Source organism: Rhinolophus ferrumequinum, chromosome 9, assembly GCF_004115265.2.
Source record: "Rhinolophus ferrumequinum isolate MPI-CBG mRhiFer1 chromosome 9, mRhiFer1_v1.p, whole genome shotgun sequence".
NCBI classification, from domain to species: Eukaryota; Metazoa; Chordata; class Mammalia; order Chiroptera; family Rhinolophidae; genus Rhinolophus; species Rhinolophus ferrumequinum.
The window spans coordinates 18,081,642-18,152,611 of record NC_046292.1 but is presented as its reverse complement, the minus strand read 5'-3'; the positions used below and the strand labels follow the sequence as shown (position 1 = coordinate 18,152,611).

The 70,970-nt window shown below is 44.8% G+C and overlaps 3 protein-coding genes across 6 annotated transcripts; all 3 read right to left on the bottom strand.

The window, feature by feature from the left end:
* Positions 1-15,485: 15,485 nt before the first annotated feature.
* On the bottom strand, positions 15,486-19,427 carry HMGN2 (high mobility group nucleosomal binding domain 2). The gene is made up of 6 exons (XM_033113535.1): positions 19,227-19,427; positions 18,160-18,204; positions 17,929-17,958; positions 17,517-17,567; positions 16,838-16,933; positions 15,486-16,338 (listed from the first exon to the last, which is right to left on the bottom strand). The coding sequence occupies exons 1-6, from the start codon at positions 19,239-19,241 to the stop codon at positions 16,303-16,305; spliced, it is 273 nt and encodes a 90-aa protein (XP_032969426.1). The 5' UTR covers positions 19,242-19,427; the 3' UTR covers positions 15,486-16,302.
* Positions 19,428-20,617: 1,190 nt separating this feature from the next.
* DHDDS (dehydrodolichyl diphosphate synthase subunit) lies at positions 20,618-44,143 on the bottom strand. 4 transcript variants are annotated; one of them, XM_033113531.1, is made up of 9 exons: positions 44,042-44,143; positions 43,439-43,557; positions 41,664-41,780; positions 39,434-39,576; positions 36,360-36,476; positions 35,486-35,587; positions 27,886-28,000; positions 25,810-25,917; positions 20,618-22,812 (listed from the first exon to the last, which is right to left on the bottom strand). In XM_033113531.1, exons 2-9 carry the CDS (start codon positions 43,499-43,501, stop codon positions 22,573-22,575), a joined length of 1,005 nt encoding a protein of 334 aa, XP_032969422.1. In that variant the 5' UTR covers positions 43,502-43,557; positions 44,042-44,143; the 3' UTR covers positions 20,618-22,572. The 4 variants fall into 4 exon arrangements, with proteins under 4 accessions (XP_032969422.1, XP_032969424.1, XP_032969423.1 ...); XM_033113533.1 differs by having other exon boundaries at positions 20,618-22,809; XM_033113532.1 differs by having other exon boundaries at positions 43,439-43,505; positions 44,042-44,134.
* Positions 44,144-48,568: 4,425 nt separating this feature from the next.
* LIN28A (lin-28 homolog A) lies at positions 48,569-59,880 on the bottom strand. Its single transcript, XM_033115685.1, has 4 exons — positions 59,850-59,880; positions 59,201-59,385; positions 49,434-49,618; positions 48,569-48,785 (listed from the first exon to the last, which is right to left on the bottom strand). The coding sequence occupies exons 1-4, from the start codon at positions 59,878-59,880 to the stop codon at positions 48,569-48,571; spliced, it is 618 nt and encodes a 205-aa protein (XP_032971576.1).
* Between the last annotated feature and the right edge of the window lie 11,090 nt (positions 59,881-70,970).

Below are 70,970 nucleotides of genomic sequence, written 5' to 3'. Positions count from 1 at the left end.
AGTCATGGAGACCTCAGGAGAACTGCCATCTCAATGCTGTGTCTATGGGGAGCCATGCAGAGGTTCAAGTGGGCAGATGACTTCTAGTCAATTACTTGAATAACAAAATACTTTTTGAGCACCTACTCCATGTAGAGTGCTGGGGATTTTATAGTAACAAGACTCATGGCCTCTGCCATCAGGAAGCTTATAGTTTTCTTTTTTAAACAAAAGTTATACACATGGTTTAAAGAAATAACAAGTATTACAAGGTTTTTCTGTGAAAACAGAAGGTAGCCTACCACTGTCTTCCCCCATTTCACTTTCCCAGAGACATTTTCAACTCTTTTAGCTGATTATATTTTACATTTATTTCCATTATCTCTAAATAGTATGCTTACTTTGCCACTTCTTGATGTGTCTGTTTTAAACACTATCCCTTGATTTTCTATGGAAGATAAAAGTTTTAAATCTCTTTTCCCATCACCTGCCACACGATACACACAATCCTCACCTTCCCGAACTGCCAACATAATTTTGATTAGTTCAGTAGTCATTGTTTATATTATTACATGTAAGCTATGATTATTTTTCCTTTCTTATACAAGCTTTTGTTTTTCCCAGAGTTAATCATTGTCCTGTTTTGTCACTTACTTAATTTTTATGTATTCCACTCTCCACCAGTTCTAAATCTCTTCTCAAGATGTTCGTACAAATCAGGTGTCTCAGGTTGGTGTCTCTAGAAGAAGATGAGATAGAGATGTTTATTCAGGATCAATGCCTGTGAAAGGAAGTGTGTGGAAGCAGAATTGGGCAGAGGGAGAAGTCCAACTGCAATGAGGCCTGGCCAAGCCTCCGCCCACCGGGCAGGGGGCTCTGGAGCAAGTATTGCCAGCCAGTCCTGAGCCCAGCTAAAATGACCAGGCCTGTATCCCCTGCCTGACTTAGTCACCCAGTGTGGGCTGCCCCAGGGAAGGATGTGATCTTGGGTGAGGAAGCCCTGCATGTGTGTGAGGCCAACCCTGAAGCAGCTGACAGCTGGAGATGGTTTGCTCTCCAAACTCCCCGCAACAAGCCTTTCCTTGAAGGGGATCTCTGGGCGGCGCAGCTCCGTGACTACCACATCATTATCCTGTCAATTCCATCTTGAACAAACTTTTTTTGGAGTCTTCTTTCTGCTCCAGACTGGAGTGTTTGCTTTTTATATCTGGTGAATAAGTTATTCTGGGTGGGGAAAGATCCAGATTTGGTAGGGTTTGAAGTATGTACCATGTGGTGGCCCTTTAAAAAAATACAAACTTAGATATTATTTGGATTGATCAAAGAAATCACAAAATCAATAAATTCCTGGAGCTTCAAATCCCTTGGAGACTCAAGACCTTTTCTTCTGAGATCTCATCAGGCAATCTAGCAGAAATGACTTCTGATTGGCTTCTGCCCACCTAAAACTTTCTACAACCCCAAGCACTCACAGGGGCCATGGAAATGCAGGAACCTGAAGCTTAGGCTTTAGGAGCTTCTTGGTAAGCCCACCTCTGATCCTGGGGTCTTCACAATCATCCTAGGGATTCCCCTCACCTAGCTCCTTTGTTGGGTTTCCCTGGAATTGCTTTTTTCTTGATTTATTCCATCCTTTTGGTGAAGCACCTACTCTAGTGTCTTAGGAAAGAGGGTGGGGGAGGTGACATTTTTGAGACCTTGCATGTCTGCAAATGTCTTCATTCTACCTTCACCCTTAATTATTTGGCTGGGTACAGAATATCTGAAAAACCCTTAGAACAATGCCTGGCACAGGAAGTTCTATAAGAGTTTCGCTATCATTATAAAAAATTCTAGTTGGAGGTTACTTTCTTTTAATGTTCTTGAGAAGTCCAAAGTCATCCTGATTCCTGGTACTTTGTATGGAATCTCGATTCTGCTTTGGAAGCTGTTCTGACATTTCATGATGACTGCTCTTGGTGCAGGTCAGTTTTTATCCATGGTGCTGAGTACTTGGAGACACCTTTCAATATGGAAACATGTCCTTCAGTGCTGGGAATTCTCTTCAATTTTTAATTGATGACTTCTCTTTGTTTTTTATGTTTTCTTTTTCTGTAATTTTCTATTATTCAGATATTGAATGTCCAGGACCAGCCCTTTAATATTATTTTTAAAATTGTTCTCTCCTCTTTCCATCTCTTTTTCTCTGTTTTACTTTCTGCGAGATTTCCTCGATATTTTTATCAATGAAAGAGCATTTCACCCTAAAGCAGCAGAATATACATTCTTTTCAAGTGCACATGGAACATTTTCCAAGATAGAACACGTTAGATCACAGAACAAGTCTCAATAAATTTAAGAAGATTAAAATCACATTAAGCGTCTTCTCTTACCACCATGGTATGAAACTAGAAATCAATTACAAAAACAAGAACAACCAAAACAAAAAATCCAAAAAAAACCCCTGAAAAATACACAAACACATGAAGGCTAAATAACGCGCTACTAAACAATGACTGGATTAACAATGAGATCAAAGAGGAAATAAAAAGATACCTAGAGACAAAGGAAAATGAAAACACGACCCAAAATCTATGGGACACAGTGAAAGCAGTCCTGAGAGGGAAATTCATAGCAATACAGACCTACCTCAAGAAACCAGAAAAATCTCAAACAATCTAACTCTACATCTAAGTGAATTGGAAAAACAAAACAAAGCAAAACAGCAAACAAAGCCCAAAGTGAGTACAAGGAAGGAAATAATAAAGATCAGAGTGGAAATAAATGAAATAGAGGCTAAAAAAAAAAAACAACCACAAAACATCAGTGATGCTGGTAGGATTGCAAACTGGTGTAACCACTATGGAAAACAGTATGGAGTTGCCTCAAAAAATTAAAAATAGAACTACCTTATGACCCAGCAATTCTGCTCCTGGGTATTTTTCCAAAGAAATCCAAAACTCTAATTGGAAAACATATATGCACCTCTATGTTCACTACAGTGCTATTTACAATAGCCATGATATGGAAACTGAAATGCCCATCAATAGATGATTGCATAAAGAAATTGTGGTACATATATACAATGGAGTATTATTTGGTTATATATATATATATAAAAAAATGAAATCTTACCATTTGTGACAATATGGATGGACCCAGAGCGTATTATGCTAAGGGAAGTCTTAGCCATAAGTCAGACTTAGAAAGACAAATACCATATGCTCTCACTTATATATGGAGTCTAAAGAACAAAATAAACAAAACAGAAATAGCCTCATAGACACAGAGAACAAATTGACAGGTTACTAGATGGGCGGGTGGTGGGGGGCTGGGTAAGAACGGTGAAGGTATTAAGAAGCACAAACTGGTAGTTACAAAATAGTCATGGGGATGTGAAATACAGTTTGGGGAATATAGTCAATAACACTGTAAAACCAATGTATAGTGTCAGATGGATACTAGACTTATCAGGGGGATCACTTCATAAATTATATAACTACTTAACCGCTATACTGTACACCTGAAACTAACATAAAATAATATTGAATGTTGACTATAATTTAAAAAAATGGTCATGGGGAATATAGTACAGCATAGGGAATATAGTCAATAACATTGTAATAACTATGTAGAGTGTCAAATGGGTAATAGACTTACTGGGGTTATCACTTTGTGGTATATAAATGTCTAATCACTATGTTGTTTTGTACATCTGAAACTAATAAAAAGAAAAAAGAAATATAATGCAAGCCATATATATAATTTTAAGATTTTAGTCACCAAGTTAAAAAACTAAAAAGAAGCTGATGAAATCTTAATAATATATTTTAGCATAATATAATCCAAAATATCATTGCAACATGAAATAAAAGTTATTAATGAAATATGTTCCATCCTTCTTCTCCTTCCAAGTCTTTGAAATCCACTGTGTATTTCACACCTATAGCACATTTCAGCTATAATAGTCTTTTTTTTTTTTTTGAAAAGAACTTTTTTGCTTTTTAACCCCTTTCAGAAATCACCATAAATCTAATTGGACTCGGATCCCCATCCTAACTATCACTGTTGACACATAAAATAGTTTTTTTCATATCTCAAGTCCAAAATCATGCTAGCTGTTGTAGACAATTTTAGTGGAACAGATTGCAAAGAACCCTAAAAATGTTAATTCTGCTACATCTGACGTTGACAATATATTTTAAATTTTAAAAGTTTCAGGTATACAACAACGTATTTTTAAATTATATGTTTCAGGTGTAGAACATAATTTGACATCTGTATACAATACAAACGGATCACCCTCAAATGTCTAGTTACCATGCATCACCATACATACAATGGACCCACTTCACCTCTATCCCCCAACCCCCTTCCCCTCTGGTAACCACCGATCTGTTTCCTGTATCTGTGAGTTACAACAATAATATCACAAGCAATGTTACAGTAAAACATAGTCTTATAAAAACACAAAGTTGTCTTTAACAACTATTTTAATTTTTAAATGTAATTAAAATGAAATAAAATTTAAAATTTAGTTCCTCAGTAGTACCATCCACATTTCAAGGGCTCAGTAGTCACATGTGGTTAGTGGCTATCAGATTGGGACTGCACATTGTGCCCGGCATGAGTTCAGTTGTTATTACTGGTCTGGAAGATGTCTGCTTTAGTTGAGTGAAACAAGCAAGTCGCTGAGCATTGTGTACAACATGATTTCACTTGTGCAAAGACAAACCCCACCCCCAAACTATTTATATGTGTTAAACATGTAACCCGGATGTAAGCAGAAGCCTCCTTGCCTTTTGAGAGCTTCGGATCCCAATCCAAGAGAGCAGCAGAAAAAGATGAAATGTACAAGATGCCTGCTAAGGAGGGCGGGCTCAGAACAATGGAAGGCCTTTGTGTTAGCTCCATGAGGAGCTGGTGAGCTGAATTGCTTGGGTAAAGGAAGGAGGAGAATTTGAATTTCCTGAGTCAGGGAAGGACAGATGAGGGACAAGATGGTGGAATAAATGGGGCAAAGGGGCAGGGAGCATCACTGATTGACAGGGGATTGCTGAACCGACTTTAAGCCTATCACAGAGATGATGCTTAAAAGTGTTTGCTGCATGGGGCAAAAGGTGAACCCTTTGTGAAGTGTACTTGTCTGTGTGCAGGAGTTCCAGGGTAGAATCCAGAAAGGCCTGAGCTTCTCACTTGGGTCAGAGAAAAGAGATGGCGAGGGCAGTACCAAGCGCTGGAGACTGAGGAGACTGGGAGACCAGACACAGAAAGGTCCCTCTTTCCCCCACACCTTTCTTGGGACTCAAAGAAATCGGGAGGTAACTTTCAACTTTCCATGGCTCATTGAGGTGGAGGTTTCAGCCCATCTCAGCATCTCAGCTACATCTCAGAGTAAAGGGGCCTCAGAAGACATCTGTGTTTATCAATGCCCAGAAAAAGCCTGAAAGTCTCCACACCCTCGGTGGAGGCTGCCTGAAGGAGGACAGTGGTTTTGGAGAGGTGAAGTGGATTTTCACGTTTGTTCTTTATGTCTGTGTTGCTTGAATTGTTTCAAACAATATTTTTATAGTGAGCAGGTAATTCTTTTATGTTTAGAAGAAAAAGAAAACATCCCCCTCTACCTCCCTCCCAGGCCTCCCAAGGAACACATGGCTAGTGTGGAAAATTTAGAATATACAGGTAGGTAAGTAGGAATAAGAAACAAAAGTCATTGTTAACTCACTACTCAGCTCTTGTCAGTCACTGCTGAAACCCCGAGGAAATGCCAGGCCCCTGGGCTGGCCCTCTGTAGTGCAGGCCCTAATAGGGGCTCACGATTTTGCCCCAGCCCCAGATGAGCCAAAGATCAGAGTGGCCAAAAAGGTTGATTTACGGCCAGGGGCTGTGAGGGGTCTTGGCCTCCGTGCCTGGAGTGCCCTGGTGGAAAATGCAGGCCTTCTGCAGGCCTTGGGTATATCTGGGCTCAATCTGGGGGCCGTACTGGGAACATGGGAGCCCCAGCTGTGGCATTGAGGACACTGTCTTCTCATGGCATACAGTTTGGCCAACTTACTGGGGGCAAGTTAACCTTCAGTGTTTCTGTTTTGTAACGTGTTGTGAGGGTTGCATGAGATGTGTGTCATATATTTAGCACAAAGTGATCTTAATAAGGAAAGCATTCTAAGAACTACTCTTGCTCAGTTAAACTCTCCAGCCCTGGTGAGGGAGGTGAGAGGAGATCAAGATTTTTTTCTGCTAAATGTAGGGCGTGGGAGATGGGGTCCCAAGAGCCAGTATTCTGTCTGGTAGGAGCAGAAAGAGACAGAGTTACTGGAGACCCTGTCCTGGGGCAGTGGCACCAGAAAGCAAGCTGGACACTTCCATAGGTCAGTGGTAGAAAACGGTGGGTGGTGCGGCGGCAGTTGGCAGCTTTAAGAGCTGGGACATATCACTGGCACCAGACCAGTATGGAGGCAATTGTGGATTCTAGTCTCTATTCTGCCCTCGGTGTGGCTACTGGGGATTCAGAAGAGTGTGATTTCTAATGCAGCCTTCAGGCTCAGTCCACCCAAGTTCAAGATTTAGTCACTTACCAACTGTGTGATTTGGGGCAAGTTACTTAACTCTGCTGGTGCCTCAATTCTCCCATCTGTAAAATGGGAACCATGTTACTAGGTTGCTGTGAAAATTAAGTAATTCAAATAAAGCATTCAGAAGAGTACCCGGCTTCTAGTGAGGGCGCAGGAAGGATGCGAGTTGTTGCTATTTCTTGTCTGCATCATGAGAGTAGCAGGTGATCCTTGGGGTTCTTTCTGTTTTAAAAGTCATCAACTATCTAACCCAGACTTTTTAGAAGGCAATTTAACACCAGTTCCTCCTGTTCAGTTCTCCTGCAGCCCTGCATAGTAACAAAGTTCTTGAATAACTAAGAAAAACATTCTCTACCCACTGCAGTTTTGTGGGAAGTGAAGGGGATGTGTGGCTATGACCAGTCAATAATGCTTCAGCCTTCCAGTCCAGAGTCCAGTCCAGGCTCTGATGGTTTCCATTCACATTTTCAAGCCCAACTCGTTCATTCACACATGAAATGCTCTTAGCCAGTTTGCAGAATAGTTGTGGTCCATAGGGTAGGCTGTGGAGCCAGGTTGGCCTAGGCTGGACTCCTGGCTATGCCACTACAGCATATAACCTCAGAAGGCCTCAACCTCTCCAAGACCCAGTTTCTCCACTCATAAAATGTAAAGCTTCCTACTTGTCAAGGTAGTGTGAGGATAAAATGAAAATCTATTGCATCAGTACTGTCTTCAGTTGCACGTAGCAGATTATCTGACAAAAACAATAAAGGTATTTCATTGTATCACGTATTTGTAGTTTGGTAGCTTTGAAGTTGGCTCAGCAGCTCAGGCTCCCTTTCTGCTCTGCCATCCTTGGCCTTATGGTCACAGGTGATTGCTGCAGCTCCAAGCTTCACATCTTCATACACAACCACCCAAGTAGGAAGTAAGTGGGGCGAGAACAAGTCTTTCTCTAGAAACTCTTTCCCTCAAGAAATCTCAAACTTGAGCAGGTACAAGAATTACCTGAACAGTTTCTGAAATCATGAGCCCTGGGCCTTTTCCAGAGATTGACTCTGTGGGTCTGGGGCAGGGCTCAAGAACTGTATTGCTGGGCCGGCCCGGTGGCTCAAGTGGTTGGAGCTCCGTTCTCCTAACGCCGAAGGCTGCAGGTTCGATTCCCACATGGGCCAGTGGGCTCTCAACTATAAGGATGCTGGTTCGACTCCTTGACTCCCCTAAGGGATGGTGGGCTGCACCCCCTGCAACTAACGATGACAACTGTACCTGGAGCTGAACTGCGCCCTCCACAACTAAGATTGAAAGGACAACAACTTGACTTGGAAAAAAGTCCTGGAAGTACACACTGTTCCCCAATAAAGTCCTGTTCCCCTCCCCACCCACACACACACAAAAGAACTGTATTGCTAACAAGTTCACAGATATGCTGAGGCATTGGCCCCACAGAAAATTAGTGGTGGTTGGACTGGGGTTGTGCCTTACCCTGGTGTTAACTTTGGTCCTTGAGAAAGACGAGGCTGAGGAAAGGAGTAAAATGCTGTTCCTTTATTTGGGAGATGCAAGCCCAGGGTGATGAGGGTGAGGAAGAAGGGAAGATGCAAAGCAATGAGATGTGTGATGCATCATGTACAGGCTACTGTTTCCCAAAAAGCTAACACAGTGTTATTTAGCAAGTGTATCTAGTTGGCACAAGAGACTTTTCTGGAAGGGCTGAAAGGAGGAGCCTTGGGGAGAAGGAGGAGGCAATTATCAGCTCAGCTCCCTTCCTTTCCACCTCCTGTTTCCTATTTTTCAACATTTATCTCTGGGGAACTAACATCTCCACAGTCCTGAACCACATCAACCAGCCTTTTAGGAAGCCAGATCTCATGGCCCTAGGCGCAGCTTCTCATCTGAGTCTGAAGTGAAGGAGTGACTTGGTACAGGTGGGTCCAAAAGAGGGCTCTTGAAGAGGTAGCTGAGGAATCTAAAAGGAAACTCACAGCACTTGTGTCCACTGCAGGTAGTATTGTAAATGACGTAACGAGTTGGGTCTAAAACAGATTTAAAAAACTGAGCCAATAGGATTTATTAAGTGATTATGGAGTGTGAGGGAGAGATAAAAATTAAGGTTTTTGTGGATGATGGTGCCATTTACTTAGGTGGGGAAAGCTTGAGGGGAAGTTTGGAAAATTAATCAATTTTTGGCCATGTTAGATTGGTGAAGTCTATTAAGTGCGCTACATCTGGACCTGAGGGGAGACGTTGTGTCTGGAGATAAGAATTTGAGTCGCTGTCATATAGAAGGTATTTAAAGTCAGAATACTGGTTGTGTTTCAAGTCAGAATACCTAAGAAAAGAGGTTAGTTGAGAAGGGGGATGAGGCAGAAACTTTGACTCTGGCGAGATATATACCTTTGGTGGCCTGTTTAATAGGTGGTGGGGTCAAAGCCTCCTTGTTGGAGTGAGTTAGGAGAGAGTGGGGGGGAGAGGGAGTGGTGATGGAGAATACAGACTTAAGGAGTTTTGCTGTAACGGGCAGCAGAGAAATGGCGTGATGGCTCAAGAGGGCCAAGGAAGGACGCTTTTAAGGCATGGTGTGTTTGCAACAAGAGGATCGAATAAAGAAGTGGATAAGGCAAGAGAAAGGGGACATCTGCACAGGTTTAGTCTTAGAGGAGCTGAGAGGGATGGATCCGGATCACAGGTCGAAAGCTTGGACTTGGAGAAGAGAGGGGTTCCCCCAGAATGGTAGGAGGGGATGTGGAATGTGTGCACTACACTGCAGGTAGGTAGAGGAGGTGGTGGCAAGATGAGGTATATAACTATGAAGTTTGAGGGGAAGTCATCAAAGAGGGTGGTGGAGATGGAAAATGAAGTGAAGATGTGAAATAGGTTAACCGGGAGTAAAGGTGAATGAATATCTTAGGGAAAAGTAACAGTAGTTTGGCAGTGTCGAGGGACCATCTGAAACGCGGTCTTAACTATGAAGTGAATCAGCTTAGCACAGTGGTGTGTGTTCTTGGCAATGTTCAGCTGTCTGGGTACAGGTGCTGGCTAAGTGCCGGGTAAGAGTGATGGAGAGAGAGGGAGCTGAGTGTGGTTTTAGTGCTGGACAATGGAATTTAAGGTAAGAAGGGAAAAGAGGCTACGGCTATCATATAAAGGCAATAATACAACGTTAACCATTGAACAAAAACATACACCTTTCTAAATACCAAATAGCTAAAAAAAAAAAGAGAGAAAAAAATAGACTACATAAGGACTATATACAAAAGACTCGGAATACATGTAAACATAAAACAATACGATGAAATCAAGGCCAAACAGATTCATCATTTTCTGCTGTTGTAAAAGGATTGAGGAATCTCTACGATAAATTTCCAGAATATATTAAAAAGCAAGGTGGAGAAAAGTATGGTGTACTATCTTTATATAACAAAGAGGGAATATAACATATTTATCTATTTAAATTTTTAAAAATGAAGATTAAATTAAATAAAAAAGGTCACTAACTGGGACGAGAGGGAATAAGGCAAAGGACAGGAATAGAAACTAGACTTCTCTGAATAGATCTAGTTTTGTAGATTAAACTTGGAACTATATATTTTACATAATTAACCAAGAAATTCTTAAAGATGGAAAAATACAAGATTAACATAAACGTGTATCCAGTTAGTAAACCAGAGAGAAGCCATACTAGATTTAAATCAGAGTAAACTGATGGTACAGGCCTAGCAGGAAATACTTCCAAGGACAAAAAGAAATGCAAACAAAACCTTAACCTGCCTTTGTTATTCTGATACTGTTGTGTAATATGGTTGAAAACAATTGAATACTTGTGATATTCAATTTTGTAATTCAGTGTTGGGATTCTGTGTTGAGAAAAAATATACAGATGTGAGACAGAAGAATTAAGAAGTCTCCAAAGTCTTGAATTCGAATATAAAGTTATCAACATGTTTTATCTTAAAAAAGATGTTTTACCTTAGAAAGAAAAACGTGTCCCTGTGCACCAAAAAGGCCTAGAAACAACGACCGACACAGCAGGGCATTCTAGAGCCTAGAGTTTGGACTTGCAATGCCATTCACCACTAAAAGGAACCGGATTTTTGTTTTTTCCTAGAAATAATTGACGCCAGGGCTGTGTGGAGCAGGAAATGTACAAGGTAAGTCTGGCACATCCTATCATACTAGATAGCAAGGAAGTTACCAAATACAAGTAGTAACTATCAAAAGGGTTATATCAAAAGGACTCAGGAGCCAACATGAAGAGGTCTCCAGTGGACAAAAATAAGGACAATTTGAGCATCATCAAATTTAATAACTGCAACAAACTGAAACATGTAAAATGGTTAATTCAGTGATCATGATACTAAAAACACTAAAATACCACCCAGTGGTCACTTTTGGAGGATGCTAGTAAACCAACTCACTTTGAAAACTGGCAAAAGATTTGGGCATTAATCTTTTTTCCAATATAAATTGTAACTTTGGATAACCAAATAGCAGATGAGTTGAAGTTTCTCTTTAGAGCGTTATTTCAGGTATTACATAAAGAAGGCATGGTAGAATTAGACCACCACCATTTTCCAACCTTTGATGAATTAATGGATCTAGGCATTGAGCTTCAATGGCTGCGACATCTAAAGGGACAACCAGACATGACATGACGTATGTCCTGATGAAAGCATACACTGTACGATTTTGCCACTAAATCTGAATCCAAACACACCTCTAGATCTATACATATTTAACAGAAACCACAAAGGATAAAGAAACCTGTTAAATGACACCAGCGATGTAACAGCAAAATCCAGATGTGGAAACAGAGATAAAGACGCTGTAGGCGGATTCCAAAACACATGCCAACCATTTGCATTTTTCAGACCTGATTGCATTCTCCAATAAATTACTTAAAAAGAAAAAATTGCACTTAGACAATTAAACTTGATAACATGAGTATTTCATAATACTAAGGAATCAATGTTATTTTTTTGGTATACTAATGATATTGTAACCATGTTTTTAAAAAATACACATACAGAGGGTGCCAAAAAAACATACACATTTTAAGGAAAAAACTGTTCAAATTACGCTGATGGTAACCACTCTGAGCACTTCCTGTAATTGCAGAAGTGTGACTTGTTTTCATCTTTTGTTATTGGTATGTATTATTATAATTTTAAGTTTTCCTTTCTTAAAACGTGCATAATTTTTTTGGTACCGTATATATACTGCAGTATTTATGGATGGAATATGATGTCCAGCTATGGTAAGTGGCAGAAGACGGCGGTGTAAACACAGACGGCCACAAGTTGCTAATTGCTGAGGCTTTGTAATAGGTGCATGGAAGTTCGTTACATTCTACTTGCACACATATTTGATTTTCCATGACAAAAAAATTTAAAAAACTTCTTTCCCAAAGTCACGTCACCATGATTTAGGCACTCACTAGAAATTGTGATGATGATGATGAGGGAGGTATTTGGGGTAACTTTCCGGTTTGAGGGTGGGAATGGGTGGTGGTGCTCTTTACAAGATCTAGGAAAAACGAGGTGGATTTGTGAACAAGAGGAGTTCCATTTTGGTCATGCTGAATTTAGGTGCCTGTGGTACGTCAAGATGGGGTTGCACAGGTTTGTGGAAATACTGGGCCCAAGAGATGTGGGCAGGAGATGAAAATGCATCACTGGGTGACATCACAGGGAGAAACTGTAGCCAAAGGGATTTCAAAGGGGTTGGAATGATCATTGAGCCAAGAACTAGACAAACGGTGTCTTAGAAACTGGAGGGCACAGAAAGAGGTCTAGAACAGTTTCAAAAGGAGAGAATGCCTGGACTCCTACCTCACACCATATACCAAATTTAACTCAAAATGCTTCAAGATCTAAATTTAAGAGCTAATGTTATTTAAAACTCTTAAAGACACACATGCAAATCTTTATGACCCTGAGCTAGACAATGAATTTAGATAATACCAAAGCACAAGCAGCCAAAAATTAAATTGGACTTCATCAAAATTAAACAGTTCTGCATCAAAGGATACTATAAGTGAAGAAAACCCACAGGATGGGAGAAAATACTTGCAAATCATATCTCATAAGAATGTAGTATCCAGAATATAGAACTCCTAGATAAACCAATTTAAAAATGGGCTAAGGTTTTAATAGTTCTCAAAAACTATATATAAAAATGGCCAAAAAGCAATGAAAAGATGCTCAACATCCGGGTCATGAGAGAAGTGCAAATCACACCCCAATGAAGTATCACTGCTCACCCACTACAATGACTGTAATATAAGAAACAGAAAAACACGTCTCAATGAGGATATGGAGAAACTGGCACTCTCATACATTGCTGGTGTGAATGTAAAATGGTGTAGTTACTGTGCAAAGTTGGCAGTTCCTCAAAACTTAAACATTATGTATCATGACCCAGCAATTTCACTAAGAACTGAAAATATGTCCACACAAAAATTATACATAACTCATTCCTAATGGCCCAAAAGTAGAAACGACCGAAATGTCCATCAATAAAATACGGTATATCCATTATGGTAACGAAATACACGCCATGACATGGATGAACCCTGAAAACATTGTGCTGAAGTGAGTCATAAGGCTACATATTATGATTCCACTTACACGAAATGTCCAAGAAAAGGCCAAGCTATATAGAAAGATTAGTAGTTGCCTACGGCTGGAAGGAGGGACTTGAGAGGGACTAGGAAGTACGGGGTGTTTTTGGAGTGATGAAGATACCCTGGAATTAGTGGTGATTGCTGCACAACCTTGTAAATATACTAAAAAACCACAAAACCGTATGCTTTAAAATGGTGAATTTTATGATATGCAAATTATAGCTCAATTTTAAGAAACGTGGGGGCTTATGCTCAGGAGTGTCAACTGCAGTGGTTAAGCCAAGCGAGGTGAGGCCTGGAGAGACCCCAGGATCCAGTTACCGCAGTTAAGATCATCCACTTGAGAGCATGTTTCCTCTTCAGTCATCTCCAGGAATCCTGGCTGAATTCTAAAGATTCGGTGGTTCCATCCCTCCTGCCACGATTGGTTTAGGAATGGGCAGGTGAACCAGCTCTGCCCAATGAAAGTAGGCTGCTAAGGGGCTTCTAGGAAATAATTGAGAAAAAAATGAAATAGGTCTTCTGCCTCTGGACATGTGTATCACCTTGAAGCCTGAAGCAGCTGACTTGGTGAGATGGTTGGACAACGTGCTGAGAGCAACCCATCAAGTTGTAAACACCTGGATCCTTAGAACCACTGTACCTCCGGACTTCAGGTCATAAGTCCTCCTGCTGTTTAAGCCATTTGTTTTTAAGAGCTCAAAGTATCCATGTAGGTTAATGGTGATTCTTCCTGAGATGGGTTAGAAGAATGGGTTGGAGACAGGGCCGGGGGAACGGGATCCGTTTTTGTATCTTCCTATGACCAGACTTAGTTCCAGTCAGGACTGGCACTGAGCATGCTATTCTCATGTCTGAAACGTCCTTACCATCTTTTCCCGTCTGGTTGCTTGGTTTTTAAGCCCAGGTACAATCAATCAGTCAAATTAGCAAACATTTTCCAGGAAGGAAAAACAATTGAAGCTCACCCTACCCATCTTCATTTCTAGGTAACAAAAAAAGGGGTACTGAGTTTAACCTTAGCCAGTCACTTAACACCTGAGACTGTTTCTTAATTATAACACGAGGATAACACACAGGACTGACCCCCACATTAAAGGAGCATGCGACAAGAGCTCCCAGCATAGCCCACAGCTCAACACATTTTACTGACTCTGAACTCACATAAATATTGATAAAGTACCCCAACTGTGGCTTTCTCAAAATTCTGCAACTCTGCTCAAATCCCAAGCTGCTGTTCCCCTAGTCTAGTGGAGCCCACTCTGGAAGATGACACCTCCCCCAAGTAAAAATTAATAATCTACAACCTACAACTATTTCATCAATAATGAAGGCAAATGGCTGGAAATTGCCTAAGTGGACCAATTATACTTTATCCAAAAGGTATCCCCAAAAAGAAGTGTAAGTCAGAAATTACTTTTGACTAAAGTGGGGGATTTCAATCCTGACTTTGCTACTCTTTAGATGTCCACATAACCTTGACCAAGTTTCTTCATCTGAGTCTGTTTCCTCATCCATAAAAACGGTGTTAACACCTGCATTACACAATTGTCCCAAGACTGAAAGAAATCAGACATAATGCAGAAATTTTATCAAGGAAGAGCTTAACTGTTATGACAGCTCTACCTTTCTGACTTAAGAGGATAAACAAAGCAATGTAAGGTATTTTTTTGGTAGTCTCCTATTTACTTTATTTCCCTCAAATAGAGGTGACTTGTGAAATTCAAATTGCATCAATTTATTACAAGTTCTATTTCCTAACATAACTTCTTGCTATTTCCCTAGAGAAAAGGTGTTCGCTGCAGGGTCTTCAATCTAAAGCCATCAGAAGTCTCCATTAATGGCTTTGTTTTTGGAGCAAGAGCAATTCACCAGCAAGGACAAGAACTTAATTTACAGAAGACTTGCAGGTCTGCTTAAGAGCAGAGTGTCATCTGTCTCACCTTATGGCCAATTGTATATAGACACAGAAGCACTTTCTCTCCTGACACAAGGACTGTAATTCAATCAATTCATTTGCTAATTCTACAAAAATTTTAAATGTGAACCGGAGAGGCTCTTTTGCCGTCAGCTACCAGGCCAAAACCGCAGATCTACCAAAAAGAGCTGCATTAAAAAGTCCACTGCAGATAATGCTGCACAACCAAGTACAGAAACCACTTCTCTGCTCCCAGCCTCTCACCACTCATCTACTTACTCCTGGGCTCTTTCCCAACTTCACCTCGCACTGTGTTCTGTTAAGACTAACTGTACACAGAACCTCTACACCTCAAAACAGAATGCATCCTGTCCCTAGAGACGTGGAGAAACTAGGCTCCCCCACTTCTGGGAAAAGACGAGAGGCAGCATTCCAAGCCAAACTGTATCCAGCTTTATTAAAGATACTTTTCATAAACAACCATGGTATTTCAGGCAGGACATGGGCAGACAATCGTTAACAGTATACAACAACTTTCACACTCCCTTCTTCAATGGACTACCAAAATCAGAAAGCCACTATAAAAACCCAATGAAGTCTTCATTTGATGCTCTGAACAGGTAAAGTTTAGAGTGAGGGCTGACATTTCACATTAAGCATGTTGTTTAACAACTTTTCACAAGCCGACCCTGACTTTCAGGAAATGAAATGAAAATGGCAGAATTATCAATCTGTAGGTCCACAATCTAAAAATGGAACTGCTGCTCTTTTGAGGGATGCCATCTCAATGGTGACACTAGAAAGTCCAGATTGCCTGACATACTCATAACCAATTTTTCTGGGTCAGGTCCCAACAGGTTTCTGGGTTTAACGAAGTCTATGCTTAAAGTGGAGAGGAAGAGGGAGATAAGGACATAAAATGAATTTGAGTTTTTCCACACAAGGTGTTTGTGCCAAGGTGGCTAATGTGTGTCAACATCAAGGGATCCCTCCTCCTAAGAATCAAGAGGAAGTCTCTCAAAACTAGAAGGGAAAGGTGTTTTTCCCCATGTCAATCCAGCTTTGGAGACATTCTATTAGTAATATATGTCCTTCCCAAAAAACAACAATGAAGTGTTCTGTGTGCTAACAACATAGCTTAAAAAAAAAGTAAAACAAAATTCTGCATTTTTATAAAACTTGATAAAAAATAGTATTTCAAACTGTACAGTCACCAGAAGTACACAGTTATCAAAAATGCACACACTTCACTTGGCATCTCCAGCACCTTCAGCTTTCTGTGCCTGAAAGAAAAAGAGACAGATTAATACCAAGTGTCGATTTTGAAACTATCTTTATTCATCTTCCATCTATAATGTAACTTTGTTCCCAGGCCAAAGTTCAGGTTTTAGGTACTCTGACACTGAGATCCAGTACTTCATTCGGGAATGGCTTTGTAGGTGACTTTGATAAATCACTTTCCCCCGGGACTGTATTGTAAAATCGGGGAAGAGGATCATCAGCATTAGATCTGAGATTATTCCCAGCTTGACAATTCTACCGTGTAGCATAAACATGGCACCTAACAAGACGAAGATCAACACCACAGTACCCTTTATCGGATGGCAGAGACCTCAAGAATCCAGGGTTTAAGCTAATAGGAAAACCATGCACAAACTCTGGACTGAAAGGCACACTTAAGAGTGTGCCTTCCTGTGGATGCAGGAAAAAGACTTAAGATCTGTTGGGATGAGTAAGTGATGAAATGAGCACACTTCCCAAAAAGTGAGACAGCAGTTGTACCTGGTCTGTTTTGGCATCTCCATTTTCTGCAGGGTTATTCCCGTCCTTGCCAGCATCAGCTTTCCCCTTTTTCCCTTTGGGTACCTTCTCTCCCTTCTAAAAGAGGGGAGGAAAAAAAAAAGAGCTGTTTCTCCTTAACCTCCTATTACGAGGATACGGTCTACAAAGTTCTGCACAATGTAGAATTATTTATCAAAAGATAAAACACACACAAACTATAAACCCTACCCCACTGATAAAACAACTGATCAAAACTAGGCCAAATTATCTATAATTCTGTGGTTAGTATGCAAAATTTTTATCTGAGCATGAACTGGAGAATAAGACAGCTTAAAGCACGGGTGTTTGATACCCAAGTGCAGTTTTCTGTAAATGGATGATACATTCTTGATCAAGAAATTAATATACTAGTCTCAGGGATAAAGGCAAGCTTCAAAACAACTTAGAATACCTATTAAGGGAGTCATCATTATGCTGAAAATACTAATGGACAGTCCTCACTCTGTGAAAACGACCAATTAGAACGTCATTAGAAGGCCCAGTACTATTAACTTTGTCATATCTCAATTTTGCGCCAATAGATGAAGTTGCTATATAGCAGGTCTCCTGTCAGCAACACTGGACAGTGCTCAGCCTTTTGTGACTCCTAGAAACACTTAAGTCTCCCAGTCACACTCACCTTTGCAGGGGCCTTTTTAGGCTTGGGCTCTGGCTTTGGAGGAGCAGGTTTCTTTTATTTGGGGAGAGAGAAGAGAACATTGGTATACAGACCAAAGAAAACCCACAAACCAAACCACAGTACCACTGGCATATAAGTTTTCCCTACTTCGGAAAGATTTGGTGGCTGACTTCTCATAGAATTTTCTATCTTCAGAAACCCACTCAAGAAACACTAAGCACTCTGAAGTATCCCACTTTGGTTACAAGTCATCAGAATTTCAGAAACAGCAAATCTCAAATGGTTGCGAGTCCACAGTGGAGCGGCTCAATAAAACCAGTCACTGACCATCATTCAAGGAAAGCACAGGGGATTGTTTTTCATGCCTCTGTTTCAGGGATAAAAGTGAAAATTTAAAAGCAGACACACTTACAGCAGATAACCTTGCGGATCTTCTCTGTGGCTATTTAAAAAAGAGAGAGAAAGTTAAAAATAGGATAGTTGAACACTTAACAAAACCCAAAGTTTTGGTGCCAATCTGTTCTAGGTTATAGGAAGCGAAGAGAGCTTACTTAGGCAAATTCAGGACTAAGAGTATGGTTAATTACCACCAAAGGAGCCCAAGGCTTTGTAAAACTCCAAAAAGATAATAAACAAGACTTACTTCGTCCTTCACCTTGGCTTTATCTCCTTTAGCATCCCCTTCAGCCTATAAAAAAACAAACAAAAACTAAGAACTCTGAAGCTTCCGAGGCAATGTTTAATGATTCACTAAGCTTAACAGAGTCCTAAGGGAGAAAAACTGAAAGGAAATCTTGCACACAACTCTAGGACACAAATCGTCACTATTTAGCATCCCCAGCACCTATGCAAATACCAGAAATGCTTAAAAAGCTGTGGGAGTGCTCATTTGTGTAAGCTTCACGTCCGATCTAGCTCAACGCGCACAGGGAGGGCGGGATGTCTGAGCCCCAGCCCGCCGGGAGTGTTCGCTGAGCGGTCCCAGGAAGCGCGCGCCAATCTGGGGTGAAGAGCGCGGAGCAGCGCAGCTAGCAACCGCGCCGCGGAGACAGGCAGAAGCAGAAGCAACAGCTGCAGCCGGTGCAAACAAACCCCTCCGGAGGCGGGGCCCGAGCGCCGTTACCATGGCAGCCGTCGAGGGCGGGAGACTGGAGGCGCGCGCAGCCCGGGGAACCCGTGGGCGACAGCGGCGCGCACCGGCGCAAATCTTGTGCGCCGGGGCCGCGGGATGAGGCGGGTCTACAACGCGAAGCCCCGCCCTAAGGGAGACGGACCCCGCCCCCTCACGGCGGCGGTTTTTTGGCGGCAGCGCGTTCCCCCGCCCGCCAACCCCAAGCACCGCCTTCCCGCCCTTTCGGGTTTGAATTGCCCGCCCGCGGGGAGGGGAAGGATGGGGGGGCCTGCCGATGGGGGAGGGGGCGCGGGGCGGGCACGTCGAGCCCGAGGGGAGCAGGATAAACAGCCACCAACATGGCTCCTCCCGCCGCGGCCGCCGCTCCTCCAATATGGCCTCTGGCGCCCGCGGGCAGCCGAGCAGCGCAGTGTTTGCCCGAGGCCGCCTGACACTGTCTCGAGTTCTTGCGCCGGGCGGCAAAACCCGCTCCAGCCCGGCGCCGATTCTCGCGCCCCAGAGCCGGGGAAGCGGCGGCGGCAGCAGCGGTGGTGTCAGCGGTAGTGGCGGCCCAGCGCCTGGGGCCTCGCGCCACGTACCTTTCTCTTGGGCATGATGGCGACGGCGGCGGACCGTAGACGCTGGACGCGGGGATGCAGCGGCGCGCGAGCTTTAGTCGGTCCGGGGGTCGTTCTCACCTCTTCTTCACACTGCTCGGGCTCCGGGGGGTTTATAAAGTTTTTATAGCGCTGGGAGCCCCGGACCGGTTAGAACCGGATTTCACCTCCCGCCGCCGCTCATTGGCCCAGCTGGGGTCACGTGGGCGGGGTTTAAACTCACCTCCTCTGGAGTGAGGAGGGGGGTTTTGGGGGAAGGCGCGCGAGAAGGCGGCGCGCCTGTGGGGGGTGGGGGCGCCGCGGGGGAGGCGTGCTTCTTAGGCAATAAATGGGGGGGGCGTTGCAAGTCGGCGGGCTCTGGGTTTCGGCTACCACCGAGAGCCGGCTTTTTGCAAACTACCAACTTCCTTCCACCTTATGCAACCGAGCTGCCCACTTCTCCAAGCAGTGCGACACTTAGGGCCCATCGTGGCCGCTTTCCTTCCTGTTCCCGCTGGGGGCCCCAGAAGAAGGGTTTGCAAGGCCTGGCCGTACCGCCCTTCTCCGCCGGAGGCGGGAGAAAACGCGCTCTTGGAGGCATAGGCTGCAGTTCCCAGAGCCAAGGCTGACGCTGAAGTGGGAGAGCGGGGGAGCCAGCTTGGCGCAGCCGGACGTGCATCGTTCCAAGCTGCCACTCAGAGGAAGCTTTTCGTGCACCTCACCTGGAATGCGGTCCACTCGAGGTGGAGTGCGGGTTCGAGGGGGAGACTTAAACGCAGAGGTTACTTTCGGGTGCAGTGGGGCAGGTAGGAGCTGTCCTTTCAGCACCCGTTGTTGCTCCGCTGCCTCCCCAAATGTCAACGAAGCCCCCCGCCAAAGCCTGTAGGGTGGCTCCCTGAGGTCCCTGTATTCCCAGACTTCAGGACCATGCCAGAGAATGATGGAGAGCGGCTACCAAGAAGGCCTACCAGCACTCCCCTCCCCCTACGCTCCACACGCTTCGGAGACATCAAGCTCAGCTGCCCCCACGATGCGGCCACCAAGCCTGGGTGCTGTAAACGCAGCTGGCGAAATCCCTCCTTCCACACTGGCAGACTGGCTTCCTTTCACTTGCGCGAGGAAAAGGAGGGTGGAGGAAAGCGTCCGGGGATTTGGAAACAAGTGGAGGAACAGGTGGTGTGATGGTAAAAGGGCTCTTCCAATGGCTCCCCTACCCCACACGCCCCCAATAGCTAGGGATGCTGGAGGTTGCCAGGTACACCTGAGGGACGGTAGACAAACGTAGCAGCAAAACAAGTGTTCTTTCATCGCAGTTAGCAAGTTTTACATCTAAGTATTATTAAATTTCTATTTGACACCCAGGAGAACACAAGAACATGATAAATACCCTCAAGTGGGGGCTTGACTCACAGGTGGGAAGGTCATTTAAATAGGTCCACCTAGTTTATTGAGGCAAGGGTGGAAGCTGGTTTGTACAAGTTATACCGGTAGAAAGCAACCAGAAGTTCAAATCAACTATTTGCAGCCCGTTCCTGGGCAGCAGTGGCCTCTCAGCCTCTTCTTCCAACCCCTACAGTGTTCCTGAGGCAGCCCCTCCCCACCCCACCCCATTCTGTACCTTTCCCAGAATACAGGACCTCAGGCAAAAGAGATACCAGCCCCATTAATCACTTCTGAACCCCAATCATATTAGGGAAAACCCAGAACGGAGACAGGACTCAGCCATGCTCACAGGGCAGATTCTTTTGCTGCCTCCAGCCCCTCATTCCCGCCTTAATTGTAGGGCTCTGCATTATAGCCCCGTAATTCATGCCTCCCTAATTAAGGCTGTCAACAGCCCCATTGTAAAGCTGGAAAATGTACAGCACCTGCTCTCTGGGAACCCTGTGCCAGGTGTGTGGGGGGCTTGCCAAAGGGTGCATTGATTGGCTTCTCGATCGCAGTGTCTGGCATTTAAGTTTGATTCCGGAAGCAGCGATGATAGCCAAGGGGTCTCTTGTGCCAGGTATCCAGGCACAGGAAGGCGGTGAGGAGACTATAGGAAAGTCAGGGGATTAAAGAGTATACTCTAGCACGTCTTGCAAGACCCTGCCTCTCCCCTAGAGGGAAATGCTGGGGAGTTTGCAGAAAGTAAAATGGCAAGACTAAACAGAGTAGCCATTGGTGTTACGGGCTGGTGCTTGCTGCGATGGGGCACCTGAAGCACAGTTGCTCAGGCGGACAGCTCTTCAAAGGCACTAATCCTATCTGCAGTGAGGCCTGGCAGGGAGAGAAGGGAAAGGACAGAGCCCTGAACTTGACCCTCTTTTTCCTGCTGGGCAGCCTTGGCCCTCATAAATTGAGACTCTGCCATGCTGAAAATACATTCTCGGCCTATTTAGGACCTATTTAGGACCAGGTCAAAAAGCTGAGAGAAGCCGCAAAGATTGAGGAGGTGGGAAGCAGAGTCTGAGATGGTGAGGGCAGGAGGCAGTCAGTTGGGAAGTGCTTGTTTTTGTGCTCTTGGTACTGATGTGTTCCAGGGAAGGAGGCTTGTGCTGGACTAGATTCACCAGGGCCTACAGGCCTTTCTTTTACCCTGGAGCCATAGAGGGGGCTGGTCTCACTAGGGAGTGGAGCCTGGCCCTGGGCCCTGCAAGAGGAGGAAAGCTTGTGTGGGCTGAGTCGACAATAGGTAATTGGATTGTAATCACTGCCTGGCTTCCGTGCGCCATTGGGGGCGCTGAGCCTTTCACTGAGCAATCAGCACTGCGTGGTGGGAGGGGTAGAGATTCAATAGCAAATCCCAGGTGGAGAGCCAAGGAGGAGGAGCAGCAGATGGGCAAATTTTGTCTCTCCCTCCCCTTCCTTGTCCAAATGACGCTGGCTGCCTATTAGCTATTTACCAGCAGACCCAAGGTGGAGCCAAATCTTTTGTGAAAGTCAAGTGGAAGGCCAAGATGGATGGGTACAGGACGAGGGTTTTGGGGAGACCTATTCCCCGCTATTCTGTGTTGAAAGACGTGCTGGTGGAAAAAGAAAGTGCATCTAGGAGCACAGGTAGAGGTGGCAAAGGCGGAAGGAGCAGGCAGCAGAAGAGCCGGGAGCCCTCTGCTCTCCAAACCTATTGGTGACCAGAGCTGGGTTTAGTGTACTTGTGGGAGACTCTCACCCTTAACCCTCCCCAGGGGCTACTGTCCCAGGCAACCCAAAGGTATCTATGGCCCTCATAAACTGGCCTCTGGGGCTCCCCACCAAGCAAAGGAAACAATTTATCATCAGGAGGGAGGTGCCCTTCATCAAGAAAAAAAAAGGGGAGTGGGGCCCTGTAGGCAGAGGGCAGGGCAAAGTGGCAGGAGGCCAGCCTCACTCAGGCTGATGCAGTGCCCAGATGTGCCAGCCAGTCAGCCCGCTTGAGTTCCAAGGCCTGCAGGAAGCCTTGGACTCGCTCTTCCCGTCTGGCTGAGAGTTTGTGCAAGCGTGTCCGTCGGAGCTGGGCGTCCCCACTGGCCTGGAGCCCCTCCTGCAGCAGCTGCTCTGTCACTGCAGCCTGGTCCCTCTCCAGCTGCTGCCTCTTCCGCTCCTCTGTGTACATGTCTCGGGCCTTCTGCTAAAGACAAGTGGGGATTAGGGGAGATCATTTTTAGATGGGGACGGAACTGAGATGCAGGATGTAGGGGGTCTGCCAAGTTAAGTGGAACAGTGGGGAGTTTGTACCCAATTTGGAAAGGTTTAGGAGTAGGATGGTGATGGGTGGTGCTTGTGTGATATAGGCAGGGGACTGCCAGTTCTGGGTCCATCTTGGTTTGTTTTGGGTGGGAGCATCTGTATTTCTTGAAATTCTTCTCAGGTTTGTACTTGGAAGGGAATCAGCAAATGTGGGTCTGACTCCTGGTTCCCCCACCAACTAGCACTGTGGCTTTGGGTAAATCCTCTCCTAACCTCATTTTTTCATCTGTAAAGTGGGGGTTGTGCCTAACTTGAAGAATGGTTTAAGGATTCGAGATAACGTATGTAAAACCCCCTCTAGCATATAAGCAGGCTCTCAAACAGAAACAGTAATTTTAAACATTATTACTGTCTATTCTCTGCTGCAAGGAAGGTCCTATTCCAGCCTGGGGCACATCCGCAGGGTCATTTCCTTTGGCTTCCCAGCTCACTCTAAGGGTGCCATCCTCTCAACTCCCTAAGCTATTTTACAGAGTTGGGCTCTAGACTTGCCTCCCGTTTGGGGCCAGCCTGACAGTTTCAGCAAATGACCCTACTGTGAACCTTCTGAGAAGCAGGTTCAGCACTCTTACGCCACTTCCTGCATTCTGCCTAGTAGAACAGGTATTAGTAGCCATAGTCCCCTTTTTCTGTTGGAAAGTAAGCTCCCCGGAGCCCTCAGAGCTCTGACACCAGGTAGGGCATCATACTCCCTGGGAGCACTTCTCATATCCTGTGTGTGTCTCCAGACAAATCATAAACTCCTAGAGGGCAGAGACGGTGGCTTTTCCTCGGGCACTTAGGGTGCCCTGTACATGTGAAATACTCAGTTGACTGACTGTGTGATCCCAGGGCAGGGAGGATGCACCTGGCAACGGGAAAATCCCTTTGGAGCAGAACCAAGGCCTTGCTTTGCCTCACTGATGTGCTCTGCTCCTGCCCCTTTAAGCAGCCGCAAAGCCTCTGCGCCAGAGCTCCTCCGGTCACACCCATTCCATGTGTGAGAAGCTATTTTGCTGCCGACTTGGGGTTCTCTACCCTGATGACCGTTACCACATAGCGCCGTCTTATATTATGGTATTGGTGCGCATGTCGCTGTCCTACTCGGCCTGTAAACACGTGGATTGCTCTGTCTTTAAGGAATATCTTACATGTGCACAAGTACTCGACTCTCGCAATGGAGCTCAGAAGGTATTTCTATTGGAGACAGACATGGAAGTTCAGAACAGGAAGTGATCGGCTAAGGCCTCTCAGCAACAAAAGTTTACTGCATGAATCAAGATGACCCGTGAAAACTCTGGAATATCCCCCGTGCAGGCATTCAAGGGTACTCTTCTGCTACGATAATGAGCGCGCCCGTGGAGCTATGAAGACTAAAACAGGCTTGGGAAGTTGCTGCTAAGGCTCTCCATCTCGTTGGGAGGGTTCTTCCTGGCTTCGGTCAGGCGGAAGCCGGGTCCTAGGTACAGGACCTCACTGGGGGCTATGGAGATGCTCAGGGTAATCTCAGCAACCTATGTGTTTACAGGCTGATTAGGACACAGGTCTCTAAACAAAGTCCCTAACGAGGTAGAAGGTGGTCAGGGAGGCAAGAGAAAGGGCCATGCAGCTGAGAGGAGAGAGAAAGTGGCTGGTGAAGGTTGAGGACCAATGAAACCTCATGGACAAGCAATATCTGAGCTGGGCTTGAACCAACGCGGAAGATTTGGATAACGGTGGGGTGTATGGTGGGGGGAGACCAGGAAGTGGGAATAATGGGCAAAGACATATGATGTGGATTGAAGAGCTTGCTCAGGCCAGAGTGAGTCCTCCTGGAGCACTGAGATTCGAGAAGTTCCTGTCCACAGGACCCTCTCACCTCTCTAAGCCTAGTTCTTAATCTGCAAAGGGGGATGACAGTATCCACCTCACTGGGTGATTTGAGGAAAAATGAGAAAATGAATGCCTAGCCTAGCGCCAGATATTAACAGTTAGCTATTCTTCCATCACCACTGCTTAAGGCTAGGGCTAAATAGGCTAAGTTCTGGCAGGACAGAAAGGATGGGGGCGCCCAGCCAGAGGGAGGAAATACAGGGCTGGTTTAAAGTCGCTCCGTGAAGCTCAGGCTTCTTGCAAATGGCAGCCCCAGAGTGCCAGGCAGGTGGGCTGTAGTCAAGGCAGAGCCTGGCCCCTCTCCGCCAGGGATCTGCACCTCACTCTTAGGGTGACGGAGTCAGAGAAGACCCTAAAGACCTCTCACTTTAGACAAGGACACCAGAGGCGGAGGCAGGAAGGGACTGGCTAAGTCACACAGTGTGTTGAAGTTCCCTTGGTTTCTCCACTAAGGTGGCTTTTGGAGAAGAGTTAAATAAGAAAGCTTACATGAAAACACCTGAGTGCTGTTAGACCCTCAATATGTAAGCTGCCACCACCACACCCCCTACTATTATTAAGAGTCCTAATCAGATGGAGGTGACTCTGCCTCCGGTACCAAGATCTGGCAATCAAAGCTAAGACCTTCAGGGAATAATGCCCAGTCTCTGAGAAACCTTTCCTGGGTTTTCCTGGTAAAAAGATTCAAGACTTGTCACTTGAATCCCAGTTCTGTCTCTTATTGGTTGTGTTCCTAATTTTTATTTATTCATTTGCACAAGTGGGGCTAATAATACACTGGGTTCTTGGGAGCATTAAATGAGATAGTACATGTAAAATGTTCACAGTGACCGACACATTGTAAAGACACTAAGTGACAGCTACTGTCATCATTATTAACGTGCTTATTAGTAAGTAGCTGGTATATATCATAGGTGCTCAATCAATGCTCACCTTTTCTTTTATCCCATCCAGTCAGACCAGCCCTGAAGCGTGCTATGGTTTATCTAGGATCACACCTGATGAATGTTAGTTCTTTAAAACTAACCTGAAGCATGCTATGGTTCATCTGGAACTGCAGGATGGCCTCACAGAGGTTCCAAAACACGTACTCTGGCCACAGAATAGGCTGGAACACCAGGCAGGAGTGGGAGGCCTGGAAAAGGTGAGGAAGAACAGAGTTCAGTTTAGTAACATCCTTGGGCAGGCTTCCAAAGGAGCAGGCTGAGCAAGACCCAGACGCGCAGAGATGACACGGCACGAGCATTCTGAGCTGCAGCTGCTGCGGCCAGCCCTGTCGCACTCACTAATAGGGGAGGGGTCATCTGAGGCAGTCAGATCACCTGCCTGGAGCAAGGCAGAATGAAAACAAGACTAGATCAACATTTGCACCAGGATTTTTCTAAGAGCCAATTTTAGGACTATGAAATCACATCTGGATTATGTCCTTGGCTCTTGGCCCTTAGAGGTCATCTGGGAGACACGCTGTCTGATAAAAGTCAGCAATGAACAAATGGGAGCCGCTATTGTTATTTCTATGTAGCAGCGTATGGCACGGTGGCTAAGAACATAGGCCGTGGGGCCAGACTGCCTCGCTTGGAATTCTGGCTCCACCACTTACCATCTATTTGACCTGAGGAAAATTACTTAACCTCTCTGGGCCTCAGTTTCCTCAACTGTGAGACTGGGGTAATAAGAATATCGAGTTTTTAAAGTACTATGAAAATCAAGCAAGATGATATACAGAAATCAGTCAGAGCACAGAACTGTGTGAACTTTAATAATAACTACTGATGTGAGAATCCCTTTGGGAATATTCTTGACAGCTACTGCTGGATACCTTCAGCAGTGAGGAAGGAATTCAGTACCTCAAGGGGGATAACTAGTTGTCGGATAGTTTATCATGCTAAACCAGTGTCACCTTCCCTGGAACTTCTACCAAGGCCTCAGGTCTTTTCTCTGGAACAAGTTTGTTTCTTCTTCAAAGTGTAATTCTTTCAAATATTTGAAGGCTAGATTAGAGCTATTATCTGCTCCCCAGGTTGTAATGACTTGTTCACCGTCTTTGCCAACAAATTATAAATTTTAAGACAGTAGGTATTATTTCTGACTTGGTCACTGCCATATTCCCAGCAGAAAGCAGATACTCAATGTTTTTTGCCAAGGGAATAAACTGTCATCATGCTTCCCTTTTCCAAACCACTATCCTTCACTCATTCCTTATAGGACATCGTGTCCAGGTTGGCCTTTTCTGATAAGTCCGCTAGTTTACCAAGTGGTCTCTTAAAACTCAGTGCCAAGAAGTAAACTATCCAGACATGATCTGACCAGCAGAGTAGGCCACAGAACCATGAGCTGCACATTAGCCTTCTTTCAATATAGCCAAAGACTGAAAGTACCTTCAGAAGCTATATCTTGTTAGTTCACTTTTAAGACTATGGTCCATTAAAATTTCTTGAACTTTATCATGTGAATTGCTTCCAAGCTGAGTCTCTCCCTCCAACTTCTCCTTGAACAAGGACTCTCCCCTGTCATGTGCTACCCGGGGGTCAAGTTAACAGATGATAGAGAGTTTCAAGCAAAGACAAATTTATTTCACTATGAGCTTTTGGGGGACTACTTACACTGAGCTGAGAGGCAATGACACCTAAGAGTTTGCATATGGTTTATATCCCTTAGGGACTGTACTTGCATAGATGTGGCCCTTTATTCTGAAGGAGAGAGACTAGTAATTGCAAAGCAAGGTTCTAGCCCAGAGGTGCTGGCGTGCTTGGCAGGTTACCAGGGCAGGAGCTTATGCTCAGAGACATAAAGCAGAAGTCCAGTTCCTTGAACAAGGGGGCCCAGGTGAAGTTTTCATAACAGCTGGATAGCCTTGATTTTTCTTCTAGGAGCTTTAGAAAGCAAGAACCACACAGGTTCAAAAAGCCAGGGACAGATGAGAAAGAGCAAACATTACCAGGCACGGCCTGGAGACATCTCTCCAGATTTCAGGCTCCTTCCCCCACCAAGTTCTCTGATGCCAGCATGGGTAGGAATGGGGATGAGCCCCTCTAATCCATTCTGTGGGTGCAGTAGCAGTTTTCAGCTGACACAAACAGAACGGTGGTTGGAAACTACCTACCTGCCAGAGGAGGAAGTCGCTTAGCCTCACTTCTCCGGAAGTCCGTATCAGGATGTCAGGATTAGGAGAATGGCAGGTATAGAGGCACTTATCAAGCAGAGACTCAGAGACATCACTAAGGTGAGCGGGGAAGAGACAAAGATAAGCACACATCTCTTTTTGAATTAGTCTCACAGTGAACTTCCTTATATAAAGCTTTCTAGCTTATAAAACACCATCAAATATATTAATCAACACTACCTGGTACACAGAAGTCCCTCAAATGCTTGATAAATTAATGATTTTAATCTTTACAACTACATAAGGTATTTCTATACTCAGTTTATAAATAAGGAAACAGGCTCAGAGAAGATGATTATTTTGCCCATTTAGCTGCAGGCCTAAAACCAGATGCACCCACTGGAATGCTCCTTCACTTAAGAAGACCTCTTGTTTTTTAAAATGCATATATCCTATGACCCTGCAATTTGATGCAATATTATGCAACTGTTTTTAATAAGGATAAATCTAAATGCACTGATTGGAAAGATGTGTAAGATCTACTATTAAATGAAAGAAAGCAAGTTTCAGAAAACACACACACACTCACTCACACATGTAAATTATATGTATACATAAACAAAACACAAAGTCTAGAAAGGCACACACCATACTATTACCGTGTTTCCCCCAAAATAAGACCTAACCGAAAAATAAGCCCTAGCATGATTTTTCAGGATGACATCCCCTGAACATAAGCCCTAATGCATCTTTTGGAGCAAAAACTAATATAACACCCAGTCTTATTTTCGGGGAAACATGGTAACAGTAATTATCTCTGGAAGGCTGGATAAGAAGGAAGCAAAGACCATCTCTTCTTACTTTATGTACCTCTTATGTACCTCTGTTGTTGTATTTATTATAGAGAACATTTTTAAAACCTTAAATTTAAGTCATATGAACCCTGAAACACTACAAAAGAATCCACATTATTTAGGATTAAAAAAAGGGTGGGGGGGAACGGATGGCTCAGTTGGTTAGAGCGCAAGCTCTGAACAACAGGGTTGCCGGTTTGACCCCCACATGGGCCAATGAGCTGCACCCTCCACAAGTAGACTGAAGTCAACCAGTTGCTGCTGAGTTTCAGGAGGGACGGCCAGATGGCTCAGTTGGTTACAGCGTGAGCTCTCAACAACAAGGTTGCCAGTTCAATTGCCGCATGAGATGGTGGGCTGCACCCTCCACACCTAGACTGAAAACGACTTGACTTGGAGCTGATGGGCCCTGGAAAAACACTGTTCCCCAATATTCCACAGACACACACAAAAAAAGGCAAAATGATCAGCCCTCAGTTTTGATAAGAACTACTTCCCCAGACAGACACTCAGAAAGGAGATGGAGTAAAACTTTCCTGCCCACGGAAAGAGAATATTGGCAAGGCTGGTGTCTGTTGGTTCCAAGAACACTGTTTACCTGTCCTACCAAGTACACAGAGGCAAACCTGAAATCTCCAAGTGTTGCATTTGAAATCTCCAAGAGTCGTGTCTTGCGAAGGCAAAATTTGCATCTCTAAGAAGACAAAATTTCTTGGTGGGAACATTCTTCTGGGACCATAGTCAAAACAGCAGAGAGATCTGGGCTGTGTTCAAAATGAGACTATACTTACTCGCTGTGTTGTATGCTTTTGGGTAAGTTACTCCATCTCTCAGTCATCTTTTTGCAAACCACAGAAGGAGCTTTATTTTCTGTACCATCACATAGGAAACAATATTCACTTAGGACTGTGTAACAGGAAGGGCTCTGGTTAAGATTTCCCTGATAACCTGACAGTCTGTCTTGCCGGCATGGACTTAATTCTCTAAGAAATGTGAAAACCCTATACAATCAACATAATTTCTCAGCTCTCTTATCTTTGAAATGGGCACATTTTGTCCTATCTACTTATAAGTTATTGTGAGGGGCAAATCAAATGAAATAACAAATTTGAATGTACCCTGGGAACTATAAAGTGCTATATAAATAAAGAAGAACAAACATTAGTTCCAGTCCCACCACTTTGCTGTGTGACTTTGGATCCTCACTTAATGTCTCTGAGTTTCAAATGTGCCTGAAGAAAGTTTCTTCTACCTACTTCAGGCAGTGGGCAGAATTCTTATCGAAATGGAGGTAACTCTAAAAAGGAGAAGATAAAAATACCAAAATGAAAACAGAACATCTGTGCTTTTGCCAACAAAAATCCACCACTAAATGGCATTAGCTGTCTACATAAAGACTTTTAAGACATAATATCTATTAAATAAAATACCAATTTTCACCTATAAAATTAGAATGGTTTACATTTTTTAAAAATCTTGGCAAAAATAAGGTAAAATGGATACATCCAAACCCCAAGCCTGAGGAAACAATCCAAAATGCCAAGAGTTAAGGTCATAGATTTCATTGTAGCATTATTTATAATGATGAGAAAGTGGAAACAGCCTGTATAACCAACAAACAGCAGAACGGTTACGTAAATTAAAGCCAAATATATATTCTATAGCCATTAAAAATGATGATATGAAGAATTGTTAAAAACATGAGACACGGAAAAATGTTCATATGACAACATTAAGTGGACAAAGCATGATTCAGGTTGTAAACTGTTCAGTGTGACTTCTGTTATAAATATTTATGTCATAATTGGACTTGTTTAAAAAGATTACTGGCTGAACTCCCAACCATGGCTGAATGGCTGATCACTCCTGTTGTCAGAACCTGCTCTGCCCTGCACCTCCATTACTGTGGTACATACAGCACCATGGACTACTTATTTGTGTCCATGAAGCAGACTGTGAACCGCTTAAGGGCAAGCCCTTCCATACATTCATTTCTGTATTCCTGCTCTTCTAGCATTGGACCTTCCTGGGACAGAGAAAGGCTCAATACATGTATGAAAACATGAATGAATGAGTCACTGAAAATAGATCTCAGAAATACATACTGGGGCAGGCCTGGAGGCCCAGGCGGTTGGAGAGCCCCTGCTCCTAACGCGGAGGTCACCAGTTCGATTCCCACATGGGCCAGTGAGCTGCGCCCTCTACAGCTAAGACTGTAAACAACAGTTCTCCCTGGAGCTGTGCTGCCATGGGCTACCGTGTGCCGCCCTGAGTGGCTGGTGACCAGTGTGAGTGGCCCGCAGCCAGTGGAGCGACCCCACTGCGGGGGGGGGGGGGGGGCGCGGGATGTGCAAGGCTCATAATAAATCCCAGCCTGGGCCAGGGAGCTGGGTCCTACACAATGAGACTGAGAAACAACGGCTTGAACCAGAGTGGGGGGAGGGGGGAGGCTGAAGAAGGGGGAAAAGCAAAACAAAACAAAAACATACTGGTTTTCTGAAGGTAAGGAGCTTATAGGCTAAAAAAAAAAAAACGTCTTTGACAAAGTACTTTTCAAACAACCTAGAACCCAAACACAGGTAGTAGACACTGCACAACTTAATGGGAAAGATCAACACAATTAATTAAACACACACGCACAGGAAGAACTAGAGGAAATGCTTAAAATATAATGAAAATGTGAGCATGGGAGTTGCTGAGAGTGGGATCCTGGGAGATTTAAATTTTCATCTTTATACATCCAGTAGTTTGCAAATGATCTGTAATGAACATGTATGACCTTTATAATTATAAAAGTATGTGTGTAGTGGGGGGACGTTTTCTTTTTAAAAGAAGTATGCTTGGAACAATGAAAATGTGCTGGAAATAGTGATGATTATACAACACTGTGAATATACTTTATGCCACTGAATTATACGCTTAAAAATGGATAAAACAATAAAATTTATGTTATGTATATCTTATCACAATAAAAAAAAAACATAGAACATCTTCTGGAAGGATATAGGCACAAGTATTCAACAAGATAATGGCTCCTTCCTAATAAACTATGTATTTCAGGAAATGGCCAACCTAAAAGAAAATCAATTTAAAAACTATAATGGAGATATGGCAACAGCCTCTTGAAGGGAGACCTGGCAACAGTGAGTATCAACAAGACAGTGAATAGCCTTGCATCAGGAAAAAGGGAGAATAAGAACGTGCCAGTGTGTTTCCCTGCACCATTGTGAAAAGGTAGACCCTTTCCAGAAAGTACTGGGAATGTGCCCTGTGATAATAACATACGAGTAGTACATTTCTCTAGCATTGAATTAATAAAGAAGATGGTGAAAAACATAGGCTTTGTAGGTAGATGGACCTGAGCTGTTCCACATAGTAACATATGTGAGACTTTGGGCAGGTTAAGTAACCTTTTGAAACCTTAGCTGGTCTTCTGAGGCGAATAATATTCACTACCTTACGTGAAAATTAAGTGAGAATATGTGTGATAAACTCTTAGCCTAGTGCCTGCCTCATAGTAAGAGCCAATAAATATTAGGTTGTAACTTTTCTTTTTATACTGTTATTGTTCATTTCAACCTTCCTATATGGCAGTCAGTAAAATGTAGTGAATGAAAACAAGGCTTTGGAGCCAGGCTGAAATCCTAGCCCCAAGTTTTGCGAATTATGTGAACTTGAACAAGTTCACTTAACTTCCCTGTGTTTCAATATTCTCATCTTTAAAATGGGGATAATAATAGTATCTACCAAGACTGGGTCTAAGGATGAAATGAAATAATGTTTCGTTATTCACTATTGTTTTAAGAGGAGGACAGAGGCCTACAGGGGGTCAAGTGACCTGCTCAAGGTAACTCAGTGAAACAGAGTTTATTAACTATCCTTTAAGCTCAACCTAATCCCTTTTCTATAATTCCAGACTCAAAAAACAATCTAACATTAGTATTGTTAGGAAAAACATATACCCTGGAAGAAAGGAAAATGAGGAATTGGATGGTGGTAATGAGAGAAGAGGAACATTCCAGCTACTGGAAGGGTGGAGCCTGACTGTAATTCACTCACTGCCTGTTACAAAGGCAGATTTGTCTTAATTTGAATAATGTAAAGAGCACCACCTGAGGCGCCCCGATCACCCCAGTCTGAGCTGAACACCAAGCTTCCTGAGCTCGTGGGTTGAGACATCAGCTTCCTTACCCCAGTGACCCTGCCCAGCTCACACCATGTCTGCATGACAAACTCCACATAGGCAAGTTACTAAACCACGCAGGGCAGAGAAAAGGGACATGGGAAAACTTGCTGGGCAAGAAGCAGGAAGAAGATAAAGGTCAGTGGTTATTGCAATGTCGTAGAGTATAAAAGGCACGCTGAACTAGGAGTCAAGATTGATCAGAGCTCTAGTTTTAGGCATGAATGCATATTAAATCTGCTTGCTAAATAGCTTTTTCTCTTTCTAGCATAAACATCTGCCCCGTAGTATTTTTAATATACAAGTTGATGGATTCCACGTCTAAGTAGACTCGTAGTTCAAATCCGTGTTGTTCAAGGCTCAATTGTATTTTTGATCCATGGTTAGGAATCCACAAATGTGGGGGGCCGACTGTAGTTACATTCAGATTTTCCACAAGGGTGGTTGGCACCGCTAACCCTCACATTGTTCAAGAGTCAACTGTATTATTTCACTCATACGAAAGATTATATGGGACATTAATCGTAAAGCACAATAATATAGTGAACAATTATGAAATCACCACCCCCCAAGCCAAGAATTAGAAATTATCAGTAACTTGCATCGACTTACCTATCTCATCTTCCTGCCTGGCCCCCATCTGCCAACTTAACAAGTATCTTAATTTTTTCCTCAACAGTTAATTTTTAATCCACATTGTAATTGATCTCTCTATAGCATTTGACACTGGGTAGAGGAGAATGAGCCTTAAGGAAAAAAAGAGAAGGAATAACCAGACAGGTAGGAAGAAAACCAAGCCAAGAAAAGAGGGAATTTGTTGCTGTGGGGCAGGAGGGGCAGAGGCACGGCTGGGAACATAGATGTCGGTTTGCAATGTGTGCTTCTCCTCTACCCAGCCGGTAAAACTTAAGTTTCTCAAAACGCCATGCTAGGCCCTCTCTTCTTCTTACTCCAGCCTCCCCTTAGCTTCCTCACTGCCGCTGTGCTTCAGTTACCACCTACACAGATGAGCTCCACACTGTCATTTCCGGTCCCACCTGTCACCTGTCACCATGACTTCTATGTTCAACCCCTACCGTATATGCCAAAGCAAATCCCTGACCTTCTTCCTCAACCTGGCTCCCCTCTCAGGGTTCCCTGGCACAGTGAAGGGCACCACCACCCACTGTTTTCTATGTGAAAAACCCTGGGGTCACCCTTAACACACTCTTGGCCCAGAGTCAGTCCATCAAGTCCTTTTATCTACTTTGCAGCTCTTGATGTAGAGTCTATTCGATCTATTCCACCACCACAATCCAAGTCCCTTCCTGGGACTCTGTACTTGAATTACCACAAGAGCCTTCCAACAGTCTTTCTGCAACCAACAGACTCCTCACACTACTGCCTCTTTCCCCAGTTAGTGATTCTTCTTCTTTCTTAGATCACTTATTTCCTTGGGGGAAGCCTTCCCTACTCGGTCTCTGCCTCTTATTATAGATCCTTGTCATACTATGCACCAATGCCTTTATAGCATTTATCACCATTATAATTTTATACTAATTTGTATAATCTTGATTAATGTCTGTTTCCCTTGCCAGAATTCCACAAGAGCAGGAAATACATAATTGTATTGTTACCACTCTATCCCCTATGTACAGCAATGTGCCTGGCCTTTAGTTGGCACTTAAAAGATACCTGTTGAATGAATGAATGAATAATTGATTGAATGAATGAACTATGTGGCACAGAAAGATCACACAGCTGTTAGGAGGAGAGGGATTCATAAAATAGCTTTAAAAATTGTCTCCTTTCCTTCTTATCTAACTCCATTCTCACCAAGCAACTTCTTGCTTTTTAATTTCATTTCCCAGGTAGTTGACTTATACCTGAGAAGGGAATCAGAACAACTCCTGGGTCCCAAGATCCCATATAATATAGGCAAAGGACAAGAATTCTGGAATCAGACAGTTTTCTATCTGAGTCCCAGCTCTGACACTTACTAGCAGAATAACCTCGAGAAAGTCACTTCTGTGCTGAGCTGTTTTCTCATCTATTAAATGGAGAAAATACTTGAATCTCTCACATGAGATTAATGATTCAATAAAATACAGAACATAACACAGTATTGCCTGGATTAGTTTTTGATACTATTATTTTGCATTGCTATTGTTATTTACTAATATTATTACCAAAGGTTACACCAATAATATGAGAGGTAGACAGATGGCTTCTAAAGTCTCTTCCAGGTAATAATTAGGATTCCATTATGTTGCTAATGACAAACAATTTTCTTTTTGAAAAATACGTGTGTCTTGTATGAAACTGTAACATGGGAGACCTAAAGGACTATACCCCCAATAAACTGCATTCCTGAAAAACCTTCTTGGAAAAACACTGCCAAAGGGCCGAGGGCATATCATTCTTTGCTCTTAAATGTGGGGAAGCACCTCCCTCCCCTCTGCCCTCATCTTTCCACATGTGGCCTGATTTAGCTTCTGGCCCAAGTACGTGGCTCAGGAGGCATTTCATGGTTGGGTGCACACCAGTTTTCCCCGTCAGTTACCATGCTAAACAACTGGGATACCTGGGATCCAGCAGGCCTTGCTCCACTCCCCAGGCCATCTCTCTCACAGCACTGCTGATCTCATAACGGGACGTGTATGCAAAGCAGATGTTCAAGAAACACCTGAGAAGAAAGAACAGAATAATTTACCAAAGGGACTAAGGCACGAATCACTGATTCCAGAGCACCCCTTCCCTGGAAGGACAAACACACACCAAATGTTAACCACGGACACCTCCGAAAGGTCGGATTATGAATTTTTTGTGTTTCCCAAGTTTTCTTGGAATAAACATGCTATTAGTTTTATAATAAGACAAGTACTAAGTGACCTTTATTACCCACCTAACCCTCTCCCCTTCTACCTCCAACAGCTTTCAGAGGAAGTGAATCCACTGTGATATTAGCAAAAGCAAAGGACAACAGGAAGGAAATCTGATGCAAAACAAATCCACTGCCAAACATATATTCCAAAGCCACACGAAATGAAGTTTGGATTACTGAACTCTGTTCTCCTCTGCATCTGCACAACTCCCAAGGTCACCCTACCCGGGTTAATGGAGTGGGACAGAAAAAGAATTTCTTGAAGGATCCGTCTTCAGAGACAGGAATAAGGCTACATTCCCACCCTATCCCTTTGGGAGGCGGGGGATGAGGCACATGAAATGAAGGAGGAAGAGGATGAGACTGTGTGTGTGAGTACACACTCACATATAACATGCTATTGTAGAACCATCTCGGGTCCGCCCTGCAGATGGATGAGAAGTTTCTGAGTATCCCAAATCACCCCCTCATTGCCTCTGTATCAAATGCAGACCAAGGAAGGCAGGATGTCTCCCTAAACTAGTAGGGAGTCAAAGACTGATATGGGTCCCCAAGCGGAAATCTGAAAACTTACTGGTTGTAGTTCTTGGTGCCCTGCACAGCTTGTGCAATCAGTTCCTGGATATCCAAGGGCAGCAAATGCAGATCACCCAGGACCCGGATACATACCCCATGCTTCTCCAGTTTCTCCCTGATTGTGGAAAAGGAGGCAGGGTTGGGACAGAGCACCTGCTGAGCTGGAGAGAGCAGGGTGCTTAGATGAAACTCAACCACCAGTTGTTCCGGGCTTTCCTGTGTGTCAGGCACTGTTCTACATGTATTATTTCACTGCATCTCCTTAACAACTCTGAAAGGAGTTTAACACATTCCCCATTCTATAGTGGGAAACTGAGGCTCAGATTGGATAGTCAGACAGGGTTGCCCAAGGTCATACAGACATCAAGTGCTGTGTAAGGACTAAAACCCAGGTATTTCTGGTTGGAGAATGCAAACATGACACTGCCTCCTGTGTCCTTGTTGGCATGCTACATTTTAGATATTTTGTGCTACGCCTGTCCCATTTTGACAAGTGAATAAACTCCTCAAGGACAGAAGCTATTATGAGTATTACTGGTTACTTTTGTATCTCCTGGCAAAATATGATAATAATAGTGACACCTAACATTAATTATATGTTTACTAAGCGCCAGACAAAGGTCTAACTGCTTTTCACACATCAACACATTCCATCCTTACACCAGCCTTGGAGGCAGACACCGTTATCGTTGCCCTTTTACAAATGAGAACACCAAGCATGGGGAGCTTGGGTGACTTGCTCATGATCAGACCGCTGGTGAGTGGAAAGCCAGAATTTGAACCTAGAGAGTCTGGTTCCAGAGCCTGTGCTCCTAATCATGACATTATACTGCCTCCATTTAATGACTCCCACAGTGCACAGGGAGCATGAATTCACTGTTCCCCAATCAGCTTCTCTCACCTGGGAATGCTATGGAGAAACTGGATGAGTAATGTTTGGAAAATGGGACTTAATGACAAGAAGTATACTGTAGGGTGTGGGTATCGGGAGGTCCTGGAGAACTCCGATCCAGAGCTGAAGGCCACATCCACAGCCTATCCACCCTACAACCCTCAACCACATTTCTTCAAGGATGACACAAGATTTAATCACCTTTTTGAGAATCCACTGGAGCTATAGCAGACAAATGTATATTCAAATCAAGGCAAACTGTGAATAAGAATACCTAGATTTAAGTCCTCGTGCCACCACTTACCAGCTGAACTTGCATAACCACTTATGCAAGAACTAGCCTCTCTGAGCCTAGTTTCCCTCACCCTGTAAACTGGGCTGATAACCATCCCTGCCATATTATCGGCAATGGCTTGTGTTGAATGAGACAAAGAACACGAAAATGCTTATTCTCAGGCATCAGGCACATGACGCGAGAGAGGTCTATGCCATTGAAGTTGCTGCAAAAGCCCTGGTAAGGAGGCTGGAGACCTGGGTTCCCAAACTGGCTCTGCCACTAGCTGGCTGTGTGACCACGGGCAAGCCTTTCTCTTCTCTTCACTAGGGTTTAGCTCTCCAACCGAAGAAACTGACCTGGGCCAGTGGCTTTTCCAAAATTCTTTTAGCCAAAGAACTCGTTCTTCAAATCAAATTGTAAATAGAAGCCCGATATGTAAAATAGGTAAATGCAAACCAGCACCCTATACCCCATTCCATCTGGGTTCTTGGCACGGCCACTCCTAGAACTCTGGGGTTCTGTGGCAGGCAACCATTGGAAAACCACCGCTATGGTTTCTCCTTGCTCGGTCCAGGACTTCATAACCAAAGACCGTTTTCTTCATAACCGTTTTCTCTACGACTAACTGATCAGAGCAATCTGTCGGACCTCTACTGCTGTGCATTTGGATCTTTCAGGAACTGTAAGATTGCCTTGTCTCTCGGAGGCCAGTGTAGTAGACGACAGCTCAGCCCTGGAGTCAGAAAGATCCTGTCTGTCTTGGCTCCGCCTGTCTGATAGCCGCATGACCCAGGCTATACACCTAAACTTCTCCAGTTTTTACTTTCCTCCTCTCTACAATTGGGATAGTAATATCCTTCTCACAGGATAATGTGAATTATTAAATGAGAATACATGTTCAGGACCTGGTACAAAGTATAAGTAGTTTAAAAAGGTAAGATTCGTGTCAAGTATAGGAGAATCTGAACACCTGGAATGTGCCCCCATGCCTCCATCCCCAGCCCCTTGGGTGTGAACTCTGAGCCACCTGGGCTCTGCTGAGGACCAGGGAGTCATGTCTGTGGCCCAGAATCTCACCATCCTAATATGGATACAGAAAAGCTGGCTACCCTCCCCACCACCCTGACCGCCACAGGGACAGAAATGACAGAAGCGTCCTAGCCCAACTCCACTGGGGCTCTACGCTCATGACTTGGTCCTAGTGCGGGAGGAGCTGGGCAGACAATGATTGTAATGACGACTTTCGGGAAGTCCTCGCTGGAGAGGGTTCCACACTTTAAAGCAAACAAACTCCATCAAGCTTCTTTGCCCCTTTCTGGCTCTGCTCCCTATGTTAAGCTTAAACTTAATGACAGCTAAGAATGGTACTGTCCCTTCTCCGTAAAGACCTCTTATCCATCCCATCCCTTCCAAGAGAATATGCAGGAGAGTATATTAACTTTTTAGGGATGAATGCACAGCAGGAAATGACTTTTTCAATGTTTCTCTCACTCTATTCCCTTGGCCACAGTTTATCGGGCTTGGAGGGTAGAAATTTGATCTAAAGTGGGCTAATGAAAGTGTTTATTCGTTCATTTAAGGCTGCTCTTGTGAAGCACAGAAAGCAGGGCCTCGGAGAGAAGGAAGTGTACAAAGAGGCTCTACCTAATGGATTTCAGTCCTGGTTTTGGTTTTGCTTGAGGCTGGCTGTACTTGCCCTTGAATTCTATGAAATACCTCTACATCCTCAAACAAATGTCTCCTTTGAAAAAAAGAAAAAGAAAAACTAGCTTGCCATATGTGCCACTGAAGAGATCTGACTACCATGAAAAGGGTTCAGAGTTCCTTAAATAAGCCTCAGATAAGAGAGCTGAGGGTTAGGGTAAGGCTGGAGGTGGTGCTTTCCCCTCTGACAGCGTCTTACTTTTCTTCCAGCAAAAGGCTGAATTTCTGCCGGGCCATATCCATTAGCCCGTCTACTTCACTTTTGGAGCGTTTGAAGTTCTCAATGCTGAACGCGTAGACCGTCACTTCTCGGATGCCCAGGTTCAAACACCAGTGAAGAGTCTGAGAAGGGAGAGACAAGGAGCTAGGGTACAAGGAAGAGGGGGAAGGGAATAAGAGATGCCTCGGCCCGGACTCAGTGCTGGAGCTGAGAGACAGACTTTCCTCCTCCCCGAACCTAGGTAAAGCTAGGATAACACAGCACTTCTATCAGAATGTGATCCACCACTTGAGAAACCAAAAACTGTAAACTTGAACTTAATGAGTATTACTATGTTGACACCACTGTAGACTTTTCCAGTGTACTGGAAAAGAATCTTCACTGAGAGGAAAAACCTAGGTCTAGTCATTGGCTCCATCCTACACTTGCTGTGTGACTGTAGGTAAATCATCTAACCTCTCCAGGCCTAAGTCTCCTTATTTGTAAAAAGAGAGCACAATCCAGCCCCGACAAGGTGGCTAAAGGACAATATAAAAACACAAGGTATTATTACTCACAGCATAACTTCATTATTCTGAGAGGCTGATGGGTTATAATAAAAGCAACAATTGGACAGCAGTGTAGCATTTGAGTCAACAAAGCGTTTTTCACATACAATTCAACTGATTTTTTAAACAACCCCTTGAGACCGGCATTGTTTTCATACCTACTTTATCAATGATTAAAACTGAGGCTCAGAGAGTTAAGAAATGTGTCAAAAGTCCACAACTCTACAGAATGAATCCATTATATGAAGTTCTAGAACAACAAAAACAAATCTATAATGATAGCTCTTCAGCTTCGTTTCTTCAGTTCTGTTTGAATGTCTTCTGCCCCTTATCTTTAACTTCCAGGCCCCACATCGTAACACTAATGCCTTCACAGACATACACATAAACCAATTCATTGTCACCTTAGGAGAATTACCAGTGAGAGCCTGATACTGAATAGGCTCAGAGCTATAGACCATACAGGGTCTTGGCTGGCACATCTGTGTTGGAACGCACCACTGACCTCAGTCAATACAGATGCCAATAACAACAGCTTCAATGTTTTGAGCACTTCCTTTATGCCAGGTCCTGTGCCACGTGCTTTTCATTGTGCATCTTGTTTAATCCTTGCACAATGTCCTGAGGTAGAGATTATCGCTATCCCTGTTTTACAGACGAAGAAACTAAGATAACTCGCTGCAGATCACAGAGCCAGGAAGTGGCAGAGCAGGGGTGCCAATGAGTTCTCAGTGACCCCAGAAGCTTCAGCAACTAAGCACCAGGCAAAACTGCCTCTTACTTAGTCACAAAAGAGAAGTTGGGGTCAACAAACCTAAAGACCTCCACAGAGTACTGGAGAGAACCCCACGGCCACTGGCTCAAGGCAAAAAATACCACTGCTCTAGTACCAGGCTGTGTTCTTGGGCTGGGAAGTTACAGGCCATATTTCTGATACTCTTCTGAAAGTTAGCTTCACAAAGACTGACATAAGCCATTCTTACTGTAGATTTAATGTTTTCCAGTTTGTAATATAGATGTTCATGACCTTTGCTTAGAATGATAGCCCAATTTGTCTGGCCCTTTTCCCAGTTTAAACACTGAAAGATCTGTGTCTTGAGAAACCCTCAGACTCAGGCAAACTAGGAAGAGTCACCCTACCTTTGCTCCAGAAATGTCACTTTGTAGAATTTATTCTAAAATTCTACTATTTACAATGTCAACAGTGGAACAGCTAAATAAATTGTCAGATCCTGATAAAATGTTCTATAGTCATTAAAACATATAGTTAGAAAGGCTATATATCAATCTAGAAAAATACTAGCCAAAATATCAAGTAAAAATAAGGTACTTAAAGCTATAGATATAAATTTATAAATGCTAAGTCATGTTAGAACATGTTACAAGGAGTGGGATGGGGCACAGAAAAAGATAAACTGTTGATTGGTTAAACGTGGTAAGAGGGGGCAATTTTGTTCTTATTTCTAATATTCTGTGATGAGTCACTGGATGATTCAATTTTTTGTTAATGTCGATATGACACCTATAGCTAGCAGGCAAGCAATAAAACAAACAACTATAAAAAAACACTCTCAAACCACAGCAAACTCAGGGCCTGGTTGTCTAGCTATAATCCAATTCTCCACAGACTGTACACCTTGGGTTCTGCCACCCACACCCACCTCAGCCAGCTTGTTGAAGCCGTGTAAGTGGCCCTCCTTCCGATCTACTTGGCACTTCTTAGCATAGCGGCGGTTCCCATCCATTATAAATGCAATGTGTTTGGGCATAGGGCCTGCCTGTGAAGTAAAAAGACAAATGATAAACACATCACATCCTTTTCAGCAATCAAGGGAGACCTGACTCCCCAAGCTGATAGGCTTCAGCTAGATGATAAAAGCTCCAAGGAAGGGAAATGGGTATTTTATGCTTTTAGCTCAATAAATAGATATTATTACACATTTTTATTTATTCTTATTTTCAACTTTATTAAGCACTTACTACATGCCAAGCACTACGCTACGTTTTTTATACCTCACCTTAGTCTTTTTATCATATAAATCTATAATAGTATTATTTTCATTTTATAGGTGAAAAAAACTGAGGTGCAGAGAAGCCAAGTGATCTGCACAAGTCATACAGCTAAGAGGCAAAGTGGGGATTCAAACAGGTCGGTGTGCTTTCGAGTTCATCTTTTAACCATATCTTCTTAACCCTCGCCTTGGTTTCATTAGTCTCCAACTGGAAGGCCCAAGGAAGGATATTAACAGGTGTGGGCAAATGGAAAGGACATCTTCCACCTAATAGAGGCATTCACTCCTCAGCTCTATCCGATTGCTGACTCTTAGCAATGGGGCCTAGTGTTGTTGGATCTTCTAATTTTACAAGAGCTGCCAAATATCAGGATTTTTGTAAAAATTTAAATGTCAGGAGCCATTTCAAAGCAAACAAAAGACACTTTGGGGGCCAAACAAAACTTATCCAGCTTAGAGCAGCCTTTCGTTGTCTACCACAGCAAAAATTCACCCCTTTTCCCTCACTGGGTGGCTCTTCACAGGCTGCTTCCCTTGCACCTCTCCAACATTTTCTACTTTTGTCCCCTACATGTAGGCGTTCAAAAAAAATAGAAAAAAATTCCAGTCAAGTTCTGCAGCTTGTTCATCCTAACACATGACTACAGTGGTTCCCTGAGGAGCTATTTCCATATCCTGGCCTGCCAGAGCACCCTTACCATCTGTGTGTGAGCGTGTATAAGGCTTATTGACTCATAAATTCACTGCTACCCACTACTTCACAGTCTGTGGCTGAAAAACAAAACCAAGTTGAGTGGCTTCAATTCAAACCTGTCATATGCAAAGGATATGACATTGCTGTGAATCTTAGAGAAAAAGCTGAGGGAAGATTTGGGGAGTAAGGAGGAGTACAGGAAATAGAGTGATTATAGTCCTCAAATGCCTACAAGACAGCTCCAGTAATAGCAGTAATTAAGAACTGCTAGACACTGAGCTAAAAGCTTTCTATGTACGTTTCTTTTAATCCTCAAAACAACCATTTAAAGTCACACAGTTAATAAATCATAGAATAGGTCTTTTGTTCATGTTTGTCTGCCCCAAAGCCCAAACTCAGCATTATGCTCTACCAAACCAAATTAAGATTAGTTATTTTACGTAAATCCAGAGGATAGCACTAGGAATAATAGATCAACATTCCAGGGGAACAAATTTCAGTTCTCTATGAGAAAGATCTAACAGTCTATGCTGCCCAATGCTACTAAGAGGTCCTTAGTTTCCTGAAAATGAGAGGGTTAGGACAATAGTCTACCAAAAATCTAGACCGGGAAATTACCCTGCATTGCTAAATTCCACTCAACATCATGGACTACTCTACTTGAATAACAGGTTTCGATACAAGATTACCCAACTGACCAGGTCAACGGGTGCTGTGGGCCACTGCTCACCTTTATGATGTTGGCACAGAACCGCTCCCACAGTGACAACTTTCCTTCTTTGATCCATGACATAGTTCTTAACCAAACAGAAGATAAACCCAGAATAAGAAGACATAAAACAGGTAACCCTAGATAAACAAGAAGACAATCAGAAATCACCAGGCCTTGCAAACAACTACAGCTGACTTGCAGAAATTCACCTGGACTGCGGAGAGCAGCCAGCATTAGACTCCAAAGACACCGGTCTAAATCTCCAATCTTTCACCTCCCAGAGATTATAAATAAGCCAATGGTAACTTTGAGTCTGAGGCCTTTCCTTTGTCCTTCTGGCATGGTGGACTTTGCTCCCATCCCTTGTATCTGCATTGACTTTTTCTGAACATCTAAGTCTGCTTCCTGCCACATCATTGTGTCCACACCCCGATATTTCCCAGCTTCTTCCTTTTCCATCTTCCCCCAGGCCGTTTCCCACTCTGCGCTCCCAGTTACAAACCCCTTCAGCTGTCACTCCCGTTACCTCCTACCTCAGTGGTCTCCCAATTATTTATCCCTTCACTTGTCTTTTCCATTGTTCCCTTTGTCTCTCGCATGGCTGCCTCCCCGCCTAGTTACCTTTCTTTCGTTCACCTCTTGAACGCGGCACTAGCTCCTTTCCGGCGGGCGCCGTCCAAACGCTCCCGTGGGTCAACACTTCCTCACGAACTGGCGCTGGAAGAATACGTCATCCTTGGGCGCCGGGGCACGCCCCCTTCCCCGCCCCCCAGTGGGCGTGACCGTGTCCTGCTCCTGGGGGCCGGGAGCAGCAGCGGCGTGAGCAGGCAGCGCCGGCAGCAATTCGTAATCCTGGCATCAGGGAGGAAAGCGCGCTCACGCGACCGAGTAGGACAGGCGGCCCGGTTCTAGGCCACGTGCTGGGGACCCGGCTGGGAAAGGCGGGGTCGAGACCACCTGGGGAACCGGAGATCTCGGTAGATACACAGATTGGGAGGCCTCAAGCGGGCTACGTTACCGAGCAAGAATTTGGAGATCCCCAGCTCAGAAATGTAAGGATTCTCAGCTGCTGGTGGCAGTTTAGGACTGTTGAGAAGGCAGCGCCCTGCTCGCGGAAGGCCTTGGAAGGCTGGAGAGCTGGACTTTATAGATCCCTGGCATAAATCTTAATTCCTTTGACTTTTTGCGGTCTTAGTGGATTTAATCGTTTGGCATGTTCCTAACCCTACTCAATCGCACAGATGCACTATGATGATTTAAGGCACTCAGAGTTGAGGATTTGCAGATTCTCAGGATCTACCCAAAGGAACTCTCAAAACAGGGCTGAGGCCAGAAAGAGCTCTGCTCTAAGAATGACTTCTAATTATAAATAACAGAAAGGCCATCAATTAACCCTGATAGAAAAAGCAAGGGCATTAGCTCTGTACCAAACCTTTGTGGAAAACTGTTGAAAGAATTTTGAGGCACTGACAAAAAAATTGGGAGTTCAATTTTCTCAAAATTAAAAAGGAGTAAATAGAAAACCTTTACAATTTTCAAAGAAACTTCTTGTAGTTTCTCACTTCGGATTGCAGTCACACCAAAGAACCAAGGCAAAGAAGAAATACTGCACTGGGTAACCCCCAACTCATTGTGTCTTTCACTCTTCCGGTTACTTTTACCAGGCTTGTTCAAAGAAAGCCTTAGAGATCAGTAACTCACCAATGAATGGTCTTAAGCTTTCCCATCCTTCCTGCTTTGCATCCTGGGAAGCAAGCTTCAGCCTAGCTGGCTTCCATGGTGAGCTTTAAGACTGATAAAAGTCCCTGGAGTGGATGTATGAAACTTCTTACCCTTGTTCTGCTAATGTTTCTGTGCACTTTGTGTAATAATGGTATGCCTCCAAGCAATTTTTTTTTCCTTTTTATTAATAAATTCTCCTTCCTTTAGGGGGAGCTATATGTTTAAAAATACAATGTTCGTTAGCGGGCTAGCAAACTTGGGCTCAAATAAAATGTAAATGTGTCTATAGCTGCCAATGTATCTCCTCTGGCCTCAATTTCCCCAGTTCTACATGTTTCCCTCCCTGGGGTGCTGCAGGGGGTTAATTAATTAAGATTTGTAAAGGGCTTTGAGGAGCTGGGGACAAAGTATTAGTGTCTCATGCCCCAAGGCATGGCCCCATCCTTTCATCCCAGCCAGTGGCATAGGCAACCCCATTCTTATGCATGCCAAGCTCCTAATCCCCTCTTGAATGTGGCAGCTTCCAAGGAAAAGGACAAGAGGCCTTAACTAGAAACAAAAATCCACTGTAATGAGGTGCTAAGGACTGAACTTTCAAGATTCATTCCTAACAAAATGGCTGAACAGAAAACTTAATAGTTCTTCTGTGACTTCTAAGTCCCCGTCCAAAAAGGTGGGAATTATGGGAGGAGAAAAGCACACTAAATATCTAACAAGGAGATGACAGTTTCAGTATGAATAAGTATTTATTTTATTTTCCCAGGGAAGAGGGGAAGGGAAAGGGTCAGCATGTGTGTTACAAAATGATAACAAATGGAAGTACCCGGCACAGCAAAACCAACCATCAAATAAACAGTCCCCTGTGATGGGGGTTACCATAGCCCAAGGGGGCTCAGTCTCCTGCAGTTCAGAAATGAGGGGAAGGGATCAGGGAAAGAACAGACAGGTACATGCTTTCCTCCCCTCCCTCCCTCCTTCCCTCCCTCCCCATAAATTCAAGATTTCACACAAAGCTTTGGTTTCTAGCAGTAAACATGGAGTTACATTCGTCCGTCTCCTATTAAACAATCTTGTGGCTACTTTGACATAAGTTTCTTGCACCTGCACAAAAGTTTCTGAGTGACTTGGATATACATTCATCTTCCCTTTCTTGGTCTCCCAACCCCACTTTCAAAATGGAAGTGTCCCCTCATTGCTTCTCTCTACCCTAGGGTCAGAGATTCAAGTAGGCTTGATCTATCCAAATATAGCAATCTAACTGTTTGGCATGAATCGCATATCAAGGAATGGTCTTGACTTGGGAGATTGGGAACAAGGCGTGGAGTATTCTTAGCTTATTCAGGGTTTTTGCACAAATTATTTAAGAGTTGGGGAGACACCCCACAAGTTAAAAAGTGTACGTGTGGGTATGTGGGCTTTTTTGGCGGGGGGTGAGGGAGTTGTGGTAGGAGATAGGGCAGTTAGATCAAGTTGTTAGGACAGAAGATCTGGTCCAACATAGGAAATAGGGGAAGGGGAAACGAAAGGATGGTTAAAGACCCCCACTGCAAGAGGGATCCCCAAGTTTATGTTTCAGATCCTTTTTGCCTGGTGCAGAACCTTCTGTCAAAGATGCTTTGGCTATTTTTCTCATACAAAAAGTTTGTAAACATAAAACCCCAAAAGAACATGAAGAAAGACCAACACATCATATTTACACAAACTAGGCCACCTAGCAATCACCAAATCAGCTACTCGTGAAGTCCTACAAAGCCCAGACAAATACAATAACTAGAGGGGGGCAGCAATTGGGGGAGACAAGAACCCAGGATGATTAGACACGCATCACCCAATGCATTCTATTGCATTTGCCCCGTTTCAACACAGAGAGGTAGGTTTTCAGTGATCTCACAGCATGTAAACGAAACCCCCCCTTTCTCCTTGAGCTACCACGACACTATAATCACTGCTGTAGCAGGGCAGGACGCTGGCCCTGGGCACCACAAAGAAGCCATCGTTTATGGTCTCTCTGGAAGCCAAGGAGGAAAGGCCCAGAATTTTTAAAGGTTAAGGAGTTTAGTCCTTTCTTCATATATCCATCCCCAGGCAGCTCACGATGGGTTCAGTTATTGTTCTTAAAACCTATCTTTACTAAATCATATTTTTCACAAAAACACGCATACACTTTGTTGTGCATGGTAGGCCTAGTCCAATCCAATGAAGGATGGATCTGGTTATATAAAGCGAGTCCCAAACCCTGGGATTAGAGGTCTGGAACAGGAATCCTTTATTACACATATATAGACAAGCCTCACCTATTCTGGGCTTCCCCTCTGCACCTTTCACCTGGCCCAGCCTCTCCTAACCTCTGCTCTGCCTATTCCTGTTCAGACCAATTTTCAATCTTCCAGTAGAAAATCAAGTCATGGGGCTACTCAGTTAAAACCTAGTCTTCCACGTTGAAGAGGGGGAGGAGGAGAATGTTCAAGAGGACACCATGGCAGAAAAGCCAGCTCTGGCAAAAATGAGGTAGTTCAATAGGATATACACTCCAAATAGTTGTTCTCCCTGGTGATAAAACAACAAAAAGTATTCCTGCTGTGCAGACCCGGAGCTGCTGCCCACTTATCCCTGAGATTGCTCATGTACCTGAGAACACAGTGCAGGAATGAGGGCCTTAGATTAAAATACACAAAAATACAAAACCAGAATATTTATATTACGAAAAAAAGTTAAAATGCACAAGATACGTCATTCGCACACAGCTAGTGCAGTTGGCATCCTGGAGAAATTGGGACCCAAGGTGCAGTTATCCAAGGGACCAAATAAATAAAGTTGTATTGGCCCAAAATGGGGTGGGAGTGAGCTTAGGAGCAGCAGGTCTGCAGCCATTCCCCCAACACCCCATTTGCCTGTCGTCACAACCCATCACTTGGGACAGTTCTCAACACCCCATCAAGAATGGGTTATGAGACAAGATGTGGAAAAACCCTGCCTTACCCCTGAGAGATGACCCTCCACAGAATGCAGTCGTTGTGGGTTGGGTCCATCAATCTGGTCTCACGCTTAAACTTTTCACTCTGGCATGGGAAATATGACATAGCCTTCTTTAAAAGGAAGGCAACTTCCCTATCCAGGTCACTTGCAAAAGCTGGAGATTCTGGGGGTGGAGACTCAGACAAAGCATGCAGGGAGAGATTTCCCCTAAAGCCCTCACATGCATTTGGATAGAGCATGGTTGGAGTTCCTTTGCCTCACCCCTTCTCCCCTGCCAAGAGGGAAGAGGAGGTGATGCTGTGAACCCCAGCCTGAGATACATGGCAGTGCCAGCTGCCCTCTACCCACCCTGTCCCCACTTTCTCCATTCTGCCGATTGATGCCTGCTCCTTGAAACTTCCTGATCACAAAAGGATAGCCCCACCCCCACCCACCCTCACCCACTGTGGCTCAATTCTGGGCCTCTGGGAGCAGGGCAGGGCTATGGATCTCTTCTTCTTCCTCCCGAAAGTAGGCTGGCTTTCCTTGTGAGCTGGGGGCCTGCTGGGCTTTCAGCGGACACGAGGCCACCATATGGCTGATGCTCTGGCAGAAGTGGCACTTCTTGGGCTGGGGTGGCAGCTTGCATTCCTTGGCATGATGGTCTAGACCTCCACAGTTGTAGCACCTAGTACAAAGCAAGATGGTCAAGTTGAGAAAGGAGAAGAGAAGAGATCAGAAGCCTTTCTCTGACCGAGGACACCTGGGCTCTAGATGCTATCTTCCGTTTCATGTCAGCTTGGAAATACTGAAATGCCAAGAATGGAAATCACGGACCCCAACTGGGACTGCAATTTGGGGGCTAGGTAAGATTCTACCATACCCTTAAAAAACTGTACCTGTCATTCATTAAAAATATGGAAGAAATTAAGTGAGTCAGATTTTATGATCTGTTCGAGCACAGAGCTAAGATGAAAGAAACCAGCCATTTGGAGACCTGGTGAAGAAGCAACAGGTACAGATGCATACACCATCTCATCCCCACCGCTTACTTTCACATCCCTGGTCTCCTTTAGTTCTAAAATAATCGTGTGAGGTTAGTGTCACTATTCCTACTTAGCTGGCGTTCACAGAACAAAATTACTTGTCAAGTAGAAGAGCTAGGTGCCCTCCCCACACACTGCCCTCTCCTGTCTCCCACACCTACAGCACGTACCCCAACCATCCAGAAGTTGCCAGGCTTCATTTTAGCTTTGGCAACCTAGTCCAAGAAGTGTGGCAAGATTGGGAGAGCTCTCCCACCCTCAGCCCATACAAGCCGCCTTCCAGTCCATACCTGTCTCCCTTTGATCTGCGCTTCTGCATGTTCTTCCCTTTTGGCCGCCGCTCACTCCCAATACAGAACACCCCACCAGGGCCGGTGACGCGGATAGATTCCAGGCCCTTGGCAGACTTCTTAAAGGTGAACTCCACTGCCTCACCCTCCTTCAGGCTCCTGAAGCCCTCCATGTGCAGCTTACTCTGGGGATGGGAAACATGGTAGATTTTAATGTTATCCTCCATCATTATAATACCAAAAAACCCCATCCACGTATCCCTGTAACGTAGGAAGAACAAGTGTGGTAACACTTCCATTTATCAGAAAAAAGACTGACTCCAAGAGTCACCACAAGAAATCTACAGAAGAACAAGAAGTCTACATTCTGTTAACAAAGAACAATCATTGTATAAACAAATGCCATTACATTTTCTCTTGTTTAAAGTTCTAAATAAAACAGAGAGGAAATTCTTATACATTACACTTATACGAAACCAACAAATGTAAAAATCACAAAATATAAAACCACAGGCCTGTACACTTCAAAAATGCCAAGCTCAGGAAAGACGAAGCCTGAAGTCAACAAACTAAACAATTAAACGCATGATCCTGGATGGGATCCTGGAACAGAAAAAAATATTAGGACTGTTACAATGAAATATTTAGAGATAAAGGGACTTGATATCTGCAATTTATGGTTAAGAGAAAAAGAATAAGTCTATGTGCACAACAAAAAAGAATGACAAAGCAAATGGGACAAAATGTTAAGACGTGATCATTCTGGGTAAAGGTTATATGGGAGTGTTTAATACTTGCAATGTCTTTTCAAGTTTGAAATTATATTAAAAAAAATGTTGCTGAAAGTTAAAGGAAAGACAGTATGACCCAAGCAGATGGATCAGTAGATTATAAGGGAAAGTCCACTAGAACCAGGTAGATATGGAGAAATCAATAGGTGAGGAAAATAATTCAGTAAATACTATTGAGAAAATTAGTTATCCATTTGGAAATAAAGCCAGAATTCTATACTTTGTATAATATGTACTTTCCAGAGGACTTATCTAAAAAAAAAAAAAGAAAAACCACCAAAACTATAAAAGACAGATGATTAGACTGATAAAACTACAAAAAGCTACTATAAATCAGTAAGAAAAAACAATCACAAAACAGAACCTAAGTAGGTAATTTGTAAGACAGCATGACACATGTTCAATCTCACTGGTAAAAAAACAACCACCATGCAGCCATTAAAAAGAATGTCAAGTCTCTGCTTTATTCACAGCTACATTTTCACCTAAGTAATGCCTCACACATTTTTGGATGGATTAACAAAGAGGTAGATTTTAATTATTTGACTTGGAAAAATAACCAGATTACATTATTAGAGGAAAAAAGATTTAGAATGTGTGGAACAATCCCATTAAAACACTGTGTTTGTACCAAAATTTAAAAATATTGATACTTGCAAAGAAGAGGCTAGCAGCCTTCAAAAACAGCTAAAAGCCAGTGTCAAAAGAACCCAGGATTCCTGATTTGAAGGTCACAGACCATTCCACCTTGACACTTACTGCACCAACAACACGTTACTGGAGGTGACAGCCCCTCCCAAAACCTACCCAGAGTAGACTTCATTAGTTTCCTTCATTATAGTAAGACATCCGAAGAGCTTGTCAAATGTCAAAAAGGTGGAGTCATAGAAAACGGGGTTCAGAGAAGCAAAAGGGATCACTGTGCACCTCGTCCTGATGCTTGAGGGACCATGAACAAGTAGCACGAGTATTTTGTGCTAGTAGAGACTATTTCAAACTGGGACTTAGGTGAATCATGCTCTTTAGCCAGATGGGATCCCCAATTCCTCAACCGTTTATATTTTTTGTTGTAATTTAGATGATATTGCTTAAGACAAAACTTCCACTGAGATAATTGATTAAGAGCACAGGCTCAGATGCCGGACACATCCTGGTTCATGAAATGCTGGTTCTACCAATCTCGGGCTGCATGACTTTGGTCATTCCTCTCTGGGTCTCAGATCCTTCAGAGAATGGGCCAATAGCAAGGTAAGGCTCTAACAAAGATTATGCGGGCATGCAAATATCAAGAATATGGGCTCAGTAAATAGTTCCTATATTATTTTCTGTAGTATTTCTCTACCTTTGGACTATAGAAATAGTCCAAAGGTTGGGGATCCTTTCACTTCTTTTTATTCCTTTCACTTCTTTTTATTCCCATAGGAACACCCAGGGGGAGACCCCCCCCTTCCCAGTGTTGATGTGAGGGCAGGGGTAGGGCATTAAAGCAGGCAATAAAAACACTGCAGAAGGGTGCAAGCCCCCTCCCCCTTCCCTGTTGTGCAGTACCTATCTTGATCTGAAGTTAGATTTGATTTGTCTCTTGCTGAACTGGGACAAGCGAGTCAGGAGATGCTAGAGGAGCCGAACCAAGAGCATTCTTGACCCAAGCAATGCCAGCTTTTCCCCTTTGCCTAGTGGGCTCTTAGGTTGGGACACCCCCAGATCTAGCTGTGATTTGGCACAGAAGTGATTAAGAACAAAGATTTAGAGTCTGAGGGCCTGTTCCCCCCTTTCTGTGCTAACCTTCAAAATGGGAGTAAATACTAATTTTATGGTGGTGCTGTGCGGTTTTATGCACGAAAAGTAATTAACACATAGCCTGCCACACATTAAATCCTCAGTGAGTGGCAATTATCATCAACCTCCTCAGATGGTAACAGTGGGAACCAAGTGTCAAGAGACTCGGAATTTTCACTCTGGTTTTTATCACTAACTAGCAGTGGAAACTCAGAAAAATATGCCCTCTCTGAGATCCAGTTCACTGAGTGCAACACTCTCCTTATCTATACCTCATAAGCTTACTGTGAGAACAAGAGGATCGGATAAACGGGGAACAGTATGAAACTGACTAGTCCTCTCAGGTCACCCACTCCATCACTGGAAGATTTGAGGTCTATTTAAGACTTTCAAAGAGTAAAAAAACACACCAAAAACCACAAAACCCTGCAGGCACCTCACGATAACCAGTCAAGATTTAGCCTGGTGGTCTCCAGGGGTGGCTCTCTGCCCCCCACCCCACCCCTTCCTAAAACACATAGTTTGAATTCCTCTCTTATCAGATAGGTAATCAGCATGCAGCCCCACTGAGCCAGCCTTACAGGGCCTGCATCAGAAAGGAGCCAGAAATTCTTGCTACCACCCCCAACCCGCCTCCAACCACACACAAAGCAGGGCCCCGCCCCTCTCCCCATCCCCTCCAAAAAAGAAAAGGCTTTGGGGGGAGGGGCAAGGCTTGAGCTCCCCCAATAGAGCCCAGCCCCAGGAAACAAAGAGTTGACACTGGTTGGTTCTGGTGGTCAGATTCCTGGAGTTCCAAAGGCTACAGATTCCCCCAACCCCACCCCCCTTCACCACATTCATCAGTTCCTTCCTTCCTCTTCGCGATGGGGTTATGGTCACCGTGTAAAAAGTGGATAGATGGATAGAGACACCTTTCTTCCCCAGTCAGGCTTGTTAGGTCTGCCAAAGTCACAGCCAGCAGCCATCTTTCCTTCTTTCTGACTTGCCATCCCATGCTTCCAGGGGTGGAACTAAACAGGATTTGATCCCCTCCACTCCGATGCCTTCAGTCAAATTCTTTGCAAAGGAACCCGAACTAGGGTTACTTATGCAGATAAATTATTTTAAAGATGATGGGGGAGGCAGGCCTCCCAACTTCCTTTCCAAATTTGTTCAAGGAAGGAAGACGCAGTCTACCGTCCACCGCATAAGAGAAGATGAAATTAAACAGAAAAGTTTCAGAAGGCTTTTTTTTTGGACTGCAGGGAAGGACTTCTGCTCCCTTCATACCTCACCACAGCCTAACCAATCTTCCCTCATATCAAGTACCTCCATTCCAGCATCAACGTATGCCTTTTTAAGTTTAGAGATAGAAGAATGTGGAGTAAAAAGCTCACAGGAACCTCAGTTTCCCTCATCTTGCTCTATGAAAAGTTGGATAAACTCTGGTTCTTTGATCACTTGTGAAAGCAGAGGAACAGACTTAATGATAACGAAGTCCCTGCCAGCTCTAAACAGCCCTTTTTTGTTACACTGCTCCTTTCTATATAAGGGGCAGAGTCACAGGGATCAAAGCTGGGGTTTCCGGCTTTTCTGCAACACCCAGGGCCATTCCAGCTCAAGGCTATCTAGTACATGTCAGTACCCTCAGTTCCAGATGTCCAGCAGTGCACACATCAGTGGAATAAACTAAGTTCTCTATGATCCAAAATTACTATTATTTACCAATGCTTACTATAAGCTAAGCAGTGTTTTAAGCACTTTACATGTTGTAACACATGTAACTCTCACGCCAAGCCTGTGAGGTAGGCGTTTTTACGACCCTCCTATTACAGCTGAGGTCACGGAAGCAGAAGGGTTAAGCACTTTGCCCAAATTCAGTGACAGGCAGAGTTGGGCTGACCTAGCCTGACTCCAGTCACAGGACAGCTATGCAATATAACACAAGTCACATAGACATTTGAAAACGTTCTCATAGCTACATTTAAAAAGTTAAAAAAACAGGTGAAATTAATTTTAATGACTCAATCCTGAGGTGTCCTGAAAGTAGAGGGTTTGGTGGGGCTAGGAAACCAACCGGTTCTTCCAGAAGCAGTTTATTTGACAGGGAGGATGGGGAAAGAGATTTGTCCAGAACCACCCGCTGCCGCCCGAGTTTGCCACCAGATGGGGCTGCTCATCAACCGGTCCATACAAAGGCCGTCAGAGGGAAAGTGGAGGAGCAAGAGAGCGCGAGGAGCTGCGGGGTTCAGAACTGAGCACACAAGTGTTCATCTGGATGGATCTCCCCTACTCCTTTGGGTAGACATCTCTGTTCTCAGGAAGACGGAGTTTCAAGGGGACTGAACTTTGATGAGGACCCACCCTGGGATGGGGTGCTTACTTCCCCTCCTGGATCTGTCCGCCCACCCACCCAGAGTGCAGGAGAGAGGCTCCTGGAGTTTTAAGCCAGAAACCCTGTTGTTCTAGTGTTGACAAAAGCCATTTACTTGGACTTTGGTTTCCTGTCTGAATTAAATTAACTCCAAGCTGAGATAATTTAAAATTAGTCTGTACTAATTATGTACTATTCTTGAAAATTTTCTCTTCCTCCTCCCCAGCTCCTTTGACCTCCCAGACTTAACACAGAGCAATTACTATTCATGCCCGCAGGAAGAAGGGAGAGATGGAAGTTTTGCCCAGGGTAGTTTCTCCCCACACCCCCCAAATTACAAAACCCACAGAATTCCACGAGGATGGGGAGAGTTAAAGTTTGATTAGGAATGTACCAGGAACCAACCACCTTACCCTGGGGTAAGTCACCGAATATCACCTATAGGCAAGTAGTAGTTGCACCAAATACAAAGTGTAAGTTTCTCATAGTGAAAGCTTTGCCCAGGATGGTGGCACAGACTTCATTTGGGACATTGTCTGGAAAGCTTGTCTCCTCAGAAAAAAAGGGTCCAAGAAGAACCCACAATGCTCAAACTAACCCAGGTATTTCTCTACCAACTTCCTGAAAGTCAAAGTGATTCAGTCATTTTTTTTTTTTAAATCTGCTTTTTCCTATTAAGACAGAAATGGATTAACTAATGAGTGGCCACCAAATGTGTGGCTTTCAGTCCATCCAGAAAGAGAGCTGCTGCTATCAGTTAACATTCCCCTCTCCATCTCGTCTTTTTCTCTGGAGGAAAACCTCTGCTGGCAAGGATTCCAGTGTTCCCCGCACACTCCTCATTCCTCAAGGGCCCCTTCTTCACCTTCATTCCTTTAGCCCTCCAACTGAGTACTAGAAAACTAACCAGACAGCTAGTCCCTCTCTTTAAAGAGCTTACAGGTTAGTTAGGGGAGAGGGTAGAACAAGCACATCACTAACGACTAGATGTGAGATGAGTGATCAGAGGCACCAGCTAGGTTATAAACCAGGTGGGGAAGATCTCTTTACGTTCTCCCCTCCCTGGCCCTACCGAAACCCAAGAGTCCTAACTAGACCCTGCCTGAGGTTGCTCTAGCCACTCACACTCATATTTTAAAAAAAAAAAAAGCAGGTCACAGGGTTTCAGCTGTTTCGACAGTTTCTCAGTATTGAAAGGTTTTTCTCCTAACCCAAACTCGGTCCCTTGGTTAAACTGGGGCTCCTCTTTTGCCCCCAAGCCTTCTAATTCAGCATTTTAGCCAGAAAAATAATTTTTTAAATATTTGGGTTCTGAAGAGTGGTGGGAGAAAGCAGGGAGCCTCGTTCGCACTTTCAAATCTTGGAGGTTTGGGAGTTGAGCCACAGTAAACATGAATTAAGTCAAAACTCTTTAAAATCACCATAGAGATTTCAGAGTCTCAGGAAATTGAGACAGTTTAACTTTCTTGCTCCAGCTTTCCCTGGATAACCGTGTTTTCACGCGTAGGGTGATTTTGCCTCCCAGGGAGCGTTTGGTTAATGTCTGGAGACATTTTTGGTTGTCACAACTAAAGGATGCCTGTAAAGAGGAATTATCCTGCTCCAAATAGTGCTGAGGTTGAGAAACCTTGATTTAAGGGCTGGCCATCTGCCATTATGACTCTTAAATTCCTCTACACCCAGGGATAGGCAGAGAGTTCAAGATCTGGAAGGCTGAGTGAAAGGATTATTAGAGAAATCCCTTTGCTTTATTTATTTATTTTTTAAAGGCTAAGGGTGGGTTTTCTTTCCCACTCACCCACACCTGGGGGCATTAAGTGAGAGGGAGCATAGGAAACAGTAATGAACAGTATTGGGAACCAAATGGGCCCACCTGGGACTGGAAAAGAAAATGTTAAATTGCTTTCCACTTTCCTCTCTTCTTAGAAATGGGTTCCCTGACCTCCTCCTCTGGCAGTTTTCTAAGGATAATTATCCTTCTCACCACCTGCACACCCCAACTCCAGGGTCCCCACCAGCAGCAGCCAAAGATGGGAAAATTTTTCTTCTTAAAGAGAAAATATCTTACCCTCTCTCCACTTTGGGAACTCTTTCCTCTCCCCAGACAATTTTTAGGGATCATCCTGCATCGACTTAATTCTTCTACTGTAGATTTCCAGAGAGATATTTCAAATTTCTCAAGTGCAGGGCCTGGGATCACTAGTCTAACTTAATGCTATGGTAGGGTTTGAGTAACCCACACCCCAGCAGTGTGCTACCAAGAGCTAACAGGTAAGGCTCAGTTCATTGTCCTCTGTAGCTGCTGGTCGTTAACAAATTCTTGATTCCTTATCCCAGCTCAGCTCCCTCTCGATAACTCAACTGTGGAATTTCTCTGGACATTCCAGAACCCTGAAGTCCAGATTATCTCCTGACTAACCCATCTGAAACAGCTTATGGGCTCCACTCCCCAAACCTAAAAGTCCCTGCTTGCCTCTATGTTATCCAGTATTTCCAATTACTTTTAATCCTAAGGTTAAGTACAGTGAGGCACAGATCAACTTGCTATTGGGATTTGGTTATCACTGTGGGGGTTCAGAACTAGCCACCCCAAGATGTGGTTCTGTGGTACGTGGATTGTTTCATATAGATAAAGGCAAGTTTAGCTGGGGCCTCAAAAGAGACATCTGCCCCTCCCTTAACTACCTAGAAGAACTTGAAGTAGGGGCCTGGCTTATAATAAGAGATTATCAGAGATAACTTCTTTTAATCTACCTATAGAGCAGGACAATCTTCCATTTACTAAACATCTGCTCTTATATTCCTGCAATGACCCTCTGAAGCCCCCAAAGTACCTTACCTCATCCCTAGCTAAGGATGTCTTATATACTCCTGTTCCCTTCTATCTCTGAACCTCCTGTGCGTGTGAGGTATCTGTCTCATGTATGCGGAGTTCCCATACATATGTATGTATTAAATTTGGTTTTTCTCTCTTGCTAATCTAATGTCTATTTGATTATTAGACCAGCTTAAAGAAATCTTGAGGTTCAAGTTTCTTCCTTCCCCACATCACCAAGGAACCCCAGGTGATGAGAAGCTTCCTTCCCCTCAGCCCCTCCCTATTTAGCAACCTTAGGAATGGAGGAAAGAAAATGTTGGGTCTCACTTATTCCAAATCTCCCAAAGTTGGGGAAGCTGTCCAGTCCATCTCCAGACAAGGAGAGATTTTAATCTCTGTGATCAAATAAATGGGAGAAAGGGGGAGCTGGCCACCCTGCTGAGGAGGGCCATTCAAAGCTGGTTCCTGTAATAAAGTGATTTAATAGATCTAAAGAGGCCAATTCCCTTCTTTCTCCCAGAATTACTTCCTGTGGGTTATCATTCACATATGTAAATGAGAGAGGAAAGGGGGCAAAGTCACCAGCCAGAACTAGTTGATGGAGGGGGTGAGACCGGGTGCAACTAGTGGGGTAGGTAGGTGAGCATCCTCCTGCTGCAGGCCCTCCTGGCAGATGTTCAAGAAGCTCAGTGACACCAAGTCCCCAACACTAACTGTGGGGTTCGCCATCTTCTTGCACAATCTATCTCCCTGGTTTCCCCCACTCTAGGTCCTCACTGAGGGCCCCCAGCCAGTCCACCCAGCATCTCCCTTCACTACCCCTCCCCCTCCAGAATACCATCCCTCAGGCTCCAACCCTTAATCCCCACATCCTCCTTTCCCCTCCCCCATGGATCCTAAAGCCAACCTCCCGAAGTAACCCCTCCCTGCCCGGCCTGGGTGCCAACCTACTCGGCCTGGGATTAGTAATTTTCTTCCCAGGCCCAACCCTAAAACTCCAACAGTGGAGGAAACACAGGCAGTGACTTCCTTTACGTGGTTGTTATGGGTGGCTGGTGTCCCAGGACCACCGGAATGCTTTCAAGACATTCAGGAAGGGGTGAGAGGTAAGGGGAGGCCAGGGAAACCTGAAGTCTTCTGGCTCCTTGTTTGAGGCCCGGAATGTTAGGACCGCAATGAATGGCTGTCTGGGGCCATAAATGGCAAGCTGAGGAGAGTAGGTCCAGAGGCTAACCTCCCTCCACCCCCTGCCCTGCGACACTGAATTTCACCCCCACTGTGCTGCCTTGCTTTAACTGAGAACTTGGTGTTGCCACCTAACTCGTTCCCAGCCTGGCCCAGGAATCTAAGGCCTGGGCTCCTTAGGTTTTCCTTCCTGGTAGGAACTGGACAGCAGAAGCCCAGCCAACTGAGTGCCTGAGATCCGTACCTTGGAGGAATTTCAAGCCCCCAAATAGATCCTTCAAGGATCTGCCAAACCCACATAGGCCCCAGGGCTTGAGTTTTGAGTTTCGGGTGACCACCTGGGTGAGGAGACCCGGCTGACCTCAGCTTTACCCTCGTTGGATCCCAGAGAGTTTTCCTTCCCTCTCCCGCCCCCCAGCTCCATTCACATGTTACAGAAAGGCGCTGGGCGCTCAGGGCCCTGCTATGGCCCAGCATGTGCTTCCCTGGCCGGCCTGCTCGCCCTCCCCCCAGCGGCAAGCACAATACAACCTTAGTTTCTGCCACATGGGGTCACCTCCCTGCCCCTGCCCCCTTTCATAGGGGAAAAAGGTAACAGACACGTGGTAAGTCAGAGGGGTTCCCCGAAGCGGGTGGGAGGTGCTGATCAGCGGCTCTGCCCCACACTCTCCTCCCCGTGGAGTTAACGGGGACCAGAACTGGGGTGCCACCACAAAGATGGGAACGCACAATGAGGGCTCTCGATCTCCCTCAATCCAATAGCCGAGTCCGTCCGCCCACCCTTGGATGCGCGCGCCAACACCCCCTTCCCCGCCAAAGTTACCAGAATCGATCTCACCTGGTGCACAAAGACATCCACCGGAGGATCGAGTGCGACCCCGGCGCGGGCGGTCATGGACAGGAAGCCGAACCCCATGCGCACGTTGAACCACTTGCAGATGCCGGCACCGTGTAGCAGCTGCGGCTCCTCTGCCGCCCGGGCCGCGTCCTCCGGCGCCTCTTCCGGCGCCTTGGCGCAGCCACCTGGAGATTGGGAGGGCGCTCAGCTGGGGGGCCACGGAATTGGAGGACCCTCTGAGGCCCGGCAGGGAGACCCGAGTGTCCAGCCCGCGGCTGAACACCCAAGAGGCTGCAACTACTAAGCAGCCGGCGATTAAAAGACCTGTCCCGGCTGCCTCCCGCGCTCCCCAAGCTTACACTGAGAGGCCAGTGGTGCCCCGAAAGTTTTGCTCCTCTTCCCACAACACGTTGCCCGGGGACAGACCGCCGGACAGGCCCCTCCTCTTCTCTCCCCCAGCCCTCGTAGCCTTGGTGTGCACGCCGCTGGGACACCAGGGTTCTTTACTCCACAGATGGCCCCCTGAAGCAGGAGGCCGCAGACTTGGGGGCCTTCGGCCAGCCTGGGGGACACTTTCCCACCTCCCATTTATGTGGCTCCTGGGCGACCCTGCAGCTTAGGGTGTCCCCAATAAGTCCCGAGCTCGAACCTGCAAACTGCTGGTTTGACACAGAGCCCATGGTAGTCGGCTAAGCCCGCGGCCCGGGCCCCAGGTCGGGTGGCTGCTGGCCCCAGAGAAGTCGGGAGGCAAAGGGGTGGCTCGGAGAAGAGGCTGCTACATCTTCCCCAGCACAATAGCGGTGGGAGGGCCCACGGCTTTTCAAAGGCTCCCAAATTCTAAAAGACAATGACCCAACCCCCCGCGGGCAGCCCCCTCCCCTCGCCTCCCTCTTCTTTCCCCTCCCTTCCCCTCCGGCTCCAGCTCCTGCCCTCCCCCACTACTGCAGTCTCTGACACCTCTGGGGTGTCCCTTCTCAGAACCTTGAGGTTTGACACCCCCTCCCCACGAGCACAACTGGAGATGGAGCCCGTCAGCCCTAGAAGTCTTGAGTACCCCTGGATTTGGGATCCTGCACTTTAAGGACTCATTGGGGGTCCCCAAAGCAGCATACAGGTGGGGGGCTTGTAGGGGGTTAGTTTTAAAACCATGTGACTGCTCCCACACACACTCACACACCACCCCCACCCCCCGCGCAGATAATTATACATTCCAGAGAGTTGGGGGAGGGAGGTGTGAGCCTGGCAGCGCTGGCCAATCAGAGACACAAACCACCTGTCAAGGGAGAAATGGATGATCCCTCCCCCTCCCCCAGCTCTTGAGCGCCCCTCCCCCTCCCTTCCCCTACAGGCCTCGGAGCTGACCCGGCTGCTCCGCGCTGACCCGCTCTCACCCCCCACCCTCGTGTGCTTAGATAGACCTGGAGTTCAGGACACTAGGAAGCCTGCGATGGGAAGCAGGGGGGAGGCTGGAGACCCGACAGGGCTGATCTCCAGTCCAGACCAAGGCGTTGTCTCTCAAAGTCTATCTCTAACTGAATGTCTCTGCCTCCCTGAGTCACCGACTGAGTTTTTCTGGACCTCTCAAAGCGCTCCTAATTGACTGTGTAAAGAAGCCTTCCTTCTTTCCTTCCAAATCTGTGTCTAAAATTGACCCCATGTGGAGCTTTCTGTGAGAGCAGGAGGAACCCAAAGAGGCTTGACGTGTGTTCCTCTCTCCACCAGCTGTCTTTATCCTGCCCTTATCCCCATCCTGTCCCTATCCGTTTCAGGGAGAGGGGCTAGGTGGGTAGGTGGGTCCAGGCATTTCCTTCAGTGCTCCAGACACTCAGGTTCCCAGACCCTCAGTTTCAGAGTCCCATCCTAAAGTGTGCTTCTCTCCCCGCAGTGGGGTTGGTGAGAGAACTGGAGTCGGGGATCTCCTCATTTTGAGGCAGCCTTCCCTTCTAGGAGATAAAGAGTGTTGGTCAGGGGGGTGGCTAGTGCCCTGGTCGGAGATGGACAATGGCCCGGGGCTCAGTGCACGGCCCTGGCCCTGCCCCTTCACTTCCGGTGCTCAGTTCAAACTGGACAATGCCAGCTCCGGCCAGTTCCCCTCCCCCACTGTTACAACCCATTTAAAGGGACAGAGCCTGCTTTCGGGGGCATCTGCTTGCTCTGAATTCAATCTTCTCCATCAAGTGTGCAGAACGTCTCGTGCTTTTCACTCTGCGCGCTTACGTGTGTATTTGAGAAAGAGAAAGGAGAGGAGTGGGGGTAGGGAAGGGGAAGATGGTGAGGAGAGCAAGGGGCTGTGGAGATTCTCTTTCCTACATGTAGTGCTCTCCAGGAGACTGAAACTTGAGTGTAAGGGACGAGGGACGGGCGATGGGTGATAATAAGAACTGTAGCCCTTTGCCACTCAGCCTAAAAAATACTTATCATTAACAAATATCATTAGTAATCACTACTCCCAACTGAGGACCCTAATTTAGGTTTTGCAAGAGTTCCCCGAGAACAACCACCAAAGCCATTTAAATGTGTATAATCCTCCCCACCTAAGAGTCTTATCACCCTCCCGTTATTAGCGCCCTTAAAAATATATTCACTCCCTGTACCTCTGTCCCGAAGATTCAGGAATGACTGAATTCAAGTGACTGAGGTCTAGCTGAAGAAGCGAGGGAAAAGGATGTTTAGCGCTCTGGTTTCGCTTGAGCTGCTCTCAAGTGAGATTTGTTCCCTCCGGCAGGCTTGACCAGCTTCTCTGTCCAGGGTCCTGAGGACTCTGGGAGCTCTGTCCACGGTGCTGAATAAAGGCACGCTCCCCTGGACCCAGCTCCCAGCTTTGACAATGTCTTCTTGAGTTCCCACCTCCAAGTCCTTCCCAAAAAACCTGATTCTTCTCAAACCCCCAGTTACCCTGACACACTTGAAACAAATGAAAGGATTCGCTTGAACGCTAAACAGAGGGTATTTCCAGCAATACATGATTCTATTAGAGCAGTGTAGGGATCTCAAGCCCCCTTCAGCAAAAGGGATATAACTATACATGTGGCCATAGAGGGTGAAGAAAGAGGAGACATTTTCTGATTCAAAGAAAACTAGAGTTGAAGAGAGACTAATATCTGTTTTCAAATTATTTCCCTAATTATTATCATTTTTCATAGGAGCACAGGCATTAAAGTCAGCTTGCCCATGTTTGGCTATCAGCTCTACTATTTACAGCTCTGCGGCTTGGGGCAAGTTCTTTAATCTCTAGATGCCTCAGTTGTCCAGTGGAGATAATGAAAATATTTTACTCTCAGAATTATTATGAGGATAAAAGTAGATTCTGTAGGTAAAACTTTTAAAATCGTGTCTGACATAGAGTTACACCTTAATAATGTGAATTATTGCTATTATTATAGTTATTGAGCACTTGCTTGTCTCTATAATCTAGAACCTCTTGGATCATTTGCTTCCTGAGGACTGGGACCATGCATGTGTTATTTCTTTCTGCATCTTTCCCCACATCCTTACCAGTACCTAGTACAGTGCCTGGCTCACAGAGGATACCTGAGAAGCATTTTCTGAATAGGCTTTAATTGAAACGATAAACATTCTTACAATAGTCATAAAACTTATTCTCCTAGGCTGCCTCTCTCGAGTCTAACAATACAAACTCAGGAGGGGATCAGGTCCTCATAAGGTTGCAAATGTACAAGGAGGCAGAGGGTTCTTTAGGGAGGAAGATATGGCTCCCAACAACTCATTCCCAATGAGTTGTTTCCCTGTGGGAGATGGAGACTCCTGACCAAATCTTACTATTTGGATCCTTGTCTCAGTGAAAACTTGTTAGGTACCTACTGTAATCCAGTCATTAAGCTAGTTCACAAGTTTGGTGGAGGAATTAGATAAGTAATATGTATAAATTGTATGATGACCAAAAATGTACCCCCCAAAATGTATGGAAGAAACAGTCCCTGCCTTCCAAGAGTTACAGTCTAGTTAGGGAGACAAGACCTGATAGAGCTAAGTATTGCAAATGTCTTGTGCATTGGTTTCTGGGAGTAATAAGATCTAGGTAAAAGAGAATAAAAAAGGCTCTTTAGACAAAACAAAGGTGTACTTTGTTTTGTGGCCAAGTTCCTCTTGTGTAGATTCATCTCTTTATAAAAGGAAGAGCTGAAAGAGGTCTTAGCAATAATGTTACTTATCCAACATTTTAAAAATATTTATTGAGTACTTCCTCTGTGGCAGGTATTATTCTAAATGTTGGGACTACATCAATAGACCATACAAAAATCCCACCTTTGTGAAGTTTATACTCTGATAGGTAATAATAACAGTTATTATTTATCGAGAATCAGGCACTTTTGTCTTGTTCAAGGCTGTCAGTAACTCTAAGTAATAAGTATTAATATTGCCACCACGCAGGAGAGGGATCTGAAGCTCAATGAATCAGTACAGCTTGCCTAATGTAGCTCAGCTAACACATGGCAGAGGCAAATTTGAACTCACATATTTGACTCCAAAGCTCCCATTGCTTGCACAGTTCTAGTATGTTGCTATCATCACTGGTGTTATCCTCATTTTACCATTGGAACAAGATATGTGCAAACAAAAAGACTATGGGGGGAGATGATATATTCAATATGGTTATTAAATAGGATCCAAGCTTGTGATTCTTTTTCCCTGGGCCAGAGCTCTAGTCGTTTCTATTGATCACTCTCTCCAAAACTGCTTGGCTTTCTAAATCAAAGAGCTGGCTAGAGCCAAAGCAGGTGCTCTTTTGGGTAATCAGCCACATCCAGCTCCCATTTATGAAGTGTTTTGAGAACTCTGTGGTGGGGTCTGGGGTGGTTGTTTGGAATTAAAGCCCTGACCGTCTGCTAGCATGAAGGAGGGTGTACATTTGAAAAAAGTATTTTCCACAATGCGTCCCTCAGAATACCATGCATTGATTAATGCATCTTACCATTTTTTAAAAGTTTCTATAGTGAAAACTTTTGGAAAATGCTATGCTAACTAGGCTTCCTCTGCAGGACTTTTGAAAGCCTTTAGTGTAGTTATATGCTCTCAGATTCATTAGGAAGGGAATACAATGTGTACAGTGTTTCTATTCATTCATCTGTTCATTGACTCAGTCACCTAACAAATATTTATTGGGCATCTATTATGTGTCAAGTGGCACTCTTTGAAACACTGGGAATACATCAGTGAACAAAACAAATAAAATTCCTGCCCTCATAGAGCTTACATTCTAGAGGAGAGGGACAAACAATAAACAAATAACTAAAATAAGTAAAATGTATAATATATATAGTTACAGCCTAAGAAAGGCACCCAGTTTTACCCTTCAAGGGCAAAATGAGGGAATTGGATCAGTTGTTAGACAAATCTTTCTTCCAGGTCTGATATTCTAAAGTGATATGACTTGTGTGTGTGTGTGTGTGTGTGTGTGAGAGAGAGAGAGAGAGAGAGAGAGAGAGAGAGAGAGAGAGAGAGAGAGAGAGAGACCATTCCTAATTACACTGAGAAACAATCTGGTTTTGCCCCATGCTGTCATTTCCATCCCTTTTCAAGGACTAGGGCTTCCTACATCAAGCAGGGTTGTGCACTTCTCACCACTTAGGTCTGTTGAATTGGCAGAAGAAGGATGAGCCAAGGGAGTCCCCTTCCTTCTTTCAGTCCTGCTCCCCATGCGGGCCTTGCTTCACAGAGCAAGACGCCAGGCACTTGCTTTCACCAATAATGGCTTCATTACATTGAAAGGAGACGAGAGTGACCTCGGCGAAATAGACTTCTTGACCCCAGCTGACCTCTGACCCTCACCCTGACAGCCTCTAAATCTTTTCCTTCTGACACATCCCCCACAAGGTAGTACAAGCAAGAGGAGGAAATGATGAGCCTGCTATAGCCCATTGTGCAGTGACTGTAACTCACCAGGTGTCCTCTTGCACTGGAACTTGTCATGCCCAACCATAATTTCCCTCATGGCCGCTGATTTTTTCAGTGATCCTCACTGTAACTCTACTCTGGCCTGTGGGTCACAACTCATCCAGCTGTCATTCACCGAGTGTCCGTTTGTGTGTGTCCAATGAGTGTCATGTACCATGCAGGCAGGAGGCAGGGTGTCTAACCAAATGTTGTCATTTCCCAAATGATGCTTTAAGATAGGTCTTGAACCTACTCTTCTCCAACTGGGCACTTGCTATTTATTGAGAGCTGATTTTATACCAGGCATGCCCTAAACGCTTTGTGTATATTGTCTTTTTCTGTCCTCAACCATCCTAATATGACCCCCATTTTACTGGAGAGGAAACTGAGACTTAGTGGAGTTAAGTGATTTGTCTTGGCTCACAAATCACAAAGGGTGCATCCCACATCTAGCTCACTCCAATATTCTGTATATATTTTTTACAGTTAAAGTAATTAATGCATGTGGTTTAAAAATCAATCAGTATTGAAAGAATTATAATGAAAAACAAGTCTCCTGACCAGCCCACCCCCCTGACTCCCATGAGGCAACCACTCTTTGAGTCATTTCTTCGGGAGGATATTTCCATATCTCTAATAAAGCATGCATGTACCTATGTTCCTTGATTTATCAACTTCAAATATTATCTATTGATTTCCTGTTATGGTAGATGAGGACCTAGCTGGACCTAGCTGTCTTACAGGGCCCACCTCCCCCTGCCCTTTCCTTCCAGTACAGTTCAATCACCATTTTCAGCTAAATTGATAACCAGTGTTCACATTGTCATGATTATAGAAATGGTCACTGCATTGCCAAGTGGTATTCTAGGACAAAATTTCTTATACTGTGTTTTATATTCCTGCCTTTCTCTCTTTCCTGCAATATTTGTCGTTGAAGTAGCCTCAAAATTATTTTTAAGGGTTCCATCATATTATCTCTCCCACCAAGCCATCGCTTTTCCCAGAGCCTCTTTCCTGAGGCTCTCCCTCTTGGTTGCTCCCTGAGCTTGCTTCTCTTACTACAGTGGTTAGAGCCACTGTTTCTGGGATCCCAGGTTTACACTTGAGGAGCATATCCTAAGAAAGGGTGCTTGGAGGGAAATTTTCTGGACCTTACAGGTATGAATGTGTTTGGGTTTTTTTTACCCTTACTTTTTTTTTGATGGTTTCAAAGCCATTCTCTTTGCCATTCTGCCATGCTGACCCCTAGCAAAATGAAGAAAGATACTTGGCTTGCTTTGAGGACATTGACATCGAGATGCCTTTTCCAAGACTGAGGTTGTGAACACAGAGTTGTGAGAAGAAGAAAAATTCAGAGAGAAGAAAAATTACAATAGTTCATCCTTTTTGAAGGTTCTCCCTGTGCCAGGCACTGTGCTGAGTGCTTTACATAAATCATCTCACTTAATTCTCACACCAAACTTATGAGATAGACAGTTATTGTTCCCATCTTACAGACAAAGCTGAGCACAGAGGGGTTAAGCAACTTGGTGAAGGTTGCAGAGTAAGTGATAAAGTCAGGATTCAAACCCCGGTAGGCTGCCTCTGGAATCAGCATCCAGATTCAATAATCTCCCCTTCTACCATTAGAAGAGGCTTAGAAGTTAGTATTTTCAGATTTTGTCTTCCTCCTGCCCTATTTTGTAAATGTGAAAATAAGACCTAAAATCCAAGTGACTTGTTCAAATTCCCATAGCTGATTAATAACAAGAACTAGAAACCCAGCTTTCCTAGTATCCCCCTTTCAATTAGGGAATGGGGATTCCAGTCCAGAATTGGCTTCTGAACCTTGGTTTCCTTGTTTATTGGAAAGGACAGATATAAAAGATATATGTTCCATCATATCGTGTTTGGGACATAATAGAGGCATATATGATGCACTATGAAACAATGAAAGTCAACTCATTTTATATGTTATGGAAAGCTTCACAGGGGAGGTGACCTTATATAGGAGTTTGAAAGCCAGGGAAGGCAAGGTATTCCAGAGGAAAGGAACAGCAGAACTGAAAGCAAGGAGGCTTGAAAGTGAACAGCTTGTTTAAGGAACAGCCACAAAGTTTGGTTCTCACATTGGCAAGCCCTTCATGTCCCTGTGGAAACATACACAGAGAGACCTGTACTCCTTTCATTCAATCTCCAACCACACATTCAAGATTTTGTCAATACTAGAGATAGAATAGCATGGTAAGAAAGTTCTGGGTTCTAGTCCTAGTTCTGTCACTAACTCACTGTGTGACCTTGAGCAAATCTCTTCTTCTCTGGGCTTCAGTTTCCCCATCTATCAAATGGGAGTATAGATTTGTGACCTCTAAGGTCTCCTTCTGCTTGCTGCGTTTGTGATAATTACAGAGTGAGAATGGTATCCTTGACTCCCCTCTGTTAGAGGAAGGAGGGAAATAACATCTATTGATTTTTGCTACGTGTTGGGCATAGCCCCCGTCACTATCCAATGCGGGACGTGTTGTCTCCCTGTTTAACAGAAAAGAAAACTGAAGCTCAGTCTGTTTAACTTCCTCAAATTCTCCCAGCTAGTAACAACAACAAAATAAGAGCTAACATATATGAGTGGTTAGAATGTGCCAGATCCTGTCAGGACCCTACGTTAGCTCCTGGACTCCCCCAACAACTTCATGTGGAAGTTTTGTCTTCGTTTTCAAGATGAGGACACAGAAGTGTCTGATGCCATGGTCTGTGCCGCTACTTACTAGGCTACACTGCATCTCAGTGATGCATCTGAGACAGCACCAGACTCCATATAAGCCACTCCGGAGACTGTCCTTTTCCTCTACTCACCCCTTGGCCGCGGTGGAGGGAGGGCAGCAAAAGGATGCATGGACACTGTCCCTTGTCCCCTCCAACTTCACCTAAAATGCAAGCAGCACTTAGAGGTTCTGAGAAGAGATGCCTTCACTGTTATTCTGTTAAAGGAGGGGGTAGAGCAAAGAGAAGAGAAACCCAGGAGCCTTGATGCCAAGATTCTCAGAGTCTAAAAGGACTTTGCAGATCAGCTGGTTCCCTCCCAGATCCCAAGCTTGCTATCCACCATTTTCTAGACTCAGCTTATAAATCCCTAGCAACAGAGAGCTTGCTGCTTCTGCTTCGGAAGACTTGCCCAGCCCCTGATAGTTGGGATTGTTAGAAAAGTTCTTTTTTTCCATTGAATTGAAGCTGATCTCCATAGCCTTCACCCATTAGGGTGTTTAGAACAAGTCCCCTCCCTCTTCTGCAAAGACCCTACATTAGGGTCAAGCTTTCTGTTCAAACCCCAGTCCCACCTTTAGTTGTCTGACCCTGGATAAATTTGTTAGAGGCTCAATGCCTCAATTCTGGTTAATTTCCCACTGTTCCTGTGGAAGTTAGCTTACGGCCAAATTTATCCAGCTTGATGCTCAGTGATCCACTGCCTCCTTCCATTGTCTGTGCATCACTCTGTACAATGTTTTTCCAACCACTCAGTGTTTCCCCACGCATTATCTCACCAGAACCTGGAAAATGGGGCTGCTGGAAAAGGAAGGAGGCAAGATGGCCTGTGGTTATGTCAGTTTTGCAGGTGAAGGAGGCCGCTGGCCGCACTATCAGACTTACCTCCAAACTTACGTTCCTCACTGCCGCCACCATGAGCATTCCAGGGCCTCCAAACGCCTTGCTGTCTCTTCCTCGTGTTTTCCCTGCTCACTCCTGTGCCCAAAGCACCATTTCTCTTACTTTGCTGATCACTATTCATTTTACAGGCTCCAAAATAGATGTCACTTCGTCCAGGAATGTCTTTGCCTCCACCCACTCACTTACCCAACACCCTCTCATGGTTCATGTGTTCTTCTTTTCTAAACACTAATTTCATTGATTTATTTATAAATTTATTTATCTACTCTTAAGGAGGGTGCAACTCACAGTGGCTCATGTGGGGATCAAACCGGCAACCTTGGTGCTACCAGCACCACACTCTAACCAACTGAGCTAACCAGCCACTCCCTCATGTGTTCTTATAGTACCCTGCACTTCTGTAACAGAGTATTTGCCCCAGTTTATTATTTTTGCTTATTTGTCTTTCTCTCCCACTGGCTACTAGAATATAAACTTCATGAGCCCAGGGACTATGTCTGTTTTGTTCACTGTGTGCCTAGCACGTAACACAAACCTTAGAAGATAGTAATTGCTTATTAAATTTTTGTTGAATGAATAAATGAATGACTTGCCCAGGATTCCATGGTTAATGACGGCCAAAATTAGAATCCAAGTTTTATTTCTAAGTCTAAGATTTCTCTTTACCATCTTCTGAACCTAAGCTAATTCCTACCCCTAACTCTACTGTCAGCTCCTGTCCCCACTTAATTCCTTAGAATCTTAGATTGTTTATCTGGAAGGAATGTTAGAGCTCGTCTGATTCAACACTTTCATTTTATAGATAAGAAAACCAAGATCCGCAGAGGGTAAGTGGTTTGCCCAAGGACATACAGCAAATTGGGGCTGTCCTGCCTGACTTCCAGACGGGTGCTTTCCCGCTGAGTTCCCCCATGAGTTCATGGACTCCCAGGGCTTTGTCTTGGGGGTGGGAGTTGTAGTAAATAACTTCATCCAAGTCCGGGCTGTCATGCTCTCTAGCATTCAAAAGTCCAGACACAGAGTCTATTCTGAGACATCTCCCAGGCGGAAGCTTCAAGCAAGACAGGATGGAGGGGTGTGTGTGTGTGCACGGTGGGGGGAAATCATGGAGAATCTGGGGAATCAAGGATACAGACATGAAAAGCAAGCTGTGCAGCACAGCCCCACTGTTGTGGGTCCCTCGAGGCTCCCACTGTGGCAATACCACTCCCTCTGCCCCTGAAGCTGACCTTTGGGGCCAGAGATCAATAACCTGGACTCTGGCTTCAGCCCCCTTTAGCCCTCCAGTGACCACAGGCTGCTCAGAAGAGCTAGCAGGACTCAGGGTCATTAAGTAACTGTCACTCTTCCCCAGCCCCACTTGGGGCACTGCTGGGGAAGGGGCCAAGGATGGGAACCATTATGGAGACACACAGGTGAGGCTGATACTCTCCCCCCCCACCAGAAGAGGGGTGACCTGTAGGTCTCCTTGAACCCCACCCTCTTCTTCTTCTTGCCCAAGATTTCCTCTTGACCTCTTTGTCTCCTCCCATATCCTCAGCACTGACCCCCAACTCTCCTCACTGAACCCCCACCATCCTCTCTCAGCCTCCATCTCGTTCGCTGGGCCGCATCCCTCCCTCACTGACTCCATGTATTTCTCTTAGCCTAATCTCCTTCTATAAACCCTTCCACCAACACCACCATTGTGCGGTATAGTCTGGACACATTTTATGCTTTTGCAGGCAAGGCAGTAGACAGAAATTCCTCGTGCACTGTTTTCTTTATGTCTCACCAGGTAACTTCTGATCTCCCATTCTCTTGTCCCCGCAAGAACATATCCACTGTTCTGGCCACGAGAGTAGCAAGAGCCTGTTTCAGAAACACACTCACCCCCCACCCTACCAACTTTCACTGCTCCCTGCCCACCATTTCTTCCCCACATCCACCCCAGTGCCCCCGCCAATCACTTCTGATTGATTGATTAGGGAGGAGGAAGAAAGAGGATCAATGAAAGAATCTGGGCCTATTCTTACTCAAAGATAAGGAGGGAGGGATATTAATTGTGGGGAGGATCAGACGATGGTCACTATGGAGCTGGGGGTAAGGTGGTCCCTAGTGTGGGGGAGGATGGATGCAGGGGTCAGACTATGCTCTGAGGGTTGGGAGGGGAGTGTGGTGGAGCTGATAGAAGTCAGAAGGCATAAATCAGTAGGAGCTTGGCATGAGGTCCCCAAGACTACCCCATAGATAA

Coding starts and splice junctions, on each gene's coding strand:
- DHDDS (XM_033113531.1), bottom strand. CDS start 43,501: ATGTCATGGATCAAAGAAGGAAAGTTGTCACTGTGGGAGCGGTTCTGT. Junction 39,577..41,663: donor GCTTCAACAAGCTGGCTGAG/GTGGGTGTGGGT, acceptor CTCCCTTCTCAG/ACTCTTCACTGGTGTTTGAA. Junction 22,813..25,809: donor TGAACCATAGCATGCTTCAG/GTTAGTTTTAAA, acceptor ACTTGTCTTTAG/CAGAAGGCCCGAGACATGTA.
- HMGN2 (XM_033113535.1), bottom strand. Junction 17,568..17,928: donor GATCCGCAAGGTTATCTGCT/GTAAGTGTGTCT, acceptor CCCAAATAAAAG/AAACCTGCTCCTCCAAAGCC. Junction 16,934..17,516: donor CTAAAAAGGCCCCTGCAAAG/GTGAGTGTGACT, acceptor CCCCTCTTTTAG/AAGGGAGAGAAGGTACCCAA.
- LIN28A (XM_033115685.1), bottom strand. CDS start 59,880: ATGGGCTCTGTGTCAAACCAGCAGTTTGCAG. Junction 49,619..59,200: donor TGGATGTCTTTGTGCACCAG/GTGAGATCGATT, acceptor TCCCATCCCCAG/AGTAAGCTGCACATGGAGGG. Junction 48,786..49,433: donor CGCAGATCAAAGGGAGACAG/GTATGGACTGGA, acceptor GCTTTGTACTAG/GTGCTACAACTGTGGAGGTC.